Consider the following 72,089-nt stretch of genomic DNA (forward strand, 5'->3'; position numbering starts at 1 on the left):
ACTTGGCAGAGTGAGCCCACTGAAGAACGGCCAGACGAGTAGGAACGGGAACGAAAAGAAGGTTCCTAGGACAAGCGCGCGGCGACGGAGTGTGAGTGAGTGCTTGCTTTACCTGCCTCTCAATTCCCCAGACAGTCAACCCGACAACACGCCCCTCAGGGAGAATCCCCTCGGGGTCAGTGGAGGCTACTGAAGAACTGAAGAGACGAGATAAAGCATCAGGCTTGGTGTTCTTAGAGCCCGGACGATAAGAAATCACGAACTCGAAACGAGCGAAAAACAGCGCCCAACGAGCCTGACGCGCATTAAGTCGTTTGGCAGAACGGATGTACTCAAGGTTCCTATGGTCAGTCCAAACGACAAAAGGAACGGTCGCCCCCTCCAACCACTGTCGCCATTCGCCTAGGGCTAAGCGGATGGCGAGCAGTTCGCGGTTTCCCACATCATAGTTACGTTCCGACGGCGACAGGCGATGAGAAAAATACGCGCAAGGGTGGACCTTGTCGTCAGAGAGGGAGCGCTGAGAAAGAATGGCTCCCACGCCCACCTCTGACGCGTCAACCTCGACAACGAACTGTCTAGAGACGTCAGGTGTAACAAGGATAGGTGCGGAAGTAAAACGATTCTTGAGGAGATCGAAAGCTCCCTGGGCGGAAACGGACCACTTAAAGCACGTCTTGACAGAAGTAAGGGCTGTGAGAGGAGCTGCCACCTGACCGAAATTACGGCTGAAACGACGATAGAAGTTCGCGAAGCCGAGAAAGCGCTGCAGCTCGACGCGTGACTTAGGGACGGGCCAATCAATGACAGCTTGGACCTTAGCGGGATCCATCTTAATGCCTTCAGCGGAAATAACAGAACCGAGAAATGTGACGGAGGAGGCATGAAAAGTGCACTTCTCAGCCTTCACAAAAAGACAATTCTCTAAAAGGCGCTGGAGGACACGTCGAACGTGCTGAACATGAATCTGGAGTGACGGTGAAAAAAATCAGGATATCGTCAAGGTAAACGAAAACAAAGATGTTCAGCATGTCTCTCAGGACGTCATGGACTAATGCCTGAAAGACAGCTGGAGCGTTAGCGAGGCCGAAAGGAAGAACCCGGTATTCAAAGTGCCCTAACGGAGTGTTAAATGCCGTCTTCCACTCGTCCCCCTCCCTGATGCGCACGAGATGGTAAGCGTTACGAAGGTCCAACTTAGTGAAAAACCTGGCTCCCTGCAGGATCTCGAAGGCTGAAGACATAAGAGGAAGCGGATAACAATTCTTCACTGTTATGTCATTCAGCCCTCGATAATCTATGCAGGGACGCAGGGACCCGTCCCTCTTCTTGACAAAAAAAAACCCCGCTCCGGCGGGAGAGGAGGAGGGGACTATGGTACCGGCGTCAAGAGCTACAGACAAATAATCTTCGAGAGCCTTACGTTCGGGAGCCGACAGAGAGTATAGTCTACCCCGGGGGGGAGTGGTTCCCGGAAGGAGATCAATACTACAATCATACGACCGGTGTGGAGGAAGAGAGGTGGCCCTGGACCGACTGAACACCGTGCGCAGATCGTGATATTCCTCCGGCACCCCTGTCAAATCACCAGGCTCCTCCTGTGAAGAAGAGACAGAGGAAACAGGAGGGATAGCAGACATTAAACATTTCACATGACAAGAGACGTTCCAGGAGAGGATAGAATTACTAGACCAATTAATAGAAGGATTATGACAAACTAGCCAGGGATGGCCCAAAACAGCAGGTGTAAAAGGTGAACGAAAAATCAAAAAAGAAATGGTTTCACTATGATTACCAGAGACAGTGAGGGTTAAAGGTAGCGTCTCACGCTGAATCCTGGGGAGAGGACTACCATCCAAAGCGAACAAGGCCGTGGGCTCCCTTAACTGTCTGAGAGGAATGTCATGTTCCCGAGCCCAGGTCTCGTCCATAAAACAGCCCTCCGCCCCAGAGTCTATCAAGGCACTGCAGGAAGCTGACGAACCGGTCCAGCGTAGATGGACCGACAAGGTAGTGCAGGATCTTGAAGGAGAGACAGGAGTAGTAGCGCTCACCAGTAGCCCTCCGCTTACTGATGAGCTCTGGCTTTTACTGGACATGAAGTGACAAAATGACCAGCGGAACCGCAATAGAGACAGAGGCGGTTGGTGATTCTCCGTTCCCTCTCTTTAGTCGAGATGCGGATACCTCCCAGCTGCATAGGCTCAGCACCCGAGCCGGCAGAGGAAGATGGTAGTGATGCGGAGAGGGGGGCAACGGAGAACGCGAGCTCCTTTCCACGAGCTCGGTGACGAAGATCAACCCGTCGCTCTATGCGAATAGCGAGTTCAATCAAGGAATCCACACTGGAAGGAACCTCCCGGGAGAGAATCTCATCCTTTACCTCCGCGCGGAGACCCTCCAGAAAACGAGCGAGCAAAGCCGGCTCGTTCCAGTCACTGGAGGCAGCAAGAGTGCGAAACTCAATAGAGTAGTCTGTTATGGATCGATTACCTTGACATAGGGAAGACAGGACCCTGGAAGCTTCCTCCCCAAAAACAGATCGATCAAAACCCCGTATCATCTCCTCCTTAAAGTCCTGATACTGGTTAGTACACTCAGCCCTTGCCTCCCAGATTGCCGTGCCCCACTCACGAGCCCGTCCAGTAAGGAGAGATATGACGTAGGCGATACGAGCAGTGCTCCTGGAGTAAGTGTTGGGCTGGAGAGAAAACACAATATCACACTGGGTGAGGAACGAGCGGCATTCAGTGGGCTCCCCAGAGTAACACGGCGGGTTATTGATTCTGGGCTCCGGAGATTCGAAAGCCCTGGAAGTGGCCGGTGGATCGAGGCGGAGATGGTGAACCTGTTCTGTGAGGTTGGAGACTTGGGCGGCCAGGGTCTCAACGGCATGTCGAGCAGCAGACAATTCCTGCTCGTGTCTGCCTAGCATCGCTCCCTGGATCTCGACGGCTGAGTGGAGAGGATCCGAAGTCGCTGGGTCCATTCTTGGTCGGATTCTTCTGTCAGGGGTGCGTGAATGAGGACCCAAAAGCGAATTAACAAAACAGAGTTTCTTTAATGACGAAACACATGTAGGCTCAGATGGACAGGCAGATTCCGACAGGACAGGACAAGGTTAGATGAACAGGCAGATTCCGACAGGACAGGACAAGGTTGCAGCAAACACGACGATAGTCTGGTTCAGGCATGAGTAACACAAACGAGAATCCGACAAAGACAGGAGCAGGAACAGAGAGAGATATAGAGACCTAATCAGAGGGAAAAAGGGAACAGGTGGGAAAAGGGGTGAACGAGGTAGTTAGAGAAGACAAGGAACAGCTGGGGGAAAGAGGGGAAGAAAAGGTAACCTAATACGACCAGCAGAGGGAGACAGGGTGAAGAGAAAGAACAGGAACAAGACACAACATGACAATACATGACACAGGGTCCAGAGTAATGCTGAGGTCCTTCAGAGTTTTATTTGAGACAACTGTACAACCACCAAGATTAATTGTCAGATCCAACAGAAGATCTCTTTGCTTCTTGGGACCAGAACTAGCATCTATGTTTTGTCCGAGTTTAAAAGTAAAACATTTGCCACCATCCACTTCCTTATGTCTGAAATACAGGCTTCCAGGGAGGGCAATTTTGGGACTTCACCATGTTTCATCGAAATGTACAGCTGTGTGTTTTCCGCATACAGTAGCAGTGAAAGTTAACATTATGTTTCCGAATGATATCACCAAGAGGTAAAATATATAGTGAAAACAATAGTGGTCCTAAAATGGAACCATGAGAAACACCGAAACTCACAGTTGATTTGTCAGAGGACACACCATCCACAGAGACAAACTGATATCTTTCTGACAGATAAGATCTAAACCAGGCCAGAACTTGTCCGTGTAGATCAATTTGGGTTTCCAATCTCTCCAAAAGAATGTGGCGATCGACGGTGTCAAAAGCAGCACTAAGGTCTAGGAGCACGAGGACAGATGCAGAGCCTCGGTCTGACGCCATTAAAAGGTCATTTACCACCTTCACGAGTGCAGTCTCAGTGCTAAGATGGGGTCTAAAACTAGACTGAAGCATTTCATATACATTGTTTGTATTCAGGAAGGCAGTGAGTTGCTGTGCAACAGCTTTTTCAAAACATTTTGAGAGGAATGGGAGATTCGATATAGGCCAATAGTTTTTCATATTTTCTGGGTCAAGGTTTGGCTTTTTCAAGAGAGGCTTTATTACTGCCACTTTTAGTGAGTTTGGTACACATCCGGTGGATAGAGAGCCATTTTTATATTCAACATAGGAGGGCCAAGCACAGGAAGCAGCTACTTCAGTAGTTTAGTTGGAATAGGGTCCAGTATGCAGCTTGAAGGTTTAAAGGCCATTACTATTTTCATGAATGTGTCAAGAGATATAGGATAAAAATAACTTGAGTGTCTCCTTTGATCCTAGGTCCTGGCAGTGTTGTGCAGACTCAGGACAACTGAGCTTTGGAGAAAAATGCAGATTTAAAGAGGAGTCCATAATTTGCTTTCTAACGATCATGATATTTTCGTCAAAGAACAAGAATTTATCACTGCTGAAGTGAAAGCCATCCTCTCTTGGGGAATGCTTCTTTTTAGTTAGCTTTGCGACAGTATTAAAAATCAAATTTGGATTGTTTTTATTCTCCTCAATTAAGTTGGAAAAATAGGATGATCGAGCAGCAATGAGGGCTCTTCGATACTGCACGGTACTGTCTTTCCAAGTTAGTCGGAAGACTTCATGCTGTTTAATCAGCTTCTTGATATGCCGCACCTATCAGGTGGATGGGTTATCTTGGCAAAGGAGAAATGCTCACTAACAGGGATTTAACCAAATTTGTGCACAAAATTTGAGGGAAATAAGCTTTTTGTGCATATGGAAAATGTCTGGCATATTTGATTTAATCTCATGAAAACATGGGACCAACACTTTACATGTTGTGTTTATATGTCTGTTCAGTATACATTAACTATGCTCTGTGGTAAAAATACCAGGAGGCGTCTCTTACTCTCTGAGAACAATCCCTGTGAACTTTAATGGGAAATTATATGACTTGGTATTAATGGTTATATAACTGAACAGATATAATAGGTTCATGAGGAAATGTATTCTACATTGGAAGAACAACTCGGACTCCTAAGAGACAATTCGAACCTCCAAAATGTTCCCTTAGTCAGGCATTGACGTCAATGGGAGACTAAGTGAAAATGCAACTGAAACGGAACTTGGGATACATTACTCTGAAACGCACTGAAGTGTAGACTGTTGTTTGAGCATCTCGACAAACCAACATTGTTATCTCCACAGTCTATTTTCGTTTCATGCTGACATTCTTTTAGACATGTTGTCAGGGCTTGTCAGTGAGCACAGTGCTTACATCAGGAGACAATGACAACGTGGCATGACATGACAGCATTTGTTTTTCAAATTGAACACTGAGGGGGTCATGATTACTAGGCTGCATGTTGTGGATAGGATGAGACGGTACCAGTCTGCTAGCCTGGTTAAACCAGTTTGAATGCTACGCTCACCATTGTTTAACTTGAGCACAGCGTTCAGTCTGGTTTTACCAGGCTAGCAGTTTGCCAGGGATCTTGTGGCTTGCCTCTAATGAAAAGGTCTGTTGACGTAGCCCAGTCAAATTCACATTTGTGCTTAGACGGTAGATGGTATCTAAGCATGATCTCACAACGGCCCGGGCCAAGTGGGGTAAATAAAGCAGGCAACACAATGAATACAGTATTGTTGTTATTATTTCATCAGGCTTTACAAAACAGCGCACTGTCTACTCAAGGTTACGATTATTATCATTTTTTAGTTGCTGACCTGTTTTCAATGACGTAGGCTTAGGGCATAGGCTATTTGTGTGAGTACAGTGTGCATTTATTTGTTTGTGTCGAAGTGTGTGAGCTGGTAGTGCCATTCACCATTTTGAAGTAGTCAACTGGGTGGGTTTTCCTATGGGTTAAGGAAGGATCACACAATTCCATCTAGGTCACCAGGAGGAATAAGCCAATGAATTATACTTGTGAGCAGTTAATCGCCAACCTGGGATTTATACCTGTTCAAACAACACACTCCGGATGGCAGTACGCACCCTTTCAGTTTGTTTGCTAACTCATAGAAGTAGTAGAAGAAAATTGACTACTTCATAATGAAGATGGCCTCAATAGCGCTGCCCTCCTCTCACAGACGCCATAATGGGTCAGATACAATGATATGATGTATATTTAAGTCTTTGGGTCTGAATCATATGGTCTGTCCCACCTGTTTTTCTTCCATTGGAACATGCTAGAAATCACACCCAGTCCCCATCTGCAGGTTGAAATGCTGCCTGGGTGTAATTGGCTTGTTTTGTTCCACATGATGTGGTTGGAGGAGAAGACATGGTGACCTGTTAACTCCATGAAGAGACAGGCAAAAAATATACTCTTTAAAGCTATCATGTGACCCCAAAAAGGCTTCATGCTATACTGTCTTTGGTTTTGGTAACCTGAAAATGGAAGGGAATGCGTTCTTTTAGTGAAGTTCTTTGCAATTTTGGAGTCATTTGGTTTCTAAAAGAATCATGTGATGTTTGTGAGAAAAATTTAGTTTATTGAGTTAGGGTTGTAAAACAATGCTCAAAGGTACAAAAATTCATCCAAAAAGACATCAAACAATCATATTTGTCTTGGGGTTATCTTATTTCCAATGCACATTAGATTTCAGAATTGAGCCCTGAGGCCTTTGGGTTAATGTTCCCTTTGAAACACACAATGTACATATCTGCACAACCCAAGCTGAAAGAATACACAAGACAAACCAAACATGTGTTTAACTTAAGCGTCCTGGGTAATTTGGTTCATATCCACGGACCAAAACGACATGTCTCTTTTTATTTCCTCAAAGTGTTTGATGTAGTTTGGAGTCATGTTGTAGCAATTTGAGTCCTTGAAGCAAACACTGGCACCATGACCTTAGCCACAATAGAGAGGAGAGAATAAATGTACACATTTATGTGTACAAATATAGACCAGACTTGCCAAAATGTTGGCTTCGCTCTCCATGATTGAAATGAGGGCAAACGTAATGAACTTTCCAAACTATGCAAATGAGAGCATCATGCCATGACTAAAGAGCCTTGCATAAGGGTCATTCCATTTGATTTCAATCACTTTTTGACCGCACCCCTTTTGATTTGATCAAAACTTTCCATACATATTTGCCCATGGCAAAGTGGTCAGAAAGTTACATTTTGAACCTGAACGCTAAAACATTTAGGAGATGGAGATGCTCAAAGTTGACCCATTTTACATACCCCACCCTACCATGAGATGTCTTCATCTCTGGAGTGTAATATCATGCTTACAAACAGGATTGTCAAACTATTTTATCATTTATTTCTTTACATTTAACGTAAATGTAAAAAAAAATTATCTCGCACATGTTATATTTTAGACCCTATTTTACATAATCTGAGGTGTTTGTGTTGTGCTCGCCATTAGTTGAGACACAGCTTACTCTTGAATACAGGGTGGGTGTCATTTCAATCATAGAAATACAATGAATAGAATGGACATATCCCTTCAGACCAATGCAACTTAGCTGGTACACCATTGACATTTAAATAAAATGTTTAACTCCCAATTACTACCACAAAGATGGCCGCCAGACCACCCACCGACAAATTTTGACTTAAATGGAAATGCATGTTATTCACATTCAAGTCAACAACACTCTCTGATGTGTGGACCTCCAACCATCTTTGTGCTACCATTTGAAAGTTGCATTTTCAAATGTATTCCCATTTTAATAAATGTATAAGCCAAACATGACACCCTGTATTCAAGAGCATGCTGTGTCTAGATAATTGACATTTAAGGATAAAAAAATGGAAAGAAAATAGATTTAAAAATAAATAAATGACCAAATAGTTTGACAACCCTGTTTGTAAACTTTGAAATATACAGTTATATCAAACTCAATCATTTATCTTTTCCAGAGATGAAGACATGGATGTCTCATGGTATGGTATGCAAAATGGGTCAACTATGAGGACATCTATCTCCTAAATGTTTTGGCATTCAGGTCCAAAAAGTGACTTTCTGAACACTTCTACCATTGGAAAATATGTATAGAATGTTTTGTTCAAATCAAAAGGGGTGCAGTCGAAAAGTGATTGAAATCGAATGGAATGACCCATAAAAGTAAGCCGGGCCATTTATGCAACTGTTCATATACAGACAAATGGATTTTGAATGGTGGAAATGAATTTCAATTAACTTTCTCCTGGCCTGAAAATGTGTGTATTACCTGACTTTTATCGTACTCTTTATCTCAAGCAATTTAGAAAAATCTATTGTGCAACATCACTTGAAGAAGTATTTTAAAAATAGGCACAGCAAACCTCTGTGTGTGTGTGTCTCACTATCGTGCTGCACTTCAATATTTTATGGAATTGCAGGAACAGAGTGCAAGGGTGCATGCAGGGACACTTCCCCATGCCAATGTGTGTGCCTAAGCCCCAGAGGCATGAAGTGCAGCAACACAGGCATGTGATTGGTATTCATCATAACTTATTAATGCAGCTATTGTGGTAGACTGCATACAGGTGCTGGCAGGTCAGACAGAGGCTGCACTACCTAATCCCCTTGGATTAATTACAACTTTTACAGTACAATATACAATACTGTAAATTAATAAGAATGTCCACAATGATCACTGTGTGCTTCAAGGTGCTTCATAAAAAAAGCACTTGTTCAACTACCTTCACCTCCTTTAAATACTTTATGACACCCAAAATGATCATCAGCAGCAGCATCCGATCTACTCATCCTCATGTGTCTTATTACACTAATTGTTGTGAGCAGTTCATATTTTTCTTTTAGGTGCAAACAGCTCTCAATGACCATAATATTTCCCACCACAGTAATTACAAGCCAGACACCTTCAGTGGTATGGTACAACTGTATTTGGCAAGCTGTGGGGGTTAAAGTGCCACAGGGAGAAACTAAACACAATGACAGACTACACTAAAAGTCAAAGTAAACAAACAAAAATAGGTTGTGTACAGTATGCTATTCGTGACATAGTGTCACCACCCAAGGTACAGCCCTATTGTAATTACGAAATGGATGACAAAATGTTTTGGGTGTACTCGCAAGAAAACACACCCATTTCCATATAACACCCATTTGATATTGAAGGGATGGTGAAATGTGTTTGGCTGGACTCGCACAAAAACACACACCATTTCCATAACAAAATGTTGATATTGAATTGAAAATCATAAACATATAAATTCCAGTTGGATATCTTTTCAACTAATGTATTTACAAGATATTCTCATCTTAGAGGTACAATTTGAGTTAGCCTACACTGAAGACTTAAATTAGTTAAATAGTTTATGGTGCAATCAGCTCCAACAGATGCCAGATACTAGGATAGCCATGGCTTTGTTCTGCCCTGCAATCCAGGCAGATCAGCCATAGCAGTTCACGCCCTCGAAGCCTCCTGGGACAGAATGTGATGGGCGCGACTACCCACTGGGCCTAGTCTGACTTTTCAACAGGAAATGTATGTTTTTTCCATACGTGAATATAAGATATAAGGTATCAAATACCTCCTCTCCAATAGATGTCACTGTGGTCGAAATTAAAAAAGGGATCCCTCCCCATTCTCCTCCCTCCGCGAAAGGGTGTGCGTTTTGAAGGTTGTATTTATCTCGCTAACATCACATTACAAGGAGTACACTTGCGGAGGGATAACATTCGAAGCCACTGTTGGAGCTAGAAAAAGGTGTGATGGCTGGAGCCACAGCTCCTCATACTGACTGAGTTCAAGTAAGGTCTTGTCGGGACAGGGTACGGCGCATACACGGATGCGAAAGCATGGAATGCAGTTCAAATATCTATGATCCCCCCACACAATTGCAACGTGACAGTTCTAAACGTTTCATTCAAGGTCAACATTGGACTTCGGTCAGCTGTAACCGCGGACATTATCGATATTTATCTTCTGGTGGAACAGAAATTGTATGAGCAGCATCTTTTTTTACCGGTCGGCGGTGAGCAATGACATCTTTCGCGGAAGAGATTTAACCTACGCGGTCAGTATCTGAAGCAAGATTTTTGACCAAGTTTTCAATTCAAAGTTGTGATATTTAGGAGAGGGTGTGTAACTTGCTAACTAACACAGCGCCGTAGCCGTGTCTTGAGCTCTCGGTTGCCTGGACGGATAGCTAGCTCAGGCACCTTCGACGGTTCCTGTTTTCGCGAACGTTGTTAGCCAGCTTGCTACAGAACCTGGAACTGCCGCATCCATCTCGAATATCTCACTAAAGTTGCCTAGCTAGCCAGCCAGTTGTCGAACATGGATATGTTGTCGGTCCTTTGGAAAACCAGTTGCTAATGCGGAAAGTGTGTTCATTACACGCTAACTACACGATTTCCAGCTCACTTCCCCCCCTAAATTATTTTAAGTTATTAAAACGAATTGCAACATGTCTGTTCGCGTAGCTTTACACTCACCCACTGGCTCCAGAAGTTTTCTGGAGCGGGGACTCCTACTGCTGGTGATGTTGATCTTTCTGGAGGGCACCGTACTGACGCTTGGAGCTGCCAGCTCACCGGACATCAGCGCTCAGGACAACACTGGAGGAGGACACGACCGCCGCGACGACCACCGAGGGATAGCAGGCAGCCACGAACAGACTAACTACACGTACACAAAAAAGGCCTTCCCCGTCCTGTCTCTAGATTACCATCACATACAGGTGCCTTTCGAGATCTCGTTGTGGGTGTTGCTGGCCTCATTAATGAAATTGGGTGAGTTGCACTGTCATGCTGGTTTATTTGCTTTGAGGTTCAGCTTGAGTTTTATTCTCATAGCCTATACAGAGGAAAAAGTAAAGCACCCATTTCTCTTACCAGTTCCTTGACGTGAGCAGGGTGTTTGAAGAATGCCATTGGTTGCCATTTCATTTCAGCATTATCAAGAGAAATGACGTCTTTCCTGATACTCTTGAGTATATACCCTTTGAACCCCAATCAAATGTTAAAGTTTAAAGAATATATGGTTTGTTCCCTAGCAGGGGATTATGCCATGTGAGATGGGAAAATACTACATATTGAAGTCAATAGGTGATTATGGAGGGGTAGTCCATAATGTGACATTCCCTTGTACTCTGCATAAAGATGTCACAGATATACTCATTGTTAGTCTTAGGTGACTCTTGTACTGGTTGGACTTGTTTTCCTGTATTCTGCATAGTAAGTGATCTTCCCGGGAATGATGATCATACGCTTAGGTCATGTTTTGAAGTGGGAAGGCGCAATCAGTGCTCCTTGACACAATGTGATGTGTGACTAAGCACATTTTTGTTGCAGTTTTGTGCATAGGCTAGACTGAAATCATTGCAAGTTCTCATCAAGGGGACATCTTTGACCACTGTTCCTGTTAAAAAGCTGTTTTGTTGACACAGGATGTTTGGCAATGGGAAACACGCACTCACGTGTAGTCTAACTTCTATCCTCTTCCCTTTTCCTTGTCACTGGTTGTGGTCCCCTCGCCACTCCCTGTCTTTCTCCTTTACTGCAATCATTTCATCTCGCACTGCTACTTCTCACCTCCTTTACTTGTTTGTTGCTCTTCATGCAGTGCTCGTCCCATCTCCCACTCCCTCATTCTCATCTCCCTCTCCCTCCCTCTCTCTGTTTCTCCTCTTCCTGTATGTGGTGTGCTCTCATGCCCCTGCAGTGTTCCCTGCTGCGTCCCCTGCTGCCATTCACTAAGAGCCAGCAGCCTGCCATTTTCTCCGCAACATAATATTAAGCCTGGGTGAGTGCCAGCCTGTGGCCAGGCCAGAGAGGGACTGTCCCACTTACCCAGGGGGGGAGGCCCACTGTCCTGGGGGAAGATTGGGAGAGCGCCCAGCTGGGTGCAGTGGTTTGGAGGGAGGAAGGGAGTGAGGATGAGGCAAGGTGACAGTCTAGATGGAGAAAGAAGATGGAGAGGAATAGGGAGGAAATTGTAGAGGTGAGCGACAGAACGACAGGGAAATGGGTAGAAAGGAGAATGCAGGATAGCAGGGAAAGGAGGAGAGAGGCAGGTGTGAAAGATTGAGTGAGCGTGAGCGAAACAAACAGGAACAGCAGTGACCTTCACTGATTATGCTGAAACCCCTGTGTTTATAATCTGCTGTGGCAGCTGCAATGCTCAGCCCCAGGTTCCTGCCCGTGTCCTGCTCAGAGATCGCATTCTCTCTCTTTTTTTTTAAGCCTAAAGCTGCATCCATTGTCTATTTAAATGTTATTTTGCTGCCCTGTCAGACTGGCTTTGCTTGCTCTGGTCTTTTTCTCCAAGACTAGACTTCCTTCATTTGATAAGAAGGACCTACAATCAATATCCCTTATTCCCCTAAGCAATAGCTCTTCATATGTGTCAATATAGCCTTGGGATAAGTATGATTTATTGTAGCAGAGAGTGTGGTGATAGAGAGATCCTCAGATTATTAAACGTTCTAGCAAGTGTGTCAGCACTGATATAGGTCTGAGGAGTACAGGCCATATTGACTGATAACAATGTATTGGCCTAGCTACACTTAACATTCAAGTCCTCAATACAAGTATTGTTCACGTGAGTTGTGGCCCACATTCAGGACTAGCCTATGGTTTTACCTCAACAATCTGTACTGTACATTGGAAGAGATGTATTAGACTTGGCCTAGATATTTGTCTCTCGTAAATGCTGTCAAATCAAATTTTGTCTGTCACATGCCCTGAATACAACCGGTTTGTACCTTTTTATAGTGAAATACTTACTTACCAGCCCTTAACCAAGAATGCCATTTTAAGAAAAAAAGACACAAAAAAAGAAAGAAAGAAAGAAAACAAATTAAAGTAATAATTAAGAGCAGCAGTAAAATAACAATAGCGAGGTTATTTACAGGGGGTACTGGTACAGAGTCGATGTGCGGGAGCACCGGTTAGCACCAGTTAATATCTAACCATTAACAGAGGGAATGTGTGTTAACAAGCTACTAACACACTGCTATAAATTACCCTGTTCCGCATTTTAATGTGTAACGCATCAAAGCACAAGTAGTTTGGCGTTCAGTTCAACTAGTAGATGATTTATATGCTAGGTAGAACCCTGCGTCTCCGAAGGGTCATGGCGGTAGTATTATACAACACTAATAAATATAGGCTGTAGGGTTGATATGATAAGGCCTATATCTGAAGAATTAGGCTGCAGACTGGACTACATTGGTAGGCCTACATGGCTTTGCAGCTTGGTTAGGTCTACTCCGACAGTATGTTTAGGCAACCGGTGACCAGGTAGGTACAATAACCCCTGATATATGCCTGGCGACTCAAGTTTGTCACACCTCCATTTGTAATGCAAACATGGCAGCTCAAACTAAAATGGCAGGCGGCCGTGTCCTGTTCTGTTCTGCTGAGAGCCCGAGTCCTACTCACCCACCTTCTGGGCCGTTGGTCTAATCTGTGGTCAATATTTGTCTGGGGTAAACCAACTGCCACCTGGAACAGAGGTGCTTTGAATGGAAATGGAAGAAAAATAGATGGAGAGCGTCTGTGTTAAGTTCTTTTCCGCTCGGCTCACTCTTACAACACGCACAATACATAAGATTGCATAGTTAGGCCCTTCAATGCACCTTTTGACTCAATATATCCATTCACGTCACACAATGACATGCTGATGCTACTGTGTAAATACATTTGCATAGACAATTGTACTGCAATAAATAAAGCCAAGGACACTGTTGATGGACAATTAATTTGGAAAAAGAATTGGCCCTAGTCAACTATTCAATTGATTGGCGGCAACCATGCTCACCTTGAATGACCCAATATACAAGCCAAAAATATCTCTCCTTTCCCCATCTAATGCAAGTCATGGCACAGAGTTGTTTTCTATATTAGTTTTGTCCTGTCATACATTGTTCAGCTTTTACTGTGGCTCTTCACCGACTGTCAATCAGAGGGACAACTGCAGCAAGAGTCGCAGAGGAATGTTTCAGGCTCTATTCAGTATTGATACACGGGTGATACTAAGCTCGCATTGAGGGCACGTACTTAGAGCGAGAGTTTCCTCAAGGCTATTATTGAAAGTCCACAACGATGCTTAAACGACATCAGGAGACCACTTTCAAGGTCTTTCAAAAAATCTATCTAATCTGTCTAATCTATGCCTTCAGAAAGTATTCATACCCCTTGACTTATTCCACATTTTGTTACAGCCTGAATTCTAAATGTATTAAATACAATGCCCCATAATGGCAAAGTGAAAACCCATGTTTTTTGAAATCTGCAAATTGAATGAAAATGTAATATGTCCTTTTCATAAGTATTCACACCCCTGAGTCAATACACGTTAGATTCTGCTTTGGCAGCAATTACAGCTTTGAGTCTTTCTAGGTAAGTCTCTAAGAGCTTTGCACACCTGGATTGTACAATCTTTATTATTTAAAAAAATGGTTAACTCGTCTAGTTGGTTGTTGATCATTGCTTGACAGCCATTTAAATCTTGCTATGGATTTAAGCCGTTTTATATATATTTTTTTAATTATTATTTTACCGCTTTCTTCTCCCCAATTTCGTGGTATCCAATTGGTAGTTAGTCTTGTCCCATCGCTGCAACTCTTGTACAGACGCGGGAGAGGTGAAGGGCAACAGCGTGCGTCCTCCAAAACACAACCCAGCCAAGCTGCTTCTTGACACAATGCCCGCTTAACCCGGAAGCCGGCCACACCAATGTGTCAGAGGAAACACCGTACACCTGGCGACCGACATGGGGTATGGTGTTTAGGCCAGTGACACAATCTTAATTGAATCCATTTTAAATTCTGACGATAACACAACAAATTGTGGATAAATGTATACTTTCTGAAGGCACGGTTGGCTACTCCGTGTGACCACCAGTTGTTTGAGAGCTGCACGTTGTTTCTGCCCGACAGATGATATTCTGCTCAATCTAGGCAATTTGTGTGGCGCGTGTTTGGTAAATAATCTACATAACAAACTAACAGTTTAGTTAGAGTAATAGTGAAGACATCAAAACTATGAAATGACACACGGAATCATGAAACCAAAAAAGTGTTAAACAAATCAAAACATATTTTAGATTCTTCAAAGTAGCAACCTTTTGCCATGACAGCTTTGCAGACTCTTGGCATTCTCTCAACCAGCTTCATGCGGAATGCTTTCCCAACGGTCTTGGAGTTCCCACGTGCTGAGCACTTGTTGCCTGTTTTCCTTCACGCTGCGGTCCAACTCATCCCAAATCGTCTCAATTGGGTTGAGGTCAGGTGATTGTGGAGGCCAGCTCATCTGATGCAGCACTCCATCACTCTTCTTGGTCAAATAGCCATTACACAGCCTGGAGGAATGTTGGGTCATTGTCCTGTAAAAAACAAATGATCATCCCACTCAGTGCAAACCAGATGGGATGGTGTATCGCTGCAGAATGTTGTGGTAGCCATGCTGGTTGTGTGCCTTTTTTTGAAATCTAAATAAATCACAGACCGTGTCACCAGCGACGCACCATCACACCTCCTCCATGCTTCACGGTGGGAACCACACATGCGGAGATCATCCGTTCACCTGCTCTGCATCTCACAAAGACACGCCTGTTGGAACCAAATATCAGACCGAAGGACAGATTTCCACCAGTCTAATGTTCATTACTCGTGTTTCTTGGCCCAAACAAGTCTCTTTTTATTATTATTATTGGTGTCCTTTAGTAGTGGTTTCTTTGCAGCAATTCAACCATGAAAGCCTGATTTGACAGTCTCTGAACAGTTGATGATGATGTGTCTGTTACTTGAACTCAAGCATTGATTTGGGCTGCAATCTGAGTCTGGTAACTCTAAAGAACTTATTCTCTGCAGCAGAGTTAACTCTGGGTCTTCCTTTCCTGTGGTGGTCCTCATGAGAGCCAGATTCATCATCAGAGCTTGATGGTTTTTGTGATTTCACTTGAAGAAACGTTATAAACAGTTATAAAAGTTATAAAACATTTCCAGAGTTTGACTGACCTTAATGTCTTAAAGTAATAATTTACTGTCGTTTCTCTTTGCTTATTTGAGCTGTTCTTGCCATAATATGGACTTGGTCTTTTACCAAATAGGACTGTCCTCTGTATACCACCCCTACCTTGTCACAACACATCTTATTGGCTCAAATGCACTAAGAAGGAAATTCCACAAATACATTTTTAACAAAGCACGCCTGTAAATAGAAATGCATTCCAGGTGACTACCTCATGAAGCTGGCTGAGAGTGCCAGGAGTGTGCAAATCTGTCATCGAGGCAAGGGTGGCTACTTGAAAGAATCTCAACACTTTTGGTTACTACTGTACATGATTTCATAGTTTTGATGTCTTCACTATTATTCTACAATGTAGAAAATAGTAAAAACTAAAGAAAAACCCTTGAATGACTAGGTGTGTCCAAACTTTTGGTGTGTGTGTGTGTACGTACATTCATAAATACAGTGCATTCGGAAATTATTCAGACCCCTTGACCTAGCACTATATGTATTTTTCACTGGCCTATTGACGTAGATTGACTGGCATGGAGGATTTCCAAAACCTCCCCGGGCCAGCGGGCAGCCCTGTAAGTCCAGCCCTATTTGTTTCTTTTCACGAGTTTACACTTGGAGCCTGTATCTCTCGTAAAATGTTGTTTCTACCACAAATGGTTCACTGAAAGATCAAGGCACTCTTTCAGAAGATTTAAGAGGCCGTTATCTACAGTAAACATACAACTGAGATGGATGATAAGCCTGAGAGGCGGACAGCACAACTGCTGGGCATACTGTAACAATATGGAGATGTTGTACGTCACGAAGCAGTATAATCTATTACTACCGGAACCGCGGCCTGCCTTTGGAAACCATAATTAGATTAGGCCTAATAATTTTACAACATCAAACCCAGTCACCTTGTTACAATCGCCTTGAGTTGTCAGGAACAAGGAGTGGTCTGAAAGTAGAGCTAATAGGATACATGGCTCCAGTGGGCTCAAATACCAGGTTTGTCATTTTATCTCAGTTTGCTCAAGGTTGGTTTTCTGCGTAAACATGAGGAGATTTATGCCTTCCAAATGAGTGCTGTAATGAGAAACCTGGCCTACATAATCCGTTTGTCTAAGCACTGCTTCTGGCGCGAGTATTTAAAAGCTTAATTACCCGGACACGACTCCAGTGTACGAAGTGTAAAAGATGACACGTTCGGCTCTGCAAGCAAGCCTAGCACTGAAACGTTTAGGTGGTCTTTAGCCCATAGCTGAGTAATGTGACAGTGGATTCAGAAGATGCAACCTTTGCCTTATTTGACACAGTGGCCTTCAGACCTAATATTTAATGACTGTGTGGAAGTCTGGGAGAGATAATAAGTAAGCCTATATCATTAACTAAAATGACATTTCCCTTTCCTGCCAAAGTGTTACGACTTTAAAGGTTTTCCCATTATTTGCTTATTTGGGTCTTTAACTTTTTACATCCCATCGACATAGACTAGTCACGTTTTTAAAAAAAAATCTATGTATTACCAGGGTATTCACAGGTTGATTGTCCATATGAACAAATATCCTAATTGAATCGGGTTCATCATTGTCGTCTTCGGGATACAGACCTACAATTATTGCTGTGAATAGTGTTGGATAGCCTACGCTTTAGTCTTGTCTTTGTCTCAGACATTATCTTTTGCATTCTTCTCATCCCTGTGGCTCACTGTAATCTGTCACCGATAGCATAGGGGAAGAAAGAGATCCACCTTCATCTGATGGATTAGGCCATAGAGCCACTCCTTACCATGAACACAAGGGAACCCTTGTGGGGGACATGCTGATGGCTTCACATGTCAACATTGAACATTTATCTTCACAGTTTGTCACTGAGGCATGACTAATCTTCAGAGGGCAATATGCTAATGCACCGCTAACTTAAACCTCGATGGAGATCTGTAAACATCAATTAGTTTGCCGTTGAGCTTAGATTAGAATTCTAATTGATTTGTGTCTTCTCAGACTGATCTCATCAATTGGTTGCAGCATTGGATGGATGGATGTGACAGTCGGAAGTTGGAATGTGTCGACAGAGCAACAATTACATTTCTCACTGATGGTTAACATTGCATAGTATCAGAGTCCTGCCAAAAATCATTATGAAAACAAACCTCTGGTGCAGAAATATGTGGACTGAGTATAAGAAGTGTAAAGGACACAAACTATTTCTGAACCAGTTCCTTCAAATAGGACTTCCAGTAAGAGGTGTGTTGCGTAAGATCCCACCAGTGTTGCACGGTATACAGAAATTGCTAGCCAGCCTGTCCTGAGGAACCACTGAGTCTGGGCTGCAACATGTTCACTCCCAACTCCTGCTGCACAAGTTAAGACACTCGAATAATGCAACATGAAATGTTGAAAACGTTAATTACTGTTCGCAAAACAACCTCTGTATACAGCTACAGCACTTTACAAGAAGATAACGGTAATGTTAGCTTGCTAGCTATTTAGCTTTGTAGGCTAACTTTCCTTGCTAGGTTACAGCTGAAGCTAACATCAATTCACTACCCTAGTACTATGTAAGTAAAAATGCATTCACCTTTGCTATTAATCTGCCTATCCAATAGATTTACCCATTTTATAAATAGAGATTTACCATTCAAATGAATGATTACTGTTATGTTGTTAATTGGTAAAAACTAAGTCAAATTCATTGTATAATTGATTAATTAATGCAGTGGTTCCAAAACGTTTTATAGTCCTGTACCCCTTCAAACATTCAACCTCCAGCTGCGTACCCCCTACAGCACCAGGGTCAGCGCACTCTCAAATGTTGTTTTTTGCCATCATTGTAAGCCTGCCCAACACACACACTATACAATACATTTATTAAACATAAGAATTCGTTTTTTGTCACAACCCGGCTTGTGGGAAGTAACAAAGAGCTCTTATAGGACCAGGGCACAAATAATAATAATCTAAAATGTTGCTCTTTATTTAACCATCTTACATATAAAACCTTATTTGTTCATCAAAAATCGTGAATAACTCACCACAGGTTAATGAGAAGGGTGTGTTTGAAAGGATGCTCATAACTCTGCAATGTTGGGTTGTATTGGAAAGAGTCTCGGTCTTAAATCATTTTCCACACACATTCTGTGCCTGTATTTAGTTTTCATGCTAGTGAGGGCCGAGAATCCACTCTCACATAGATACGTGGTTGAAAGGGGCATCAGTGTCTTAACAGTGCGATTTGCCAAGGCAGGATACTCTGAGCGCAGCCCAATCCAGAAATCTGGCAATAGCTTCTGATTAAATTCAATTTTCACAGAGCCGCTTGTTGCAATTTCGATGTGGCTCTTGTTCAGATATCGGTAAGTGGACTGGAGGCAGAGTTTGAAAAGGATTACGAATCCAGTTGTTTGTGTCATCCGTTTCGGGAAAGGACCTGCATAATTGCGCACCCAACTCAGGTGCTTCGCAATATCACATTTTACATTGTCCGTAAGCTTGAATTAATTTGCACACCAAAAAAATCATACAATGATGGAAAGACCTGTGTGTTGTCCTTGTTAATACAGACAGAAGAGCTCCAACTTCTTAATCATAGCCTCAATTTTGTCCCTCACATTGATTATAGTTGCGGAGAGTCCCTGTAAGCCGAGATTCAGATCATTCAGGCGAGAAACATCACACAGATAGGCCAGTCGTGTGAGAAACTCGTCATCATGCAAGCAGTCAGACAAGTGAATTATGGTCAGTAAAGAACTTTGCCCCTTGATAACCAGCACACTTCTATGTGTTGTCAAAGTGTTACATGGTCGCTGCCCATATCATTGCATAGTGCAGAAAATACATGAGAGTTCAGGGACCTTGCTTTAACAAAGTTAACCATTTTCACTGTGGTGTCCAAAACGTCTTTCAAGCTGTCAGGCATTCCTTTGGCAGCAAGATCCTCTCGGTGGATGCTGCAGTGTACCCAAGTCGCGTCGGGAGCAACTGCTTGCACACGCGTTACCACTCCACTATGTCTCCCTGTCATGGCTTTTGCGCCATTACTACAGACACCAACACATCTTGACCACCGAAGTCCATTTGATGTCACAAAGCTGTCCAGTACTTTAAAAATATCCTCTCCTGTTTGCAGAAGAGGATGTTTTCCTTAATTGACCCCCCATAAACATAACGGACATATACCAGGAGCTGTGCCAGGCCCGCCACGTCTGACTCATCCAGCTGTAACGCACTGGCTTGTATGCGAAGCAGTGATTGTTTCAAAATATCTCCTGCCATGTCACTGATGGGTCGTGAAACAGTGTTGTTTGATGAAGGAATTGTCTGTATAGTTTTTTGCCTTTTCCCCCAGAATTGTCTCAGCCATATCCGCAACAGCAGGAAGAATGAAGTACTCCACAGTAGTATGGGGCTTGCCTGTCCTAGCCACTCGGTAGCTCACCATATAAGACGCTTCTAGCCCCTTCTCATTAATGGTATCTGTTGCTTTTATACATGTCTTACTCCTCAAAAGTCATCTTAATTCTCACTCAAAAAACTTCTGTGGCTTATTTTTCAAATTGGCATTTTTTTGTTTCTAAATGTCTGTGTAAGAGTGAAGGTTTCATCGAGTTGTGAGATAGTACTTTTGCACATATAACACACTGTGGCTGAGGAAAGGCACTACTCCCAGTATAAGTGAACCCCAAATAAATGTAGTTCTCATCATATTTGTGCCCCTTCCATTGTCCAAAGTCCCGGTCTGTTGTTCGGTGCTTTCCCAGGTAAGGGGGCAGTAGCTCCTCGGCTGCATCAGATTCACAACTGTCAGTGTCCATGCTAGCTGGGCTAACAACAAATGAAGAATTACTGATGCTAGCATTGGATGTGTTCGTGGAAGCAGAACAACTTGTGTCATCGACAGGTGCATGTGTAGTACTGCTGGTAGTAGCAGTACTACCACTAGAGCTGGTATGTGGACGCGGGCCTTACTAAATGGACTGTTTGAAAATGTGAAACATTTTATTGTTTTAAAAAACATTTCTTTAAAAAAAATGTGAATCAGAGAGTACTTGCATTAATGCATACATGGCAGTCAAATTGATTGATATATAACTCAAAAGATGCCCGACAATTGTACACAGCAGTAGCTACGTTTTATCTGTCTTGATTAAGAGTCATTCTGTGAATGGCTAATACGGCTTCTTTTTTTTGCCGTGGTATAATTTTGGAATCGTGATGGCATTGGGTATCAAAGTCAAATTTCTGTATTGTGACAACACTAAAGACTGTCTCAATAGACTTCTGCCACAGAAGATCTTGATTTTACATCCGTCTAAAATCCAAGACATGCACCTCATTGGCAAGAAAAATAATAATGAATTGTCCATCTGAAATTTTATGAGCATCAAGAATAGAAGTCGACCGATTTATGATTATTTATTTTTTTGAGGACCAAAAAAAGCCGATACCGATTAATCGGCCAATTTCTTATTTTTTTTAAAAATATATATAATTTGTAATAATGACAATTACAACAATACTGAATGAACACTTTTATTTTAACTTAATATAAATAATAATAACAAATAACATAAATAATGAAACCTGTTCAATTTGGCTTAAATAATGCAAAAACACAGTGTTGGAGAAGAAAGTAAAAGTGCAATATGTGCCATGTAAAAAAGCTAACGTTTAAGTTCCTTGCTCAGAACATGATAACATATGGAAGTTTTGGTTCAATATTCCCAATTAAGAAGTTTTAGGTTGTTGTTATTATTATGATGCGTCGACTATTTCTCTCTATACCATATATATTTCATATACCTTTGGATGTTCTTATAGGCACTTTAGTATTGCCAGCCTAATCTCTTGAGTTGATAGGCTTTAAGTCATAAACAGCGCTGTGCTTCAAGCATTTCTAAGAACTGCTGGCAAACGCAGTAAAGTGTTTGAATGAATGCTTACGAGCCTGCTGCTGCCTACCACCGCTCAGTCAGACTGCTCGATCAAATATCAAATCACACTTCATTTTAATATGATAAACACAGAAATACGAGCCTTTGGTCATTAATATGGTCAAATCCGGAAACTATCATTTCGAAAACAAAACGTTTGTTCTTTCAGGAACCGTTCCGTATTTCACCGAACAGGTGGCAACCCTAAGTCTAAATATTGCTGTTACATTGCACAACCTTCAATGTTATGTCATAATTATGTAAAATTCTGGCCAATTAATTACGGTTTTCACACTGTTCCGAACGAGCCAGGCGGCCCAAACTGTTGCATATACCCTGACTCTGCTTGCACTGAATGCAAGAGAAGTGACACAATTTTTCTAGTTAATATTGCCTGCGAACATGAATTTATTTTTAACCTAATATGAAGGTAAAAAAAATATATACTTCTGTGTATTGATTTTTAGAAAGGCATTGATGTTTATGGTTAGGTACATTTGTGCAACGATTGTGCATTTTTCACGAATGCGCTTTTGTTAAATCATCACCCGTTTGGTGAATTTGAAGTAGGCTGTTGCCTGTTAATTAATGATAAATTAACAGACACCACATTGCATATAATCAATGTAGGACAAGCTAGTAATATCATCAACCATGTGTAGTTAACTAGTGATTATGTGAAGATTGATTGTTTTTTCTAAGATAATTTTAATGCTAGCTAGCAACTTACCTTGGCTCCTTGCAGGCACACGGTCCTTTTGACGCTGCACTCGCGTAACAGGTGGTCAGCCTGTCGGCCATAATCGGCGTCTAAAAAGGCAGATTACCGATTTGTTATGAAAACTTGAAATCGGCCCTAATTAATCGGCCATCCTCTAATCAAGAATGTCTGGCTTCGAAATACCACCATTGCCAATTACTCCAGGATGAGATCTTTGTTTAATGACGAGGTTGTTTAAATAAATAATAATACCCACTTTCACAAAGAGCACTCATTCTCTCTGCCTCTTTTAGTCTGTTTATTTCAGCCTGTGCATCGGGGTAGTGTTGTGGATTTGGTCACTGACCCTGACAGGATGATGTTTTGGAAGTGTCTTATTTGAATAAAGTAGTCAGACGTTATTCTTGGTACTTTGATCAAATATAGCCTACATCAGCCTACATCATCATGGTTCAAACAGGGTGAGTAAAGAGAGACATGGAGGTGGAGTGTGAGTAGCAGCTACGTAGAAAAATAATTGTGTAAAATAACACAGATCCAGATCCGTAGCTTTGAGAAAGACGTTTCCAGAGGAGCGGGGTCGAAAAATCTGTCATTGCAGCCTTGACCTATTTAAATAAATAAAAAATACCCAACATGGTGTCAGTTTGAGGCACATTAATGATAGAGACCAAATATGATAAACACCAGAAAGGAAATAAGGTTAGGAAGGGACATTCCATTGACCCCACCATGGCTTATCAGTACCATGCTGCTCACTGAAGTGCACTTATCCATACATGTGGCGAACCTGTGTCATAGGTGTCGGCGGTGGGATACCAGCAATCAGTCACTGGAAGCGGTCTTTGATCCCAATGTTCCCCCTTATCTCCAGATGTGATATGTACTTGCCACTGAAGAGGGTGAATACTACTGGAGGCCATGATTGGAGTGAGCCACTAGAGCAGAGGGGTGGTCAAACACGTTTTTCCACGTGGGCTGCATTCGCTCTTCAAGGGGGCCGCACTGAAAATGTTTTTTTTTTCTTCTCAATTTGTAAATTGTTCTCTATTGTTTTTGGAATGTCCGATCCACCCTTACTGTCTTGCTTTCATTTCGGTGATCAAAAATGTTAAATAACGTTTTTTCTAAAACCAAGTGGGCCGTGTGTTTGACCCCCCCCACGCTAGAGAATGTGTGAGCTGTCATCCATCTGGCTAGGAGCTTCAGGCACATCAAAAGTGCCTCCAGTGTTTAGGCCTAACCATTTTCTGAAAGGAGCTCAACAATATGTAATACAGTATACCTTTGTTTTCCAGCTCTGCTTGCTACCTGCCCTCTTGTGTTTGTATTGTCTTAAGCCTTTGGGTGTGACCTAGCTAGGAGGACTAACACAGACCTTTCGAGGTGAAAGAGCTCCTTGTCCAGGGGCGATGAGTCATTCCCTTCCTCGTCAGCCAGTCTTCACACAAACCCTTGTCCCCCACAGTCACACATGAGGGATAATGGGTAATTTAGCGTTCCAGTCCTGAATTGACGGTTTGATATCTGGCGGTTTAGTGGTTGCAGTCGTAACCACTTTAGTCCATCCAACTATGACCGGTCTGCCCTTTTCCTGCAGGCTACAGTGCCTTGCGAAAGTATTCGGCCCCCTTGAACTTTGCGACCTTTTGCCACATTTCAGGCTTCAAACATAAAGATATAAAACTGTATTTTACAAGTGGGACACAATCATGAAGTGGAACGACATTTATTGGATATTTCAAACTTTTTTAACAAATCAAAAACTGAAAAATTGGGCGTGCAAAATTATTCAGCCCCTTTACTTTCAGTGCAGCAAACTCTCTCCAGAAGTTCAGTGAGGATCTCTGAATGATCCAATGTTGACCTAAATGACTAATGATGATAAATACAATCCACCTGTGTGTAATCAAGTCTCCGTATAAATGCACCTGCACTGTGATAGTCTCAGAGGTCCGTTAAAAGCGCAGAGAGCATCATGAAGAACAAGGAACACACCAGGCAGGTCCGAGATACTGTTGTGAAGAAGTTTAAAGCCGGATTTGGATACAAAAAGATTTCCCAAGCTTTAAACATCACAAGGAGCACTGTGCAAGCGAAAATATTGAAATGGAAGGAGTATCAGACCACTGCAAATCTACCAAGACCTGGCCGTCCCTCTATACTTTCAGCTCATACAAGGAGAAGACTGATCAGAGATGCAGCCAAGAGGCCCATGATCACTCTGGATGAACTGCAGAGATCTACAGCTGAGGTGAGAGACTCTGTCCATAGGACAACAATCAGTCGTATATTGCACAAATCTGGCCTTTATGGAAGAGTGGCAAGAAGAAAGCCATTTCTTAAAGATATCCATAAAAAGTGTTGTTTAAAGTTTGCCACAAGCCACCTGGGAGACACACCAAACATGTGGAAGAAGGTGCTCTGGTCAGATGAAACCAAAATTGAACTTTTTGGCAACAATGCAAAATGTTATGTTTGGCGTAAAAGCAACACAGCTGAACACACCATCCCCACTGTCAAACATGGTGGTGGCAGCATCATGGTTTGGGCCTGCTTTTCTTCAGCAGGGACAGGGAAGATGGTTAAAATTGATGGGAAGATGGATGGAGCCATTTACAGGACCATTCTGGAAGAAAACCTGATGGAGTCTGCAAAAGACCTGAGACTGGGATGGAGATTTGTCTTCCAACAAGACAATGATCCAAAACATAAAGCAAAATCTACAATGGAATGGTTCAAAAATAAACATATCCAGGTGTTAGAATGGCCAAGTCAAAGTCCAGACCTGAATCCAATCGAGAATCTGTGGAAAGAACTGAAAACTGCTGTTCACAAATGCTCTCCATCCAACCTCGCTGAGCTCGCGCTGTTTTGCAAGGAGGAATGGGAAAAAATGTCAGTCTCTCGATGTGCAAAACTGATAGAGACATACCCCAAGCGACTTACAGCTGTAATCGCAGCAAAAGGTGGCGCTACAAAGTATTAACTTAAGGGGGCTGAATAATTTTGCACGCCCAATTCTTCAGTTTTTTATTTGTTAAAAAAGTTTGAAATATCCAATAAATGTCGTTCCACTTCATGATTGTGTCCCACTTGTTGTTGATTTTTCACAAAAAATACAGTTTTATATCTTTATGTTTGAAGCCTGAAATGTGGCAAAAGGTCGCAAAGTTCAAGGGGGCCGAATACTTTCGCAAGGCACTGTACGTCTTAAGCATGAAACGCACAGAGAATCTCACTGCCGATAGATTTCCGATATGTACTTATCACAGTGGGAGGCCGTTCCTTCTCTTGCTAGAACAAGTTGTACCTGCTGCGTTCTGACCCGGTAGAGACGAACCTATCGCAACACTCGTCAGTGGCCAAGATACTTGACTTTGAGCCAGTCAGAGAGCACAATGGGGGAGCCATGGGGAACCATCAAATGTATTTTTAAAAGAGCCAGTCACTCTTCATATGCAATGTAGGCTATGGGTTGGTAGCTAGCTAGATAGCTAAGTCCACAGACGCAATGCACACAACAGTAAATGCTTCCTCCAAGCTAGCTAACCTCTAGCTAGTTTTCACATTATACTTAAATCACAATGGATTAGCTATTGTTTCCATGAAACAGCTGCTATGTTGTGCTAGTCAGCGAATATGCTAACGTTAGCTAGCTAGCTAAACATTTGGCTTTGGGCTGGCACTGGCAGTATGGGATTATGGAGAGTGAATTAAATTGTTTCTTCATTGTCTTGCTAGGTAGTTATCTAGCTGTGGCCATCTGGCTAGTACCTACAAGGGGTTTCTACTAAATAGGAACATTTGCGCAGATGGCTTGGCATCTAGACCATAAGCAATACGCACGTACAGTTGAAGTCAGAAGTTAACATACACTTAGGTTGGAGTCATTAACTTGTTTTTCAACCACTCCACACATTTCTTGTTAACAAACTATAGTTTTGGCAAGTCAGTTAAGACATCTACTTTGTGCATGACACCAGTAATTTTTCCAACAATTGTTTACAGACAGATTAGTTCACTTATAATTCACTGTATCACAATTCCAGTGGGTCAGAAGTTTACATACACTAAGTTGACTGTGCCTTTAAACAGCTTGGACAATTCCAAGTATAAACACCATGGGACCATGCAGCCGTCATATCGCTCAGGAAGGAGACGTGTTCGATCTCCTAGAGATTAATTTACTTTGGTGCGGAAAGTGCAATTCAATCCCAGAACAGCAGCAAACGACCTTGTGAAGATGCTGGAAGAAACCAGTACAAAAGTATCTATATCCACAGTAAAATGAGTCTTATATCAAGGGTAGCCTAGTGGTTAGAGCGTTGGACTAGTAACCGGAAGGAAGGAAGAAGCCACTGCTCCAAAACCGCCATTTAAAAAAGCCAGACTACGGTTTGCAACTGCACATGTGGACACAGATCGTACTTTTTGGAGAAATGTCCGTTGGTCTGATGAAACAAAAATAGAACTGTTTGGCCACAATGACCATTGTTATGTTTGGAGGAAAAAGGGTGGGGCTTGCAAGCTGAAGAACACCCAGGAGAGACTGGTGCACTTCACAAAATAGATGGCATCATGAAGAAAAATGATGTGGATATATTGAAGCAACATCTCAAGACAGTCAAAGTTAAAGCTTGGTCGCAAATGGGTCTTCCAAATGGACAATGACCCCAAGCATACTTCCACAGTTGTGGCAAAATGGCTTAAGGACGACAAAGGCAAGTTAATGGAGTGGCCATCACAAAGCCCTGACCTCAATCCTATAGACAATATGTGGGCAGAACTGAAAAAGCAAGGAGGCCTACAAACCTGACTCAGTTACACCAGCTCTATCAGGAGGAATGGGCCAAAACTCAATCAACTTATTGTGTGAAGCTTGTGGAAGGCTACCTGAAACGTTTGACCCAAGTTAAACAATTTAAAGGCAATGCTACCAAATACTAATTGAGTGTATGTAAACTTCTGACCCACTGGGAATGTGAGGAAAGGAATAAATCATTCTCTCTACTACTATTCTGACATTTCACATTCTTAAAATCAAGTGGTGATCCTAACTGACCAAAGACAGGAAAATTTTACTAGGATTAAATGTCAGGAATTGTGAATCTGAGTTTAAATGTATTTGGCTAAGGTGTATGTAAACTTCTGACTTCAACTGTATACATTGCCAAGCAATGCTACAGCTACCTTCTGGTTTGGACTATTTTATCAAGGCTGAGTGGCTGACGACTTCCAAGGTGTTTGCTGTGTGAACACAAAAGAGACTGATGGCCGACACTCAGGTAAACATTTGACAATCCTACCTGTGTGTCTGAGCTTTTATTTCCTTGAAAGTATCTGTAATTAATTTCTCTCAAGACTTTGGCATTTTTCCTTGAGATAAATTATTTGCAATGTCATTGCAAGAGGTTGGAATAGCCTGGCAACAGCAACCTGCTGCTCTTTTTGTAATGTATATACTGTATGCCTATATTCAGGGTTGGGTAGGTTACTTTGTAAATGTAATCTGCTACCTTAGTTTCCTGTCCAGAATTGTAATCAGTAATGTTAGGTAATCAGGTTACTTTCACAGATAAGTTTCCCCTTAAGAGGCATTGGAAGAAGACAAAAATGTATTTTACCAATTGAATGACATCTATTTCAGGATAAATCCATGTTAAAGTTCACATAGCTGGCCATAAATGGATGTTGCATTTTACTTTATGGGTCAGTTATGTAGGCTTCTTCTAGTCCATTGCTCTCTACTACTTATAATATGATTAGGTATGATTAGGTTATATCTTCCTATTTCTATTCAAAACCAGTCTGTCAGATTTCCAGTCATTTAAAAATAATGTAATACCCCTTGATCTTCAAGAATAGGATTTGAAATGATGGAAGAATAGATTAGCCAAATTGTTTTACCTGAGCATAACCCAGAAACGAAGGACTTATTAGCCTGCTCTTTTGTTTATGATATTGTTGTTTTGGAGGACTGATTGGGCTCATTGATTTGAGTTGGAAAATAAATTCTGCTCTTATGGAATGGCGTGCTTTGAGCACTACTGAAAAGGGCAATTTGCATGTGAAAAATGAATACCATATGTTGCATTTGCTATAGACCTATTATTATTTACCTTTTATTGGTGACACTGAAATTACACACACATTTGTGAACAGCCATCCACATCAACCACAATCCATAAGGCGCAAATAGCTAAATGAGAGAGCGACAGTGTGAGTCACATCGTGTAGATATCAAGCTTTGGATGCCGACACCAGTCGCAACATTGGAAGACATAGCTTGGACTGTAGCCTACAAAAGCCTATTCCTGCTCTTTTCCAGCGATCCATCAAATGCATTTGGTGTGTCATCAGAGTGGTCCGACTTTTAGTCAGACTCGCTCAGGCGGAACAAACTTAAACTTGCGCCATTTGTCAATGCTAATTGGAATGTCTTTGAGAAAACAAAGGTGTCAATGATTTCTTTCACCAACATCCTGTCTGAATTTAAAAGTAATCCTAGAAGTAAATGTTTTTCAAAAGTATCTCTAATCTTAGTATAATATTTTAGCTGGAAACGGATTACAGTTAGTTTTTTTGTAATTCGTTAAATGTAATCAATTACTCTCCAACTCTGCCTATATTTGAACAATGTGTTTAAAACAAGATGTGTGACCTCAGATGGGAAACCTTGCTGTCAAAGAACAGACTTGTATTCTCAAACAGTCTTTTGACTGACGCCATAGACTGACATAAACATTGCATTGAAAAATGTCATGATATAGTGACAACTTTAGATAGGAGAGAATGCATTGAGGAGATGCATCAGACCTAGTGCTGACAGCTCAAACCTTTCCAAACACGTGCAGTAACTGACACGCATACAACCTTGGTGTCCCGTTCCCTGTCGACGCTCTGGGATTTGACAACTTGCTGCAGCCAGGTTATTTATGGATTGTGATTCAGAATTTGGAAGTCTGGGAACCCGAAGTCTCTCTGGATCAGAGTCACTACTCAAAGGAAATAGAAGGCGCACTTCCCTTAGGGACCAAAGCTATGTTTTGCAGGATATGCATCAGGGTTGGGGTCAATTCCACTTCAATGTTAGTCAATTCTGGAAGGACACACATTCCAATTCTCGTTATTGCTTTTTAGGAAATTTCCAGAGGAAACGCTGTGTCCCACTGTTTTCTTTCACCCGGCAACACATCCAACAAGCTCTTATGTCGGGGTCGCAACGGGGAAACTGCTGTGGGGTCACCTATTTTATTTATCTTTCGTTAACATTTTTTGTTCCTAATTTCTTTGGGGGAGTACCAATTGTTGTATGGGGCAATATACAAAAGTTTGAGAAAGATAAACAGAAAAAATATTGATTGATTGTATTGAAAATGAAAAATGCTATGAATTCAAGGTTATTTGTTGATGTGAAAATCAAAATGTGTCTTTTAGTCATGGAAAATTATTGGGTAAAAAAAAAAAAACGGGGTCCCCAGGAATTTGGGGCGGCAGGGTAGCCTAGTGGTTAGAGCGTTGGACTAGTAACCGGAAGGTTGTGAGTTCAAACCCCCGAGCTGACAAGGTACAAATCTGTCGTTCTGCCCCTGAACAGGCAGTTAACCCACTGTTCCCAGGCCGTCATTGAAAATAATAATTTGTTCTTAACTGACTTGCCTGGTTAAATAAAGGTAAAATAAAAAAAAAAATTAAAAAAAATTCTGCCGTGACAAAATGGGATCCTGGCTGAAGAAGTTTGAATACCACACTGTCTTATGTACTAGTACCAGCATGACTTAGGCATTCCGACAGCTCCTCAAAGTAGTTTGGTACAGGTTGTTTCTCAAGCTTCTATTCAGTCACCACTTGCTTAAGCCTTAACTGTGTAATGTGGTTGGCTGGGGCTGAGATGTAAGCTAATGTCTGTCTAATTAAAACAGCCCGCACTCTATCAAATCGGTTAGGGGTTAATTCTTTTCTCTGCATATTGTGCATAAACACAAGTCTCTGAGAGAACACGGTAGGCGACACGTCAAGCTCACAAACCCCTCTTCGCAAGAGGGATGCTCATATCTCCACAAAAAAAGGCTGAGCCAGGTGGCCTGAGCCTTTTGTAGTGCCTTCCAATTAGTCCGTGTTATCTTAACTCCTTTGTTTTCCCACATGGAGATGCTTTCTGGGATTTGTGGAATGGTGCCAGTTTCCCGACGAGGCCGGTTGAAAGGCGAAGAGTGCCCCTAGCACCACACATCTCTTTCTGTGAAGATTAGGCCTCTTTTGGCCGTTTCTCACTGGACTTTCCTCTGCGCTAGAGCGTTAGTGCTTTAAAATGGCAGCAGTGCGTGGAAGTGTTCTGGACTGCATTGATGGATTTGTTTAGCCTGTGAAAGAGTGTGTCCAACACTGAAAGTGTTGCCTTCCAGCTGACTGAGTTGATGAAAAACATCAGATTCCCTGTATACCCGGGAGATGGCAGGTTTTTTTTGTACGTTCAAGAAGGCATCATCTGTGAAGACATTGACAAAGTTCATTGTTTCTATAATTTGCAGACTCTTACTGTTTTCCACCGTAAGCGCTAGACTCCTGCTGTTTTACACGTTCCTCTCCCGACCCCTTATCCTTGAAAACCTCTGACAGTGATGAAGAACACGTACCATTACCTTAACTAACAGTACAGTCTGCAAATGATGACATGCTAATTAGCTATGCTCAGGGTGTGAGCGTTGAAGGGCAGTTTACTTACTTGCCTGCCTGCCTCTCATCTCCTCTCTATGTCCCAGTGGGATCACACCCTGTGTTAGCCAGGCCAGATGGTGCTGCCAACGTGCCACCTTTACCCTCATGCGGCAGCAATGTAAATATACACTGTGTTGATTCTGTGTCAGGGTTTCGTGGTCAGACTACAGAAAGGCTTTAGGAGTAATGGGATTTGATGGGTCACAGTTTCAGATGCCCTCCATTGATGGGCTAGCCTGTCAGTTCAAATGGCTCGTTCTATTTCCCCCCTAGTTTCCACTTAAGGCTTGAAAAGGCATTCGTTTAGCAGTTTCCCGGGCCCAGACATTTCAAGACATTTCAATGTAACTAAAGTAATGATGTTTTAAAAAACATTCTTATATCTGAAAAGCAAAGTTTCATTGTGTTAAATTGACCACAGTTTGGGTTGGCCTAAGTGGTCATTTTGTTATTGAGAAATGTCAAATAAATGCATCTACTTACTTGTAAGTGATATTCGGGCTCTTTAAAAAATAAAATAAAATCAAGGTCCCTTTTATTATTAATGTGATCTGATTTATTGTCTCAAAAACAGCCAGATCAATCTGATCCTGGATAGCAAGAAAATAGGATTACAGGATCATTCATTCTGATCCAGATTAAGCGTTTTGAAAAACTGGGCCCTGGGACTAAGCTAGCCTGTCTGAGCCTGTATTAGCCAATGTTGAGACAACCAAACTGTGTTGCCATGGCAGCTAATTGTAATAGCTTTGATGAAATAACAAACAAAAATTGGATTAGGAAATAAACTATCAGGAAAAAAAACATTTTCTGTTATACAGAGTTAGTATTTAGAAAAAAAAATATATAACCCTTTTTCGTGGTATTCAATTGGTATTTAGTCTTGTCTCATTGCTACATCTCCCGTATGGACTCAGGAGAGGTGTGCGTCCTCCAAAGCACAACCCAACCAATCCGCACTGCTTCTTGACACAATGCCCACTTAACCCGGAAGCCAGCCGTGTGTCGGAGGAAAAACCGTACACCTGGTGACCGTGTCAGCGTGCACTGCGCTCCGCCACAGGAATCGCTAGAGCACGATGGGACAAGTACATCCCTGCCGGCCAAACCCTCCCCTAACCCAGACGACGCTGGGCCAATTGTGCGACAGAGTCTGGACTCAAACCCAGAATCTCTAGTGGCACAGCTAGCACGGCAATGCAGTGCCTTAGACCACTGCTCCACTCGGGAGGCCCCATACTAGGCCTAGTTAACGTGAAGTTGAAGTTAACCTTTTTCAGTCTAGTTTTCCTCAGTGACAATGTCATATGGTCACAACGAGAATGGTCTGTGTGTGGTTTCTCTCTGAAAGGAGTCACGTGATTCATATTATGAGGAATTTGCTTGAATATTTCCACCTCTGACAAAATACATGTGATACTGTGGTTGTGTGACATTGAAAATGCGTCCCACTCTTCTCGTGTTCTGACTTGCAGATTCTGGCCAGATATCAAGTTTGTTTCCTCTGTGTGTTTTCACATCCACCAGCCATATCTACGAGGCCTAGATGTGTTCTGGTCTGTTGAAATGGCACTTGTGCAAGCAAGCACTGGCATGTTAAATTAGCTCTGAAAAAGAGAACAAATAATGTGATTCTGTTCCACTTAAGTCTATTCTGAATATGCATTTGGTGGGGCTTTCAACTCAAACCGGTTCAGTGAGTCACTGGTGATGGTTTTCTGGTCCTTATCTTCAATGAGTTTGTAGCTTCAGGTGACTGGTACATTCCAGATCCCGCCTAGAAAGTGTAAACCTTGAGAACAATGAACGAGAACAATGCATCTAATCACCTTCTCCCTCCCTCAGGGTTCCACCTGATCCCCCGGCTGTCCGGCATCGTGCCCGAGTCCTGTCTGCTCATTGTGGTGGGCCTCCTGGTCGGCGGCCTCATCAAGCTGGCGGGCGAGGAAGTACCCCCCGTGCTGGACTCCAACCTCTTCTTCCTGTGCCTCCTCCCCCCGATCATCCTGGATGCGGGCTACTTCCTGCCCATCCGGCCCTTCATGGAGAACATCGGCACCATCCTGATGTTCGCCGTGGTCGGCACCCTGTGGAACGCCTTCTTTGTAGGGGGTCTCCTCTACGCCGTGTGCCAGATCGAGGGCACATACCTGAGCCAGGTGGAGCTGCTGCCCTGTCTGCTGTTTGGGAGCATCATCTCGGCCGTGGACCCGGTGGCCGTGCTGGCTGTGTTTGAGGAGATCCACATCAACGAGCTGCTGCACATTCTGGTGTTCGGAGAGTCGCTGCTCAATGATGCCGTCACTGTGGTGAGTGGTGGATGGGGTGGTATGCAGTGTTATGCAGGGCAATACAGTACAATGCAATTCTAGACAGTCAATTAATGAATTACAGTACAATCACGTCAGGGTTTCCCCCAATAATAGATAATGCCATGCAGTACAATACTATACAGCACTATGCTATGCAGTGCAATACTATACAGCACTATGCTATGCAGTACAATACTATACAGCACTATGCTATGCAGTACAATACTATACAGCACTATGCTATGCAGTACAATACTATACAGCACTATTCTATGCAGTACAATACTATACAGCACTATGCTATGCAGTACAATATAATAAAACCAAACTATATTTTCAGAAGTAGGCTACATTCAACCTACATATGAAGAGGACTCCGTTGTTAGTTGATCGTGTTCTTATTTCTGTGGACAGGATATTGGTTTGGACTGGCACAAGAAATCAGAATAGCCTAGTTCCAAATTAGCCTGATTTTTGAATTGGGCCTGGTCTTTTAGGAAAATCCCACCATACCTCTGTCACTGGATATTGAATTCATACCTCCTAGCTAACATTTAGCTCCTCACCAGTGATTGGTTGGTTAGGTTTTTTGTGATTTTTGTGACCTTTTGTGCGAAAGCTGGCCCAGTTTAGTGGGCCACCAGAGGCCAAATCTATTTTCAATTATTTTCTCTCATGACTTCCTTCTGTTTCCTCTGAAACAGTTGTCAGATGGACTATCTCTCTCTTATGGGTTGGTCAATGAAAATATAAAGTAGAAAAAACATTTAGTTTTTTTTTATTTTACTGTTTGCGTCCTTGCATGAAGCAGGCATCACATAGGCCTACTAAAAATACACTACTGTTCTGTAAGTAGCTTTGGTTAAGTGTGGCATAGTGTGGAATATATTCTGAATATATTGTGATGCACAGTGGTTCCTGTTGCTATATTTACTGATTATACTGTCCCCACACACTGACTGTTTTGATAGGACCAGTTCACTTAAAATAGCCTTGGAGTCATGAGACTTAAATGAACAATAGTTCAGCCGAACCATTTTAATATTGTGGGGCAGACAGGCGCCCGTGTGCAGAATTGTTCTGCTATGTTCAGTTTATCTGCAATACCAGGACAACATGTTGTAAAAACTTTCATCTTGGAAACCCAGAACTAAAACCTCACCTTTTTGCGTCATATGCTTGATTAAGTTCTGCTTGATTAAGTTCTGAGGGCAGATGTGTTGGAAAAGATCATGGAAGAGTGGAAGTAGGGTGGTTGCTCCACCCCCTCTCTCTGCAGGTTTTGGGCAAGTCTGTGTCATATTGCCCCCCCCCCCCCCCCCGAATAAAGTGAAGATCAGTGAAGAAAAATCAGGGCCCCTGAATAAAGTTCCTTGTTAGTTGTCGCATCCCAGTCTGTTGCTATGATACCATTTATGTTGAATGCATCTGTCCACGAGGGATTGGGAACATTTATTTATATTTTCTGCAGTGACTATACCGACACGTTAGGCCATATAATATCACTGTTTTTTTATGCCACTCAGTAGACACTTTTATCCACAGTACAGGGATGCATTTTATTGGGGCCCCAGCGGGTATCAAACTCATGACCCTGGCGTGCTAGCACCATGCTTTTACCAACGGAATCCAAACCAGTTGTTTATTTTCAAACCCCCCTCCATTCTCTGTAGGTCTTATACCGCCTGTTTGAGGAGCACTCGGGTGTGGGCTCTGTTATTCTCTGTACACTTGAGCCATGTCTCGAAGGTCTCGTTCTCTCTCTCCCTCCCCTCCACTCTAGGTCTTATACCACCTGTTTGAGGAGTACTCTGGCGCAGGTGAGGTAACTCCGATGGACGTGGTTCTTGGGGTCATCTGCTTCCTGATTGTGTCGCTGGGCGGCATCGCCGTGGGCGCCATCTACGGTATCCTGGCGGCCTTTACCTCCCGGTTCACCTCGCACACCCGCGTCATCGAGCCCCTCTTCGTGTTCGTTTACAGCTACATGGCCTACCTCTCGGCCGAGATGTTCCACCTGTCTGGAATTATGGCGTAAGTAGGGAGTGTGGGGTACACACACACACACACATACACACAATCTTTCTAGGGGCCAAGGTTTTATGAGTTTCTCTGTCATAAATCATAAATATTGTTGAGAATAAAAAAGGTTTCTATGAGAGTTCTGCTTAGGCTGGTTTTGTGTTTATAATGCATTGACAGAGGGGCTGTGATACATGACCTTTTGAACCTGTCCGGCTGGTCCATCAACACCATTGATTCTGTGTTTAGCTAAAGGAAAAGTATGACCATGTTTAATTCCTGCATTATCTTCTACGTTTCCTTGGAAAAAGATCTCACTCAAAGTGTACACTGAATTAGATTCTTAGCTTCTTAGCAATATTCCTGACTAAATGGTCAAATAAATCAAACGTAACCGGGTCTGTCCCAGCCAAGGACGTCCATACGAATTCTATCAAAACGTCAGTAACTCACTTCCATGTCGTGACAGGCCAACGGATGTGCAGCCCAGAGCAGGGATACAACGCTCAATTTACAGCCCCCTGTCACGCCTCTGGCCTGAACACCTCCTGTGATACATGTCATTCTCATCTCCATTCCTCTCCTGTCTTCCGCTTTCGTCTCCTGCTTTTTATAAAAGGTGGTGAGGTATGGAATATGGATCATAAACATCGGTGCTGTCGGTGGGTTTTACAGGGGCAATGGTAGGACTGTAGGACAGTCTGTTCCCAGTTCTGTTGGCACTCTGTCCGTGCCTTCCATCCTAAATAGGATTTGGATTAGTATATGGTGCTTTTTGTCCAGTGCTTGTGCATGAGATCTCGCCCCCCGGAGTGAAATTGAGCGGAATGATGGACAGCTGCAGTGTGTTGTGTAAGGGAATGAGGTAGCTAGCTGCCCTTAAAGTCACTGAGGAGGGTTGATTCACGATAGACACGAGGAATAGAGAAGTGGCTGCAACGCTATACAGGGGAGTGGATGTGGACATCTTAACTCTGGTTCCGTATGTCCAATCACACTGAGTCATTGGTTCACACGTGGAACAAACTCGTGGAACAAGCTGAGGAAATGGAGCCCTTGTTTCATAAGCTCTTACACCACAGTTTCCAAAACAAACTGTATCCTTGTTGCAATGGTTCTACAATACGTGAAATATTTGCTCTCTTAGCATGTAAATACTTATATACAGTGCCTTGCGAAAGTTTTCGGCCCCCTTGAACTTTGCGACCTTTTGCCACATTTCAGGCTTCAAACATAAAGATATAAAACTGTATTTTTTTGTGAAGAATCAACAACAAGTGGGACACAATCATGAAGTGGAACGACATTTATTGGATATTTCAAACTTTTTTAACAAAACAAAAACTGAAAAATTGGGCGTGCAAAATTATTCAGCCCCCTTAAGTTAATACTTTGTAGCGCCACCTTTTGCTGCGATTACAGCTGTATATCGCTTGGGGTATGTCTCTATCAGTTTTGCACATCCAGAGACTGAATTTTTTTCCCATTCCTCCTTGCAAAACAGCTCGAGCTCAGTGAGGTTGGATGGAGAGCATTTGTGAACAGCAGTTTTCAGTTCTTTCCACAGATTCTCGATTGGATTCAGGTCTGGACTTTGACTTGGCCATTCTAACACCTGGATATGTTTATTTTTGAACCATTCCATTGTAGATTTTGCTTTATGTTTTGGATCATTGTCTTGTTGGAAGACAAATCTCCGTCCCAGTCTCAGGTCTTTTGCCGACTCCATCAGGTTTTCTTCCAGAATGGTCCTGTAAATGGCTCCATCCATCTTCCCATCAATTTTAACCATCTTCCCTGTCCCTGCTGAAGAAAAGCAGGCCCAAACCATGATGCTGCCACCACCATGTTTGACAGTGGGGATGGTGTGTTCAGGGTGATGGGCTGTGTTGCTTTTACGCCAAACATAACGTTTTGCATTGTTGCCAAAAAGTTCAATTTTGGTTTCATCTGACCAGAGCACCTTCTTCCACATGTTTGGTGTGTCTCCCAGGTGGCTTGTGGCAAACTTTAAACGACACTTTTTATGGATATCTTTAAGAAATGGCTTTCTTCTTGCCACTCTTCCATAAAGGCCAGATTTGTGCAATATACGACTGATTGTTGTCCTATGGACAGAGTCTCCCACCTCAGCTGTAGCTCTCTGCAGTTCATCCAGAGTGATCATGGGCCTCTTGGCTGCATCTCTGATCAGTCTTCTCCTTGTATGAGCGAAAGTTTAGAGGGACGGCCAGGTCTTGGTAGATTTGCAGTGGTCTGATACTCCTTCCATTTCAATATTATCGCTTGCACAGTGCTCCTTGGGATGTTTAAAGCTTGGGAAATCTTTTTGTATCCAAATCCGGCTTTAAACTTCTTCACAACAGTATCTCGGACCTGCCTGGTGTGTTCCTTGTTCTTCATGATGCTCTCTGCACTTTTAACGGACCTCTGAGACTATCACAGTGCAGGTGCATTTATACGGAGACTTGATTACACACAGGTGGATTGTATTTATCATCATTAGTCATTTAGGTCAACATTGGATCATTCAGAGATCCTCACTGAACTTCTGGAGAGAGTTTGCTGCACTGAAAGTAAAGGGGCTGAATAATTTTGCACGCCCAATTTTTCAGTTTTTGATTTGTTAAAAAGGTTTGAAATGTCCAATAAATGTCGTTCCACTTCATGATTGTGTCCCACTTGTTGTTGATTTTTCACAAAAAATACAGTTTTATATCTTTGTTTGAAGCCTGAAATGTGGCAAAAGGTCGCAAAGTTCAAGGGGGCCGAATACTTTCTCAAGGCACTGTGTGTATGTATATATATATATGTGTGTGTGTGTGTGTGTGTGTGTGTATATATATATATATATATATCACTGTATTGTTTTTTTTTTTAACCAATTTAATTGATTTGACTACTTTCTATGCCATGTTAATGACGTACGAGACTATAACTTTGTCATTAGCATGAACTTGAACGTAATGTAGCCTATATTTACAATGTAGGTAGTTGGATTCATGTAGTAACATGGGGCCTCATTTACCAAAGGTGTGTGTGCGCACAAAAAAGACACATTTCGTGCTCAGTTGTCCCACAAACGTGAAAGTGTATGTTTCTCCACATACAGCTCAGACCATACTTACGCACAACTTCTCGTGGTTGATTAATTGTACTGCAAGCAAATGTAGTTTTTTTATTGTTTGGAGGAAATGGAAGTGTTTGATGCACAGGAATTATTTTACTGGTAGGCTAGTAGAAATCGGCAAAATGTAGGCCTAATGATAAAACGGATTCCTTTGCCGTTGCTAAGACGATCACATAGCATCGTGTAGTCTTAATCTATTTATTTTACATTTGTCATATAGGCCTAAGTCATAATCCTATGGCAGGACATGTCTCTCCTTTTCTGATATCTGGTTTATTCCCGCGACACAACAAATAGTAGACTACCATTTACCAACTGCTCATTCAATAGCCAAGAATGCTCGAAAGTAAATAGACCGGTCACCTATTTGACAGTATGTGTAGGCTACAGTGCTGTGCGATAGGAGTGCGACGACAGCCTATATCATCTGAGCCTATACCAAGGCAAGAGTTGTAAACACAATCACGTATTGATAGGATATGTCTTGCGATTCTCACGATTCTATATGTATTGCTTTCCGGTACGGCAATTGGATGTTCCCAAACATATTGCTCACTATATGTCGGCTGCAGAGAGACAAGTGAGGGCATGAGAAAACAACTAGTTTTGAACACATCAGGGACATAAAAGTAAAAAAAAAAACATGTTGGCCCACTATTTGGTGCAAGTACAACTGACTAGCGCCATCTAACGCTACCTACAGTAGCAAAAATCGATACTCGGAGTCAAATATCGATGTAATATCGTCCAGAAATAATATTGCGACGTCTAACTGTAACGATCCCCCCCCATCACTATATTGCATCAATATCAAATCCAATCAAAATGTATTGGTCACGTAGCCACTTTAGCACGTCTTATAGCGAGCGGGTGTAGCAAAATGCTCATGTAACTATATAGAATTTGCTTCCTGATATCCGTATCCCTTTAAATATCTGCCATATTTCCTGGCTCAGGGAACCTCGGGTAGCTTACGCCAGGTGCAGCCAGTAAATGAACAGTTTAAGTTACAATTAAATACTAAAATGTACTTGTGTCTGGAGTTTTCATTCTTAGATGCTACAATTCAGAATAGACATTAAATGACAGAAAACAAGAAAAGGTTTCTTTCTCAGAGAACAAATTTATCATCATCCTCTCTCTCTCTCTCTCTCTCTCTCTCTCTCTCTCTCTCTCTCTCTTCCCCCAGGCTGATTGCATGCGGCGCTGTGATGCGACCCTACGTGGAGGCCAACATATCCCACAAGTCCCACACCACAGTCAAGTACTTCCTGAAGATGTGGAGCAGCGTGAGCGAGACCCTCATCTTCATCTTCCTGGGCGTGGCCACGGTGGCCGGACCGCACGCCTGGAACTGGACCTTTGTCTCCGTCACCGTCATCCTTTGTCTGGTGTCACGTGTCATTGGTGAGTCGGTCACGGATACCTTCACTGTACTGTACCAGTCTCTACATCAGATTCCAAAAGATAGTGAGAGAAATGACGTGACCGGCCCAACTTTCTCATAGTTAGTTATAATTTGATCAAGTTGTTTCAATAGAGGATGCGATACAGATTTTTAACATCCTCATTTTGACACGGGCAAGTTATTCTTGGAGCCAGACTGAAATACCAGTCACTACATCAAATCAAATCAAATTTTATTTGTCACATACACATGGTTAGCAGATGTTAATGCGAGTGTAGCGAAATGCTTGTGCTTCTAGTTCCGACAATGCAGTAATAACCAACAAGTAATCTAACTAACAATTCCAAAACTACTGTCTTGTACACAGTGTAAGGGGATAAAGAATATGTACATAAGGATATATGAATGAGTGATGGTTTTTGTTAGGTAATGAGACCACTATTAGAGGAAGTGCCCCTTGTTTTTTTCCGCTTGGTCCTCACATCGAGGAAGCCCAGGTTTCAAAACTCGTCAGATACACGTCCCTAAAAAAAGGAAGCGTAAATATTTCTTCAAGTATTATGTCATTTCTGCAGTTATAGATAGACCCAAAGCAGACCTTCATCTGACTTTAGCCTCGTTTGAAACCTGGTGACTTGACATTGCACTATCCCCATTGACCATTCTCTATTCTCACCAAACATCCTATAGTTTTCTGATTCCTATAATCTGCTAGTTTCGCAATGTGTGTTCCATTGTTTACAATGTAGTGTGTGGGCTCTACTCCTCTTTCTCAGAAGCTTTTGACCAATTTGGAAAGGGAATCCTTAACCTTTCTTAGGTTCTAAAGAGGCTGGTATTGTCTGTGTGTAAGGAGGGAGCAAACATGGAGTCAGTCAGATAAAAGGCCTTGAAGGTTGACTCGCTTCTGCTCTCTCCCTCCCCCTCTCCCTCTCTCTCTCTCTCTCCCTCCCCCTCTCCCTCTCTCTCTCTCTCTCTCCCTCCCCCTCTCCCTCTCTCTCTCTCTCTCCCTCCCCCTCTCTCTCAGGCGTGGTGGGCCTTACCTTTATCATCAACAAGTTCCGCATCGTCAAGCTGACCACCAAGGACCAGTTCATTGTGGCCTACGGTGGCCTGCGAGGGGCCATCGCCTTCTCCCTGGGCTACCTGCTAAACAAGGACCACTTCCCCATGAGGACCATGTTCCTCACCGCCATCATCACCGAAATCTTCTTCACCGTGTTTGTACAGGTGGGTACTGGGCCAGTCCTTTAGCCTTGTCCTTGATCTGATTTGTGCTGTCTAAGCACCTTGCCACGCCAATGACCACAGTTGTCATGCCGGCCATGGTTGCCACGCCAATGACCATAGGAGTTGGCAAGACGGCACAAAAAGAGCTGGTACCTGGCTAGCAACCCTCGAATTCTGCTTATGTCTTCAGATTTATAATGAAATCGAAGGCACTCTTTAAATTATGGCAAGTTAAAAAGACTATCAGATAAAATGTGTCACTGAGTGAACACTAAATATAGGAAGTAGGGCTGGGCGATATGGCCAAAATCTCATATCCTGATATAGGTAATTTCAAATCCCCATAACGATACATATGACGATATAGCACATTTTTTAAATACATTTTGATGAATAAATAGTGTTTATACAATGACCACATCTAAAGGCCTATTTATTCTTACATTTTGAATTATACTCCACAAATAAAAGGTATTTGGTACCCTGGGTCGAGCGTTAGCACCAACGCACGAAACCCCCGTTTCTCGACCGAGTAAATTTGGGCCGTGTCTTTGCAGATGTAAGTTGTAACGGCAGCTGTTATCTCCTTCCATCTTCCTGATTCTTTACCATATGGTGTGTCGCGGGCAAAAGCCTCTTGCAATGTCTGAGTCGGGGGTTTGTTTGAGCACTTGACTGTACTTTTCTGGGTCTCATCGGTAGACTCTCTCCGCACTGTTTCACATGATTCTTACGCAGGTGGTTAAAGAGGTTAGTGGTGTTTGAGCCTGTCGTCGGGACCGGCCTGCGGCATATTTTGCAGAGGACTGTTTTCTAGTCCGTACCAGACTTTTCATACCCAAACCACGTCCATGCGACCGAAGTAGCCCCTGTTTTAGGTACGAGCTCCGTGTCTCCGTGCTCTGTGTCACATTCACTCCCCTCCACATTTGTTTGTGTTGCAAATTTCCTTCCACACGCAAAGCGACGTCCAATTGACGAAAAATAGTGATTTCCGACACAACGAAATAAACTATAATAATAATATTAAACGACAGACGTTTTTCTACCGTCACACGATATATATCGCCATATCGCCCAGCCCTAATAGGAAGTTGACTATATTACAGAGTGCTTTTGGGTCAAAATGGGTTGCTTTGCTGCTACATTGTGCTGTTGCTCTCTTGTCCCTAGTATATTTTAAGGCCTAAAGTGTTCAATGATTTTCATGGTTTGTTGGCACCCATTGCTACTGTATGCTAGTGTGACAAAAGGTCACTGGAGCTACTACTTTGAAACAAACACACACACACACACAAACACACACACACACACACGCTGTCCGTTTGAAGCTCTGCGCGTCAGATATTCCCCAGTCCTGCAGAGCAAACTCATATTACAGTGAAGCTGTTGATGCATGCTGAAGCAGTAGGACACTCGACATCTGGCAGAGTATCCCCAAAATGGCAGCTACTAAAATAAAGCCTTCTATAAGCCTTTTGTGAAACAAATGTCTTCAGTGAATGACTTATTCATTTTTCACTCAGCGCTGGCAGTCTGGGATGGATTGGGTGTGTGCGTGCGTGCTAGCAGGGGTATTATTTAAGGGCCAGAGTCTGTTGTCATCCACTTAGGGTATAATAGTTAACCAGATATACTTAATCTCCTTATGAGAGAGAGAATGATACGCTAAAGCCTACACACACGGACACACGGACACACACACACACGGACACACACAGTGGAACAGGATGAAAGAGATTGATAGAACCAGTATGCCAAATGGTATTGTAACCAGCCCTGAGAAATCCTTTTCCCTCAGTCGTGGATGGAACGGCCTCGTGCACAAACCACCAACCGCCTGCGCATAACTTCATTTAAATGCAAATGTTGCTTGACTGTCTAAATACACAAAATGGAAACAGAATACAGTAGCTGTGGAAATAAATGACATGAAAGTCGCCCCTCAGCCAGTGCTTCTCTGTGTAGTGACTTTGAGGAAAGGAACAGAGTAAACACCATGCACACTAATGGAAGGTGTTGAAATGGACATTACAGGCTTCTCTTGGGTCACTGGTGTCGCGTAGATTTTAAAGATGGACATTTTATAATTTGTGCGTCAGGATCACAAATGTTACCTTAGTAACCTCTCCCTTCTCTCTCTCTCTCTCCTCCTCCTCACCCTCGCAGGGCATGACTATCAAACCCCTGGTGGACCTGTTGGCCGTGAAGAAGAAGCAGGAGGCCAAGCGCTCCATCAATGAGGAGATCCACACCCAGGTGACCTTTAAACCCCGTCAACCCCCTCACATCCAGGCCTCTCCTTCTCTAACCTCTCCTCTAGCCTGACCACCCATCAGACAAGTTCATTTCCTCCTGGGAAATAGTAAGAGTGATGATATTTTAGGATCCAAATGGCAAAACTGATCCTAGATCTGCACTGCTACTCTGAGACACTTTTATAAATACAGGCCCACAGGCCCTGGTCAGGTTATGACATTTTCAGTACAAGAGCAAGAAACTCACTGAAGCTGCACTGCAAGGCTGGTGTTGTTCACTGTAATTGTAGCTTGTCCTGTAAAATGGGCTATTGCGTTAATGGCTGTGGTTAAATGAATGATTTGGTTATTTCAATCTGAGGAATGTCCATTTGACTTTGAAATGAAGTATCTGTCCAGATTACAGTACTGTCATTACATGTACAAATCTGTCGTTCTGCCCCTGAACAGGCAGTTAACCCACTGTTCCTAGGCCATCATTGAAAATAAGAATTTGTTCTTAACTGACTTGCCTAGTTAAATAAAGGTAAAATAAAATAAATAAATGTTGAGTGCAAAATATTTCTCTGCACTTCCCCCCTATCTGCCATTAATGGAATGATCTTCTTCTCATGTATTTTGTCTTGCTGACATTGCCTTGCTGGGTGGTTTTAATAATGGAACGCAGCCTTCCCCTGCTTCCTCTTAACTCCGACTAATTAAACGTCCTGCATTGCTCCGTGGCTCCCAATGGACCATCCTCTCATTCTCCACTGTCTCCACTGACTCATCCACCATGGTTGCCAGATTGGCAAGTGAAATCCCCCTGCGTAGGCCGAGCTTCCTCTGATGCTACTGATCATTCTCGCTCTGCCCTGGAGTGACCTCTGAGCAGCATGGCACACCGTCACTCGGCAGCTCCTGTTGCTAATAATAGCCACAGAATAACGGCACGTACTGTACACACACACACACACACACAGTGTCTCAACGGGGCTCTGTTGGTTCTCTGGTGCACAGAGGAGCGATGAGTCACCGGCGCTCTAGGCTAGATGCCCTGGTTAGCAGCTTATAGCTTCTTCTCCAATGTAAATGGCAGTGATGAAAATAAACAGAGCGGTTCTAGGACTCCTGGAGTACATCGGGAGTGGATGAGGGTGTCTTAAGAGCCCGGTGGAGTCCCTCAAGGCTTTAATGTCAGAACCATTGTGTGTGGTCTCACAAATTGCTCAGTAGGTTGTTTTGATGAATGGATATTTGAGGTTGCAGTTGTTTTACTTTAGAAAGTCTATCTCTTGCCTAGTTGGCACCAGGGGCTGACCCTGACGCACTGTGTGTCACCTTGCCTGAGGCTTTCATTATAATATTACCATCTATTGTGAGAAATTGTGAAGTTTTCTTCTACCAGAGGTAGAACTAATGCAGAAACGACTGTCAGGAAAGTCCCTTCGCTGCCCGAAAATATTGCTATGCACGTCGATTTTCGATGCGAATTGAAATAAATTCAGTGGCACGACCAAACTGCGTGTTCCCATAGCAACTCTGCATGTCAAACTGTCCCTGTGCAGAACTGTCACAGCAGTGGCCGTAATCAAAATACAGGAACAAAACTGACCACCGACTGAACGTCCTCTGTCGGTGCCTATTTCTCTGCTTCAATCTGTGAGTGTGATGGACATCATCTAGGGCTAATGCTCTCTCTATTGGCCAGATTGAGGCCAATTCCTGTTGCAATGCAACATAATCTCCGTGGGGAAAAGGCTACTTAAGGGATAATCCAAAAATGACAAAATGGTGGCCTGTGTGATGTGGAAAATATACTATTTACATGTAATAGAAACACAAAAATTAGTAACAGATTAGGCTTGGTTACGCTTTTCACTTCACCTTTTTAAAAAGCATTTCAAATATCTGCTTCTCTTGTTGGTTAGCGCAGATCCAATATTTGGACGTAAACATTGTTTTCTCCCCTTCTAGTTCCTGGACCATCTGCTGACTGGCATTGAAGACATCTGTGGACACTACGGCCATCATCACTGGAAAGACAAGTACGTAGCATGGACTTAAAAGGTCACGGTGACGAGCGCTGTATATATTTTATTCACTGTATTAAAAAACATTTGATTACCTCTTAGGTTGAAGATCCTTAACCGTGACTTTCTATTAACTTTCTATTACACAGTCCAGTCATCTGTTTGTGGTCTATTGCCTTCTGTTTGACTTTAACAAAGATCCCAAGGCTAACTCCGCAACGTGGCGGTGAAGCTGCGATCCACCAGGCGTTGGCAGTAGCACCTTAAGTGGATTATCATTCAGAACCGATGGTTGTCCTTCAATGAAACCGTCCTGAACCCAATAATGTTTTTATGTGGCAGTTACTCTCTCAAGAGAACCACGTGTAAGATTTGTTCAGACAGCTCTGTAAGCCGATTTCTTTTGTATCACCCGACAGTTGTCATATTTCACTTTCAGATCCAGTTCCCAGACAGACTTTAGAGCTTTGCGATAACTGTCTAACTGGATCGATCTCTAGTGTAGAATCCCTCCTTGGATTTAGAGCATTATGATGAAAATGACTGGGCTCATCCTACAGCGGTCTGTTTTCACAATGTGTGTTCCTGCCAGTGACAGCACTGTCTCCAATGTTGTGTGTGTGTGTGTGCTCTACTCATATTCAAGAGCTTTTCATCAATTAACCTTTATAAGGGTTTAATGAGGCTGGTAATGGCTGTGTAATATAGAGGGGCAAGAAATGGAGGCAATGGGATAAAAAGGCTCCAAGGTTGACTTGTTTTCTTGTCTCTCTCGATCTCCCTCTCTCCCCTTCAGGCTAAACCGCTTCAACAAGAAGTACATAAAGAAGTGCCTGATAGCGGGCGAGCGCTACAAGGAGCCGCAGCTCATCGCCTTCTACCACAAGATGGAGTTCAAGCAGGCCATCGAGCTAGTGGAGAGCGGCGGGGGCGTCAAGCTGCCCTCCGCCATGCCCTCGCAGGTCTCCATGCAGTGAGTGCTCCCTCTTTCCCCCTCCAGCTCCTTTTAGCTCACCAGCTCTACACTTGATAGCCATTTCCACATTGTTGCATTAGCCTATATCCTCGCAAGCCCGTGTGTGTGTCGAGTGCCAGAGAGGTTTGAAGGTCAAGAGGCTGAACTAGCAATTACTTCCTGTAAATAACTGGTATGGGAGAAAGTGGCTGAAATCTTTCTTGTGGGTGTTACAGGAAGTAATTTCTAAGTGAGTTAGAGCTTGGTAATGGCCAAAAACAACCATAGTTATCCGTAGAGCCACAGTCAACATGTCTCTTGTTTTTCTCCTTCCTCTCTCCCAGGAACATCCAGCCCAAGAAGCTGCCGCCCGCTGTAGCAGAGCGGGCCCTGCCTCAGTTCACCAAGGGCCGTGAGGAGGAGATCCGAAAGATCCTCAGGAGTAACCTGCAGAAGACCCGCCAGAGGGTGAGCGCTGATATAGGATCAGATTTCCCCCTCTGCTAATCTGAGGGGTAACATTAGGAGGGCAACTGCAAAGCTGATCTCGGATCCGTTTTTTCTCGATTTGGAGTTTGCTCTCAGCAACTAATGTAGGAATTCAGATGCTCACTCTGTTTGTGAAGAGAGAAGACAATTTTACATATTATAATTATGCCATTTATCCATAGGGTCTCAGTCATGCTTGCATACATCACATTGCTTTGTTTGCCATTTCCTCATTAGTATTGTCAAACGTTAAATCTCTTAAGATTATAGTACTAAAGTAGATATAAGCCTGCATCATCATGAATACAAGTGTGCATTGTTGCTGTGTGGTCCTAGCTTAGACCTCCCTGTCCCGTGGTGCGAGTTGAATGAATGTGTTTAGTCTCTCCTCCTCCCAGATGCGCTCCTACAACAGATCCACTCTGGTGCCTGAAAAGTGCATTATTATTATTATTATTATAGTGTGATCCTAGCTCTATAGCATTCCTGTCCCATAGTGTGTGTTGTGTGTGTCGTCTCTCCCTCCAGCTGCGCTCCTACAACCGACACACTCTCGTGGCTGATCCTTTCGAGGATGGATGGAACGACTTCCTCCTGAAGAAGCAGAGGATGATCGAGCTAGAGAAGAAGGTAAGACTAGCAGACTCTCCTGGCCTGGTTAAACCAGATTGAACACTGTGTTCACCATTGTCGTGCTCACTTAGTCTGGAATTCCACTAATTCAGTTCAATAGAACTATATTTATCCCCTCAAAGGCAAACAAAACATAAATAGACAGATACAAGGGATCCTCCCCAAAATAACAAACAGCCTATTTTCTGAAAGAGGGTGGATTAAGGATGGAAGCCCACATGGCCAAACTCTGCTCTTTTGGATTTGGTCAAAACATTTATTCTACTGGATGAAACAATGAAATGTAGCAAAATCCGTTTTGGAAGCCATGCTAAGCCTCCCCCAGACATAGACAGAACTTCAACAGACAACCAGACACAAAGTTCTCTCATTACTCACAGTTGTAAACTTTTTTTAAAAACAATCCCCCCCCCCCCCCCCCCGACACAATCAGATCCTAATTAATTTATGCAGCTTTGTGGCCCGAAGGCCAGCTTGCATTTAATCCGTCTCTAATTATGTAATGAAAATGGAAGCAACATCTTGATTAAATAGAACTGTTTGATTAAAAAGGACACTGTGGGCCGAGGACACTGTAGAGTGAGGACACTAGACTGAGGACTCTGCAGATCCTAGCAGAATAGTTCATTTTGGAAATGAAGTAACATTTGAATTGAATATAACTTTTTAAAAGGACACTGTAGAGTGAGGACACTGTAGACTGAGGACACTGCAGATCCTAGCAGAATTGTTCATTTTGGAAATGAAGTAACATTTGAATTGAATATAACTTTTTAAAAGGACACTGTGGGCCGAGGACACTGTAGACTGAGGACACTAGACTGAGGACTCTGCAGATCCTAGCAGAATTGTTCATTTTGGAAATGAAGTAACATTTGAATTGAATATAACTTTTTAAAAGGACACTGTAGACTGAGGACACTGTAGACTGAGGACACTGTAGACTGAGGACTCTGCAGATCCTAGCAGAATTGTTCATTTTGGAAATGAAGTAACATTTGAATTGAATATAACTTTTTAAAAGGACACTGTGGGCCGAGGACACTGTAGACTGAGGACACTAGACTGAGGACTCTGCAGATCCTAGCAGAATTGTTCATTTTGGAAATGAAGTAACAATTGAATTGAATATAACTTTTTAAAAGGACACTGTGGGCCGAGGACACTGTAGACTGAGGACACTGTAGACTGAGGACTCTGCAGATCCTAGCAGAATTGTTCATTTTGGAAATGAAGTAACATTTGAATTGAATATAACTTTTTAAAAGGACACTGTAGAGTGGAGGAAAACGCTGATCCCAACAGACCGGTTAAACACAATTTACTGACCTGTCAAACTTTAATAGCACTTTTGTATTCAAGATTTCTGTATTGCTGACCTCACTAAAAGAATTTCCATTAAAACGGACAATGAAGTATCCTATTGTATCGTAAATAATATGGCTGTATGGCACTATGCTTTCATCTAAAGTGACTGGCAGTCGCCGACAACTCATATACAGTATTCACTACGTGCGTCTGATGCGGGAATCGAACTCACAACCCTTGTATATTGAAAGGGTTGCTTGTGTGTGCGTGTGAACAGATGACAGAGATGAGTAACTACCTCACGGTCCCTGCCGCACCTCCCGACTCCCCCACCATGTGCAGAGCCAGACTGGCCTCGGGTGAGTCCATCCTACACCCACATCACACCCTGACACTCCCTTTTTTTACACTTTCGTGCCGACCTCTACCATTACTGGTCTGGCGCTGATATTTCTATTCAAATGGTCCTTTCCCGCATGGTTCCAGGAACTATGGTGGTTGTGTAACCAGGTTGGCTTGGTAGTGTGAATCAACAGGAAAGATGATGGAAACGGACTTGTTCCATCTCAGACCTTTTTGGGCACCTTTGCATTTTATCACTTCAAATGATTTTTAAGAGTTATGAGTCGAATGGAATGCAATTTGCTTCAAATGTAGTGTACTTAGTTTGGCAAGATTGTTCCAGTTAATAACGTTGAAATGGCTGACAGTGTTGCTATCTACAGAATGCACGATTACATTACTCTGTTATGCAGTAGGCCGCTCCACCTTTTATTGTATTTCTACTGGAAATGGCTTTGCATGTGTAAGTTGGCATGTAAAGCAGCTTTGCGCTTGGTTTTTATTTTAGACAGTGATTTCAAAGCTGAAAAGGCAGGGGCCAAAGTCATTCCAGGTATGTAGTACAGTTCCAGTGAGTGTAGAAGGTGATGGGCTGTGGCGGCCAATAGCCTCGGCTACAAACTTACTGTATATGCATGTAACTGTTGCTTGTTTCCATTTGTAAATGCAATATGCATGATTCTAGCGTGCATTTTTCATGTGGTTGACACGATCAGGTTACGGAATGATCCAGCACCACAGTTGTGGTGTAATTGTTTGTGATTGATACATTTAAAAAAGTGTAATGTGAGTGTTTTTGTGAATGTGTATTGTATATCTATTTTTGTTCTGGGAACAGTTTAAGTATTTGTTCTAGTCGGGGTTGGCCAACCCTAGTCGTAGAGAGGCACAGTGTGTGAGCTGCTGTTCTAGCCCAGCTCAACACTAGCACTCCTGATTTTACTAAACAAGCCATGCCATGACTCTGTGGAACAGTCACAAATACAGATGTATGGAACAAACATACACCTGACGTGTAGAATAGGAATTACGTAAGCTCTATTCATTTCTATCTGCGACGTTACACAGCGTTTGCCTACTCAACGTGCGCTCGGGTTGGCCTCCCCTGTTTGGAGTAATGTACCATGCGCTAACCCTTTCCTTGCCTGCCCCGCGCAGACCCCAACGCCTTCTACAACATCAAGGCGTCTTCAGAAGGCGTCCCCACCATCCAGGTGGACCTCGCCTCCCCCCAGTCCCCGGACTCTGTCAACATGCTGAACGAGTTCTCCAAGCGGGGTGCCAAGGACCAGGGCCTGGGTCAGAGGGAGGTTGCCACCCGGGATGAGGACCAAGGCCTGATGATGAAGCCGTCCTCAGCCGGGAAAGAGGAGAAGGGAGAGGAAGAGGGGGGAAACAAGAACCCAGGGCTGATGAGGTGTCTGAGTGACCCGGGCCCTAGTAATGAGGACGAGGAGGATGAACCATTCCTTCCCTAAAAAAACAACTAGCTCCACCCATTGTGAGGAATAGGGAGGGGCCTGGTTGCAGCAGCTCCTCCCCCTGAGCGGGGCACTACAGGGGAAAGGTCCGCCTCCTTTCACTCCACCAACACCTCATTTGAGTTTGCTATCCCATTGGTTGAGGAACCAAAAAGCCAAAACTGTTAAGGACTTAGGACATAACTTGTTTTATGAACCAAAAGAGAAAAGGAGACTAAATAGCCATCTTTTTTCAATAGTTGTCATTGCTCTTTTTTCATTTTTTAAGTGATAGGAAGGCAATCGCCGCCTTGGGTGATCTTGGGTTTGGTGGGAATTAGCCCGAATGACGGGGGAACATAATTATGCGTTACCAAAGTTTTGGACTGGTGACAAAGTTTCACATTTGTTTTCATAACGTTTACGATTGTTCTTCTACTTTCAAGAAAAGTTAGCCTTATTTTTTTTTTGTCAAACACAGAAACTCCTTTTCACTTGGTGCATTTGATCACACAATTAACTGCTTGTTTTGAATGTCAGGGTTAATATGAGACTGTTGTTTATGTGGTTGTCTTTTGTCATCGTTTGTCATTCAGTTGGTCAGAGTTCTACTCGGCGTACTCCTTGCTGTACACTGGATGTACTTCACGCTGGATGTAATGTTTTCACTGTGCTAATCTCGACGGACCTCTCTCTTCACCACCTCGCCTATGGAGACCCTAAGGCAAGCGCAGGCTTGGAAATGTTGAGATGCAAACCTGGCATCGCCGCTTCAAGCGTCGCCTCTATTTTAATCGAACGTACGAAATCGGCAGCATCACCAAGACGTGTATGCTGTGCAGTATAAGCTCATTTACATAAAAGAAGGATTGTGATGCAACACCAAGAGATTTGTTGATCTTGAATGGACTTAACTCCCCTATATATAAGCCAATCCCTAAAATCACACCAAATACTGTTATCCTCCTGACACCCAGACAAAAAAGGTTTTGTAATGTCTTAATTTTGTTTTGAGTTCAAATCATTTACTAAGACAAATTTGTACGTGCGCTGTAGTGGACATAAAGAAACAGTTGATAGTAAATATGAAAAATGTATATTACAGTAAATGGGTACAGTAGGTAAACATATTTGTCACATCATGTGGTCCTCTACAGAGGACATTTTATAAACAAGCTCTTATTTAAATGTGGGGAAAATGATTACACTGCTCTGAAAACCAAATTATTTCTAAGATATTTACTCGAAGCAATTTGAATATCAAACTCACAAATTATAATTACACACACTTATCTTCTTACCACAACATATGCTAATTGTGTTGGCAGCCATTTTGAAACCCCAGGAAGAGAAAGTTATCCACTCATGTGATATCATTGAAAAACCCAGAATGTCCTCTCAGGTACAACAGGACTTAATACAATGGCATGTTAAAGAGTGTGTACAAAAATGAATTGGTGGGTCTCAGGAGGATATGTTCCCTTTAAGAAAATGCTCTAGTATGGGCCATTTCAGAACCATTTTGTGGTGTTTTCTCCGTATTCTCTTGCCGGTAGTCACATCTTACAATTCATCTTACGGGTTTGATCTATTCTTTACTCTCTTGCACCTTATTTACATCAGCTGTTTTGACATTTTTAAAAGACCCTGTTGCCAGTTTAACGTTCCCCATTGGTTCTTAGCCCTCCCCTTTTGAAAATGTAGTGTTCAATAGACATTTGGGGTTTTAGGCGTCGCTGTAAAGGAGGGGACTATGGATCTTTATCGTCCAACCACCTCAATGGCCAATAATATATAATTCATTTAACCTTCATTTATCCAGGCGAGTCTATTAAAAACAAATTCTTACACTCGGACTACACCGGCTGTGCATGCGTCCACCATCGCGCGTATGTTAAGTTTTTGTCGATCCACACCAGACGTGACCATGACACGCAGGTTAAAATATCAAAACTAACTATGTTCATTTGGGGCAAGTCGAAACACGAAACATTCACGGACATTTAGCCAGCTAGCTCTTGCTAGGTAATTTGTCCTAGGAGATGGACATTTAGCCAGCTAGCTCTTGCTAGGTAGTTTGTCCTAGGAGATGGACATTTAGCCAGCTAGCTCTTGCTAGGTAGTTTGTCCTAGGAGATGGACATCGGGTTGTTATTTTACCTGACATGCATATGGTCCTATTATTAGCTGGTTCTTTGTAGAACTTTTGACCCGGAGTGTTTCTCTACTCCGACGTCTAATCCATAGATGAGAAAGGGAAACCTAGTTAGTTTTTAGTTCGTTATCTTTAGTGAATCTCTCCTCGTTTTGTCTCTCAAGCTTTCGCGTGGGTTTGTGTCTTCCTGATATCCAATGAGGAGGGGAATTGCAGCGCGACTCTAATAGAACAAAGTTGTATTTTAGCTCTTGGCTACGCAGACCCTTCGTCACACCAGCGAGCACCACATGGCCGGTGAATGATGGCCTGGAGATACAGGCTTGAGGACATGGGCAAAACTAGCTATTCAATGCAGTATATTGGTGTAAAATGTGCATAGCGATTATTTTGATTATAACCATTTTTAATTGAACGACGCCCTTTAAAGCAAATGCCATGCTGTAATGTCGACGCAAACGAAGAGGTCATCGCTCCTCTGCTAACATTGAGGTCTATAACCATCACGGGCAGTGCGCTAGCTAGTTGTAAGCAAATTCACACCCGAACGCAAGAGCCAACACCTATTCTGCTCGCACGACAGCATAAAGCTAATCTAGGATTTGCGTAAGACTATGAAAACCTTGACGTGTACAGTATATGGTTGTATAGGTATTATGTATACAGTACATTACTTCTCTTTTCTACACAAAGCCATAAGATCAAAAGGAACAATTGAATAATTGATTTGATTTTGATTTCAAAAGACTGCTAGCTGTATTGTCAATGTGATTACTGTCGCTCATCAATCTGAACATCAAGGGGAAATTCAACCACTTTTAGGTGCAAAGTACATTGCACCTAACATTGATTCAATAGCATAGCAACCCCTCAACCCACCTACTGTACAACCATCTTAGATTTGTAGCGTGAGTGACAACTTTAGCGGGAGTCTGTAACTGTCTCAACTAGAGAAGCCTAAGATGTCCAAGACCGTGGCCTAGTTTGCTGGTTGTCACCTTCCTCTCTGACCTCCGTGTATTGTCACTTTACGCCCATAAAGAGAGCGAGCGAGAGAGTCTTGTTACAGCTGAGGAGAGGAGGGAGGAGAGAGGGGTGTCTCCTTACAGCTTAGGGGAGGAGAGGGAGGGAGAGGTGCATGGTGGTTACTGAGGTTACGGTAGAGAGGCGAACATGAGGACGGGGTGACAACGTAATGGCGTGCTTCTAAGAAACTGTGGCCACTCGTGCACATAAAGTACTACATTGTGTGTGTGTGTGTGCGTGGTGTTCTCCTTTCATGTCCCCATTCCCTCACATGGGCATTGCAGTGGCGGATACTTGTAGGTTGAGTCCAGGAAGGTAAAATAGATCTTCACTGAAACCAAATTTAATGAATGATATGTTGAAATGTCAGAGCTTGTTGTCAAGGACAGGCTGCTTCGGCTGTGAGAGTTAGACGAGGACAAGGTGTTATTGATCAGAGAGGGGTTTAAAATGAAGCTTTACGTAAGGCTTGACATTTGATACTTCCCTGGCAGATTTTTCTCTCCATTGTATTGTTATTTAAACGACCAGAAATGTAGTGTAGTATGAACATGACATTTACAAGGGTTCCGAAACAGGTTCTGTAAGTGCAGCCATAGAAAGTCAACGTTAGCTTGGCAACTAGCCTTTTTTTTGAATTAGCCTTCGTGCTAGTGGAAGAGCAGTTTACCTCAACGCTTTCCCATCGCACTGTTATTTGGCCACCACTTAAAGACCGTCAATGGTTTCCTGCTGGAAAGGAGGAACTACTGTTATCATGAGTGTTCTGAAGACCGATCTTTACATTTATACTGAACAAAAATATAAATGCAACATGCAACAATTTCTAAGATTTTACTGAGTTTCAGTTCATATAAGGAAATCAGTCAATTGAAAGCAATTCATTAGGCTCTAATCTATGGATTTCACATGACTGGGAATACAGATAACTTTAAAAAATGGGCCTCAGGAATTTGTATTTTTTTTGAGCATTCAAAATGCCATTGATAAAATGCAATTGTGTTCGTTGTCCGTAGCTTATGCCTGCCCATATCAGAACCCCACCAACACCATGGGACATTCTCTTCACAACATTGTCGTCAGCAAACCACTACATATGATGTGTGGTTGTGAGGCTGGTTGGACGTACTGACAAATTCTCTAAAACGACATTGGAGGTGGGTTATGGTAGAGAAATTAACATTCAATTCTCTGGCAAAAGCTCTGGTGGACATTCCTGCAGTCAGCATGACAATTGCACACTCCCTCAACTTGAGACATCTGTGGCATTGTTGTGTGACAAAACTGCACATTTTAGAGTGGCCTTTTATTGTCCCCTGCACAAGGTGCACTTGTAATGAGCATGCTGTTTAATCAGCATCTTGATATGCCATACCTATCAGGTGGATGGATTATCTTGGCAAAGGAGAAATGCTCACTAACAGGGATGTAAACAGATTTGTACACAATCTTTGGCGAAATAACCTTTTTGTGTGTATATAACATTTCTGGGATCTTTTATTTCAGCTCATAAGACATTGGACCAACACTTTACATGTTGCGTTTATATTTTTGTTCAGTGTAGTTGCCCGGTGCATGTAGGCTATCTTAAAATCAAAGTCAGGGTGTTTCTCACCCAACCATATTGTGCACCAATGGTTTAAACACAGGCATCGTTATGTTTTCGTTCCTTGCAGACAACTAAATCTCAAGCCATACAACCTGTCTAGGGACTTTAATATTAATTGGTGTATGACAATGCTATGTCTGTCACGTTGCAGCAGCCTTTGTTCAATATTTCCTGTAAGGAAGGAAGGTGAACATTTATAAGTGGCTTCAATGTCTTGCTTCACTGATTTCCTTAATTGTTCAAATGCAAATTCATTTTTGTTTCCTTTCTCAGCTCCACGCTGAATAATTTTTCACATTTAATGGATTGTTGAAGCTATGTCTGTATAAATTCTCTGGCCTCGTTTGGAAGTGGGTTCATGGAATCGCAAGGAGGAGCGTTACCCAGGACTAAGTTTGGCCATGCTTGTGGTTCTGTCTGCGTTTATTTGCATTTGTATAATTGCTGCTACATGTGTTTTTTTCCATTCGGTTCACATGCTTTATTTGGGATCCTTTGGTTTGTATTTCTTCATGTGTTCTATGATGTGTTAATGTGCTTCTTTTGGGTTAATTTGCTTTATATTGCTTCTAGTACTTTATATTCGGTTCACATGCTTTACTTGGTTTCATACACTTTTTTTTTTTACATTGGCTCCATGTGCTTTATATTGCTTCATGTGCTTGACATGGGTCTATGTGCTTTTTAAAGTCACTCCATCTTATGGTTGGCTACCTTACTGGAACCGAACCAGACTGACATTAAGAGACCAAACGCTTCTTTCATCTGAACTAGTGTCGTTACAAAATGATCGTTCTCCTTGCATTGATAGGTTGGAGCACTTAGATCATGGGTATAAAAACAACCTCGATAGGACTATGATGGTTGACGATCTGTCAGAAGGTCATGTTTATTATGGCCTGACCAGTTACTGGCTGTACTGTAAAAGAGCTTGTTTTCTTTTCTCCTGCTGAGAATGGACAGGTGGTTGGACTTGAATAATTATTCCACAGTCATCATTTGCATATGTCCAAAGGAATTTGATTGTCAAAAAAAAAAAATATTTCTCAGTGATCTCACTCCTGACGTGCACATGTAGATATAACATCTTAATTAAACATACTGCAGCCTGGAACATTATAAGCGATCAACAAAGCAGAGCAATGTATGTAGACTTCCTTTCCTTACCTCTGAGTCTGTAACAATTTGCCACACCATATTGATAAAAGCACTTTAACCGATACCTTTAACTCAAATCAGTCACGTTAAAGCAAGGAGCAATAAGAAGGGGTATTTTGTTCACACAGGCTTTGCATGGCTAGTGTAACACGGGATGTATGTGTGGCATTAATAGTTTACGGTAAGGTCAGGTACGAATTTGGATCCGTCTATGCCACACGCAAGACAGAGATGCAGTCTAACTTTGACTTAAATCAGACTAGGATGAATGCTTTTCTTCGTGAATTCCCTTGCTCTACTACAGATGGCGTCCACAGCATGGCGATTGTATTTCCCACCAGCCACTCATCTTTTTTTTGTGTTTTTTTTCTTTCTTCTCGTAGATCTGTTTTAATGTCGGCTAATTGATCTCCAGTGATTTGCAATGTGTACTTCGCAATAATACAAATATTTTATTTTCTATACAAGTGAATTCAATTCTATAAGTCAATATGTTATATAAATATATAATGTTACTGTAAAATATCAAACTGTATGGAAAAATGACACTAGTGACAACTGCACTGTATTGTTGGTTAGCCTAGCTTAAGCATTCCAAACCTTGGATTACGAAAACAAACTAATGCAGTAATGTTGAAATGAAACGATATACCAAATTAAAGTTGTAATTTATCAAAATATATGTTTCTCTGATACAATGTTTCTTTCTGCAATATAATTACTATTGATTCTCCAGTAAAAGTAGGCCTAATTTGCGGACTAAAGTTGTTGTCGTGCGCAGCGCCATGACGCGCCTTGCATTGAATCCCGGCCAACGTACGCCACAACTACAGTACCAGTCAAAAGTTTGGACACACCTACTCATTCAATGTTTTTTCTTTATTTAATATAATAATAGGGAGAGTAGCAACAATGCTGAACTTTCTCCAGTTGTAGACAATTTGTCTTACCATGGACTGATGAACATCAAGGCTTTTAGAGATACTTTTGTAACCCTTTCCAGCTTTATGTAAGTCAACAATTCTTAATCTTGGGTCTTCTGAGATCTCTTTAGTTCGAGGCATGGTTCACATCAGGCAATGCTTCTTGTGAATATCAAACTCAAATTGTGAGTTTTTAAAATATTTTTTATAAGGCAAGGTAGCAACCAACCTCTCCAATCTCGTCTCATTGATTGGACTCCAGGTTAGCCGACTCCTGACTCCAATTAGCTTTTGGAGAAGTCATTAGCCTAGGAGTTCACATACTTTTTTTTGTTTGTTTTAAATGATGTATTCAATATAGACAATAAAAATACAATTTGTGTGTTATTAGTTTAAGCACACTGTTTGTCTATTGTTGTTACTTAGATGAAGATCAGATCAAATCTTATGACCAATTCATGCAGAAATCCAGGTAATTCCAAAGGGTTCACATACCTTTTACTCCCACTTCACTTCTGTATACTTTCCCAGTACATTATTAACATGTCATTCTTAATCTTTGCAGAAGGGGGAGTGATGTACCATCATATTACAGCAAACCTGTACAACAACTAGACAAAGTAAACACAGCACTTTTATGCATTTTCTCTCTAGGGTTTTGACCATTTTTGTCAATAATTTATTTCTTTTGGAACACAATACAGCACTGTGAATGCTTGCCCTACTCTAATTTGATGTGCTCTATTTGTTTTTGACCCTCCTAGAATGAATTGGCTGCCCTGACGAGATTTAAATTAGCCTACATTCTCTGGCGTTGCAGCGAATTCGCAGTCATCGAGACTGCTAAATATGCAATACTAGCAACGCATTTGACTCTGTCGATTTATCCCGTCTATTTGGTCCTGTTCACTGATTTATACCGCAGTTAAATTCGTGTGACTCTTGCTTGCCCAAACGGCTTGCGTGAGGACCCACAACACTCTCCCGAATATGGCGGGACAAGAAGATAAAATGTGCTCGGTTACCATGAATACATCCTGTTTATTTTCTCTCGATCACCTTTTAATGTTGGAGTAGGTGGAATAATACATTTGACTGTTTGTCATATCTTTGCTTATTTTTACATTCAGAAGAAGAGCCAGGGAAAATTGTTTTTAAAGGCATGGTTTATCTGTCCTGCTTGGGAGACATAGGCAGGAACAGCCAGAAGATGGTGCTGTGCAACCAAAAATGGACTTGGGTTTTGCTGATGGGTGAGCCCTATCCTAGTATCACAGAGCAGGCGTTTACCATTTTTTTTTTTTTTTAGATAGTATCCCATTTGATACTTTATAACTACCTAGCAAACACGGACATTTCATCACTGCAGTTGATAGGGAATAAGGTTTACAGTGTTCAAATTCCATCGGGGTAATGGTCTGTTTACTGCATTCAATTCTCATTTCTATGGTCCATATACCTGCTGCAAAGTATGGCTAATTGTTGTTTTAGCCGTTAAAAAGCCATTGCTTGAATGGTCCTATCAAGAGTGTTTTGGAATTCAATTGAGTGAACCAAACAGCCTCTAGAGGTCTACTAAAGGAGTTGTGTGGGTGTAAAATGTCTCTTCTCCACTATGAGAGAATTATTTCCTCGGTTATCTTATTCCAACGCGTGGGGGGCTGTTAGACCCTGGTCGATAACCATCACTCAGCCAAAATGATCGCCTTGGTCAGTTGTGCATCCGAAATGAAGACCAGAAGCGAAGGAACAGGGCACTAAACTGACGCCCTGCAACAAAGCAGTTAGCCATCTAATTTGCCTGAATATTCTGAAATAATAACTTTTTTGTTTTCAGAATCATAAGCTTGAAATGGCTATGGTCTAATTTATTCAAATACCCATATTTAGCTTTTTAAATGAACTAGAAAATAAACTGTTATTCCTGGTTGTTTATCAAAGTTAGCGGACTAACTAATTGATCCTGCTTTAATGCCCTTCTGGTTCCAACAATGACCGTAATTAAATTGGACTGGGGTAGACTGCAATGTCAGTGATGGATTATTGATTTGCTGTGGATTACATTTACCAGCATGCAATTGTCACACATAAGCCACACATCTAAACAATGGGATTCAGAATCCCCCAACTGCCCCTGCTAAATAGATTTCGTGCCAGAAGGTTCACCATCCCTTTGGAAAACTCAACGTTCTTAATTGAAATGGATTCCATTGAAAAATAAGAGTTGGATAATCTGCTAATGGGAGAATGGACTGAGACTCATGTCAGTCGGTCGTTGTTCTGGGGTAGTTTTTCATATCCGTCTCGAAGGACCATGACAAAGAGAAGGGGGCAATAGACACATGCTTTACCAGTTCTGGTCCGTAAGAAGTTAGTGATGATCATTAGAAACCATGAGAGTTCAAGGATCACAGGAGTAACGCCCCTTCAGTCATCACCAACGCACAGAAGACAGACGGCACCATTCGAGGGCAGCCACAACAACCCCAGCACGCCACCCCCGAGGCAACCTTTGGGTGGAAATAGATGGGGGATGCTCATGGGGGTAAATAAAATCTAAATGAACAGGATGGGGTAAATAAGATCTAAATGAACAGGATGGGGTAAATAAGATCTAAATGAACAGGATGGGGTAAATAAGATCTAAATAAACAGGATGGGGTAAATAAGATCTAAATAAACAGGATGGGGTAAATAAGATCTAAATAAACAGGATGGGGTAAATAAAGTATAATTAAACAGGATGCCATTGGATGTTCTTTGTATCTAATTGGCTGTTCGTGGAGAAAAAATTGGTCAATATCATAGTTATTACCAGCGGTTAAAACAAATCGGGATCGATCATGATGCAACTTGGAAATTCCATCCCCCGATGTCAGAAGTCAATGCTGCTAATCTGGCTCTCGAGGATCAAAGCACGACAACTGCCAGGATGAAAAACAAACAACAATTGACAGTGAGCATTTTAGTGACTATTTACAAGTTATAGCAACATAGGAGTCTATTGAAATCTCCAGGGAAAAACACAACACCCTTCCTTTTGATCTTACCAAATACAACATGATGAGCAAAGAAAATCGTTCCAGACATTTTTGTTTTCCTTCCGTTAATGAGACCTCGCAATGAGACCTTTTTCTGTCGAAAAAGCTCTGAGAGACATTAGCTACTCCACATCAAACTAGCTGAAGATAACTCTTCCTGAAGCGTCAAATACAGCAACCTATAACATCGACACATCAACCCCTGGGTCACAACAAGCCACTCCGCTGTAAAAGGTTAAAAGAGCAGAATATTGACCAGCAGGAAATACAACGAGCACCTAGTGTGTAAACCACTACCCCTGGACCAAATGAAAATAAAGGGCAGCCATTAATAAACTGGCTGCTGGTCCACTTCAGCCTATCAGCCAGACATGCCTGCTAAACAGACGGGCCTGCCACTACACAGCTCAGGACAGACGACAGCACAACATGCTGGGAGGAACTATCTGGGCCTACCTATCATGATAGAGAACATTCAACCCTATGGCATTGCCTGCACTTGCTTCACAAAGGAGGGACAATACCTTTGTAAAAGGATTGTGTTTCTGGGATGCAATGTGAATGAGTGTATTTCTTACGGAATTACACAATGGAGATTGTGGCTATAACCCAAGTTGTGTTGTTTTTAACCCTGCATATTTGAGAGTGTAGAGGGAGCAGTAAAAAAGAGAAGGGGTGAATGTGATGTGATAGCCCAGTCACTCATAGTGAACTTTTCGAGTTTAGGAAACATTTGAAAAGTTCAATCAAGTTCATACTTTTGGAACAGACTGTGGGTGCTTGACGTACCCTATATTTGTTTTTGACACTCCGAATTAAACCCAGATTGTGTTGACTGCCTTGCTAAAATTGAACTGGCATCCTGGCATAGCACTGCCAATTCACATTTGGAGTGTGAGATGGGTCATTCCACTGATTCTGTGCTTTTTTGAGAAGTGTAACTTTAAAAAAAAAAATTTAAATTCACATTTAACATTCTGTGATAATAAAGAGCTCATGTTCAACTTCATTAAAAAAAATCCCATCAAGAGGTTAAATAAAAAAGGACTATAGTAAGTGCCGGATATAATATCCACTCAGAATTTTTGTTAAACAGAAAACCCAAACAAATGGCAGCAGATCCACAAGGTCCGCCATGAGAGGTGACTGTATAGTTCCCTTAAGGAAAAGCACCTTTAGTAAATCCGCTTTCTCTGTGAGAGCTTCCCATGTCTGGAATACACTGTAATCAGACACAGATAACTGCACCACATATCACACTTTCACAAAATGCTTGAAGACATGGCTAAAGGTCAATCAGATTTGTGAACATGGTCCCTAGCTGTGTGTTGGCGCTTTCCATGTTGTCTGTAGCTTGTGAGGTGTGGAAACACTTTATTGCTTTTATTAATTTTGTCTTGCTGCTTTTTGTTCTATGTTGCTCTGTCTATATGCTATGTCTTGCTTGTCCTATGTTGCTCTGTCTGTATGCTATGTCTTGCTTGTCCTATGTTGCTCTGCGTGTGCTCACTGCTCAATGATAGTCTATATTGTAATTGTTTTTAATAACCTGCCCAGGGACTGCGGTTGAAAATTAGTCGGCTGGCTAAAACCGTCACTTACTGAAACGTTGATTAATGTGCACTGTCCCTGTAAAAATAAAAGAAACTCAAAAATAAATAAACTCTAATCTTAAATCAGTCCAAAATTCCCTTATGACAGGGAATCAAAATCAAATCACATTGTATTGGTCACATACACATCAAATCAAATAAAAATCAAATGTATTTATATAGCCCTTCGTACATCAGCTGATATCTCAAAGTGCTGTACAGAAACCCAGCCTAAAACCCCAAACAGCAAGCAATGCAGGTGTAGAAGCACGGTGGCTAGGAAAAACTCCCTAGAAAGGCCAAAACCTAGGAAGAAACCTAGAGAGGAACCAGGCTGTGTGGGGTGGCCAGTCCTCTTCTGGCTGTGCCGGGTGGAGATTATAACAAAACATGGTCAAGATGTTCAAATGTTCATAAATGACCAGCATGGTCGAATAATAATAAGGCAGAATAGTTGAAACTGGAGCAGCAGCACAGTCAGGTGGACTGGGGACAGCAAGGAGTCATCATGTCAGGTATTCCTGGGGCATGGTCCTAGGGCTCAGGTTCTCCGAGAGAGAGAAAGAAAGAGAGAATTAGAGAGAGCATATGTGGGATGGCCAGTCCTCTTCTGGCTGTGCCGGGTGGAGATTATAACAGAACATGGCCAAGATGTTCAAATGTTCATAAATGACCAGCATGGTCGAATAATAATAAGGCAGAACAGTTGAAACTGGAGCAGCAGCACAGCCAGGTGGACTGGGGACAGCAAGGAGTCATCATGTCAGGTAGTCCTGGGGCATGGTCCTAGGGCTCAGGTCCTCCGAGAGAGAGAAAGAGAGAAAGAGAGAATTAGAGAACGCACACTTAGATTCACACAGGACACCAAATAGGACAGGAGAAGTACTCCAGATATAACAAACTGACCCTAGCCCCCCGACACATAAACTACTGCAGCATAAATACTGGAGGCTGAGACAGGAGGGGTCAGGAGACACTGTGGCCCATTCCGAGGACACCCCCGGACAGGGCCAAACAGGAAGGATATAACCCCACCCACTTTGCCAAAGCACAGCCCCCACACCACTAGAGGGATATCTTCAACCACCAACTTACCATCCTGAGACAAGGCTGAGTATAGCCCACAAAGACCTCCGCCACGGCACAACCCGGGGGGGGGGGGGGGGCGCGCCAACCCAGACAGGATGACCACATCAGTGACTCAACCCACTCAGGTGACGCACCCCCTCCAGGGACGGCATGAGAGAGCCCCAGTAAAGCCAGTGACTCAGCCCCTGTAATAGGGTTAGAGGCAGAGAATCCCAGTGGAAAGAGGGGAACCGGCCAGGCAGAGACAGCTCCGTTCACCCTCCCACTCCTGGGCCAGACTACACTCAATCATATGACCCACTGAAGAGATGAGTCTTCAGTAGAGACTTAAAGGTTGAGACCGAGTTTGCGTCTCTGACATGGGTAGGCAGACCGTTCCATAAAAATGGAGCTCTATAGGAGAAAGCCCTGCCTCCAGCTGTTTGCTTAAAATTTCTAGGGACAATTAGGAGGCCTGCGTCTTGTGACCGTAGCGTACGTGTAGGTATGTACGGCAGGACCAAATCAGAGAGATAGGTAGGAGCAAGCCCATGTAATGCTTTGTAGGTTAGCAGTAAAACCTTGAAATCAGCCCCTGCTTTGAGAGGAAACCAGTGTAGAGAGGCTAGCACTGGAGTAATATGATCAAATGTTTTGGTTCTAGTCAGGATTCTAGCAGCCGTATTTAGCACTAACTGAAGTTTATTTAGTGCTTTATCCGGGTAGCCGGAAAGTCGAGCATTGCAGTAGTCTAACCTAGAAGTGACAAAAGCATGGATCAATTTTTCTGCATCATTTTTGGACAGAAAGTTTCTGATTTTTGCAATGTTACGTAGATGGAAAAAAGCTGTCCTTGAAATGGTCTTGATATGTTCTTCAAATGAGATATATTTAGCACATATTTAGCAGATGTTATTGCGGGTATTGCGAAATGCTTGATTTTCTAGCTCCAACTGCAGTAATATCTAACAAGTAATACCTAACAATTTCACAATACACTCAACACACACACACACACACACATTTAAGTAAAGGAATGGAATTAAGAATACATAAATATTTGGATGAGGAATGTCAGTGTGGCACAGAATAAGATAGAATAGAATACAGTATATACATACAGTGGGGCAAAAAAGTATTTAGTCAGCCAGCAATTGTGCAAGTTTTCCCACTTAAAAAGATGAGAGGCCTGTAATTTACATCATAGGTACACTTCAACTATGATAGACAAAATGAGAAAAAAAATCCAGAAAATCACATTGTAGGATTTTTAATTGCAAATTAGGGTGGAAAATAAGTATTTGGTCACCTACAAACAAGCAAGGTTTCTGGCTCTCACAGACCTGTAACTTATTCTTTAAGAGGCTCCTTTGTCCTCCACTCGTTACCTGTATTAATGGCACCTGTTTGAACTTGTTATCAGTATAAAATACACCTGTCCACAACCTCAAACAGTCACACTCCAAACTCCACTATGGCCAAGACCAAAGAGCTGTCAAAGGACACCAGAAACAAAATTGTAGACCTGCACCAGGCTGGGAAGACTGAATCTGCAATAGGTAAGCAGCTTGGTTTGAAGAAATCAACTGTGGGAGCAATTATTAGGAAATGGAAGACATACAAGACCACTGATAATCTCCCTTGATCTGGGGCTCCATGCAAGATCTCACCCCGTGGGGTCAAAATGATCACAAGAACGGTGAGCAAAAATCCCAGAACCACACGGGGGGACCTAGTGAATGACCTGCAGAGAGCTGGGACCAAAGTAACAAAGCCTACCATCAGTAACACACTACGCCGCCAGGGACTCAAATCCTGCAGTGTCCCCCTGCTTAAGCCAGTACATGTCCAGGCCCATCTGAAGTTTGCTAGAGAGCATTTGGATGATCCAGAAGAAGATTGGGAGAATGTCATATGGTCAGATGAAACCAAAATAGAACTTTTTGGTAAAAACTCAACTCGTCGTATTTGGAGGACAAAGAATGCTGAGTTGCATCCAAAGAACACCCTACCTATTGTGAAGCATGGGGGTGGAAACATCATGCTTTGGGGCTGTTTTCTGCAAAGGGACCAGGACGACTGATCTCTGTAAAGGAAAGAATGAATGGGGCCATGTATCGTGAGATTTTGAGTGAAAACCTCCTTCCATCAGCAAGGGCATTGAAGATGAAACGTGGCTGGTCTTTCAGCATGACAATGATCCCAAACACACCGCCCGGGCAACGAAGAAGTGGCTTTGTAAGAAGCATTTCAAGGTCCTGGAGTGGCTTAGCCAGTCTCCAGATCTCAACCCCATAGAAAATCTTTGGAGGGATATGAAAGTCCGTGTTGCCCAGGAACAGCCCCAAAACATCACTGCTCTAGAGGAGATCTGCATGGAGGAATGGGCCAAAATACCAGCAACAGTGTGTGAAAACCTTACAGAAGACTTACAGAAAACGTTTGACCTCTGTCATTGCCAACAAAGGGTATATAACAAAGTATTGAGAAACTTTTGTTATTGACCAAATACTTATTTTCCACCATAATTTGCAAATAAATTCATTAAAAATCCTACAATGTGATTTTCAGGATTTTTTTTCTCATTTTGTCTGTCATAGTTGAAGTGTACCTATGATGAAAATTGACAGGCCTCTCTCATCTTTTTAAGTGGGAGAACTTGCACAATTGGTGGCTGACTAAATACTTTTTTGCCCCACTGTATGAGATGGCTAATGCAAAATATGTAAACATTAAAGTGACTAGTGTTATATTATTAAAATGGCCAGTGATTTCAAGTCTATGTATATTGTCACGACTTCCGCCGAAGTCTGTCCCTCTCCTTGTTGGGTGGCGGTCGACGTCACCAGCCTTCTAGCCATTGCCGATCCACTTTTCCATTTTCCATTTGTTTCGTCTTTGTTTTACGCACCTGGTTTCAAATCCCCAATTACATGTTCATTATTTAACCCTCTGTTTTCCCCATGGTTTTTGTGCGTTTGTTTTGTGTATTTCGGTCCTTTTGTGTGGGCTTTGTATTACTACATGTATTTGGTCATTTTGAGTAAAGTTACTTTTATTACACATCTCTGCTGACCTGTGCCTGACCCCTCTGCACCAGCTACACCCAGGCCATTACATATATAGGGTAGCAACTTCTGTGTTAGTGATGGCTTTTTAACAGTCTGATGGCCTTGAGATAGAAGCTGTATTTTAGTCTCGGTCCCAGCTTTGATGCAGTGGTGTGAACAGGCAGTGGCTCAGGTGGTTGTTGTCCTTGATGATCTTTTTGGCCTTTTTTATTTTATTTTTCACTTTAGTTTATTTAGTAAATATATTCTCAATTCTATTTATTGAACTGCATTGTTGGTTAAGGGCTTGTAAGTAAGCATTTGTCGATAAGGGATACAAACACCTGTTGTATTCCGCGCACGTGACAAATAAAATGTGATTTGATGTGTTGTGTGCAACAGGGAGGGGCAATTGAATGCAAGCCGAAAAGTTTAAACTGTTAAAACATTTCTTGCATGTCTATGGGTGACAGGGTTGACGTGTGATGCTCCTCCCGCTCAGTTTTCCATCAGAAAATGGCCAAAAAGAATAGAACCAGCTCACCTGCTCTTACACTATGATCTGACTATTAGATCAATGTTTCTTTAAAAAATATATATTTTAAAATAAATTGTTTCACCATTATTAAAACGGGAGTTCAGTTCACGTAACAGGGTTGACTTTAAAATGAGGGACAGACGTAAGAGAATCACTAATCACAAAGGAATAATAATCTCCAGAAATGACTTTGTGAAAGCAACGAAATAACCACGGCTCTACAATTATGGTGAAAACTTGGAGACATTTTGGGAATAAGTGGGTTAAAATATTCCTAGAATTCATGGAGGGACATTCTTTAAAACTTTGCAAAGTCTTTATTCATATTGAAAATAAGATGTATAGAATTATCCTTGTGGTCTATTTGAAACATATAGACCATATAACAGGCTTTTAAAATTTAAATATTGGTGCACAATTTCTTCTTAAAATATCAAAGGGACACAAAAGGCACTCATTTCGTGGAATGACCAAAATATGCATAAGGGGCCTAGACAGCGACTCATTTAGGCTCCATCAATCTGTTCATTCATAATGCCGTATGTTAAATCGCCGTGACTCATTTGCTTGTCAAACGGCTTGCCGTGAGGATCCACAATGCTCTCTAATATAGTGGGACAAGATAAATGTGCACCATTTGCATGAATACTTCTGTTTATTTCCTCTTGATCACCTTTTAATGTTGGGAGTAGGTGTCCTTCATGTGGAATAATACCGTAGGCTGTTGAAGTCATTTTTATTTCCCATCATTTCCAAACATAGCCGAAGGGATGGAGTGAAAATAATTTTCAGGATTTTATTTGTCATTCCTGGAATATCCCTCTGGGTGCTACTTTGGAACCAGTTAAGTTTTATTGTACTTTTGGACATAAAAACAAATAAACTTTTTGTAGGGCAGTTGGGGGCAGAGCAAGCACATTCTCTGAATAATACACATTGATGTGCAGTGAGGTTGCAAGGTCAGTGAGTCTAGAGGAAGCCGGCTCAATGCCATGGCAGCAAGAGACCACATTTCTAAAAGACATAGGCAAGAGCAGCCAGAAGATGGTGCTGTGCCCTATCCTAGTATCACAGAGCAGACCTTTTTAAAATGAGATTCCCATTGTATTCCACTGGTTTGTTTGATTGAGAACTGACTGGCTAGCACATAAGGATATATAACCACTGCAGTTAAGAAGTAATATGGTTCATTCCATTTGCTTAATGGTCTGTTGGCAATAGCATTAGTGGTTTGCAATTGCATTTGGCCATTTTTTTTCATTTCCACGGTCCATATACCTGCTGTAATGTGTGGCTGGCTAATGGTTGTTTAGGTACTAAAAACAGTAAGCCATTCTCCTCAAAATAATGTTTTGAAATTCATTTGAGCACGCTAAACACGCACTGGACTTCAGCAGAGTTCCCAGCTTCTCAGTTATCTAATAGTCCAGCGTGTAGTAACCTGAATGAATAGGCCTGTAGACTAACATCTATTTGCTATTCGTTGTCCACTTAGGAAAATCCTAACTACCGTAACCGACCATTTCATATCAGCGTGTTGGGATTTGCACATGGTCATGAATTATCACCATATACAGTAGGCCTACAAACCCCTGACTTAAGACCTGTCCTTGGAACATCTGGACACACGACGGTTAGATGTCTGCGCAGCCACAGTCATGTTATGAATCGCACAATGTTGGAGAGATGAAGGACTTTCCGACTCTCTCACAACATCTGCATCAGGAGGTCAGTTTGTCCTACACCAACCATCTCCTTTAGTTCACCCTCTGTAGTTGTCCTGACGTGCAGCCCTGGCTGGCTCCTCTCACTCGTTAAGACTGTGCCGTCAGCACTACTATCTCTGTCTGTCCCCTGTGCAACAAGTCAAAATGGCCTCTTTTACTCCCCACGGGATTGATTGGCGTAGTTGAGCTGCAAACATCAGACGTGCTCTATATCCATTAGTTCCAGTGTCAGGGTTCATTTTGCCCGGGTGCTTAAAAAAAGAAATAGCAGCGGCTGTGATATTATTAATCCAGAGTACACTGGCACAGGCCAATACGTCTCCACAACAACACTGTTTGATGCATTAGAATGAACACGACACCGAGATGGACTTTTTCATTTGTGCCTCGCTTGAACAATGACTAAAACCTTGCATCATTGGTAAAGGAATGATGAACGTTTGAATACGAGAACAAGGCGTACGTCTTCTAGTCAAACAGAAGAATAGCCCGACTCTGGAGGATAGACGTATTGATGGATCATTAAATAAGCATCAATTGTAAAGTGATGTCCGCATGCCAAATCATAGATCTAAATGTAGAGGAACAGGAAAAGGAAGGTTAACAAGCAGAAGACTCTATTATTTCTATATCATAAAGAGGTTTCTTTCCTGATGACGTTTATTTAATTATTTACCCACTGGGCACAAGACGTCAATTCAACGTCTATTCCATGTTGGCTCAACGTCATTTAATTGAAAAGACGTGGAAACGACGTTGATTCACCACTGTGTGCCCAGTGGGTAATGATTATAGAGGACAATATGACTCCCCTCTAAAGTGAGGAATGTATGTCCAGTATCTATTTCCTGCGCACTAGTGATCCAATGTGGTCCTTATTGAGCCAATAACACTGGTTTCCATATGTGTCAAGGCTGTTTTCTGGATCACCAACATTCACTATGTTTGACATGATATCCATGCAGCGAACCCATCCACTCAGAACTGTACTGTTTCAACGATGAGAGAAAGCAAAGCACAAAGAAATGTACTTCCAAGGACACACTGAATGATACATCTGCTTGCAATGAGAGAGCTGGGAGGGTGTTATGTATCTCGTTTATCCTCATGATAAACTAGCCTGCCGCTGACCTACAGATCCCCATGCCAAGTCAGCTGCAACTCGTACCATTGAGACACATTGGTAACATTTCACTTGACTCCCAGTGTCATAACATTTAATGACTCGGTAATAACCATGTCATATTGTCATAACAGCTGACATAACTTGTCATAACCTGTCATAATATGGTCATAACACTGTCATGACCATTATATTTACACCTGTTGTGAAATATTGTGTTAATTTATGGCTGGTTATAACACCTTATGAACGTCTGGCAACCCAAAGGTTGTGTGTTCGAATCTCATCACGGACGACATTAGCATTTTGGTTAATTAGCAACTTTGCAACTACTTACTACTGTTTTTAATCTACTTTGCAACTACTTACTACTGTTTTTAATCTACTTTGCAACGACTTTGCGTGTTAGCTAACCCTTTCCCTAACCCTAACAACCCTTTAACTTAACTCCTTACCTTAACACTTAGAGCTAGCTCTCATTGGCGTTAGCCACCTAGCCAACATGAGCAACAACAAATTGGAATTCGTAACATATCGTACGTTAGCAAATGTTGTACCATATTGTACCACAACCCACTTCGTAACATGTACGAATTGCAATTTGTAAAATATTGTACGAATTGAAATTTGTACCATATCATACAAATTGAAATTTGTAACATATCATACAAATTGAAATTTGTAACATATCTTACGGAATGGATGATGAGATTCACAAATTAATATATACCATACAAAATATAATATATCATACTAAATGGAGTGTCTCGGATTTACCTACAGAATAATACGAAATGCTCTGAGACCAGGTTGCAAAGAAATACATGGGGTGATTTAACGGTTCATTCTCCTCTTTTGCTTTCCTGGCTGTATATTACAAGCAGCTAGTCTGATTGAATTACACCTACAGTGGGATGTGTTGACAGTCAGACTCTGGGGTCAAATAGAGTGTGAGAATTACATAAACAACTGCTCAACACACAATTGAACCTTATCCAGAGCCCAATGCCACTTAAGCAGATGCACCCAAGATTCTCCAAACCAAGCATTAGGCCCAGAGAGAGAGACTATAATATGTATTTTTGCTCTCCATGCAGTATAGGTGTTCTGTAAACTCTCTGATGGTGCTCCCCACACCCTCCCCATCTTCCAGTTGGTTTGATAGTGCTGTGCATAGCTCTTTAGTTAAAGCTACCACCATGTTAATTGGGACCATTTATCTTATTTTGGTTCTGGACACCAGCATGTCTGCAATTTATCCTCTGCTCTCCCCTCTCTTATATGCAGAGGTACAACTTTCCAAACTTTTAGCGTGTGATTAGCATACTGTTTCTATGCGACAGAAGCAGTACAATTCTTCATTACACATCCCATGTTGAATCTGGTCAATGTTATTACCTTCCATATTAGATGTTGGCTTATAATGTCTATAGACGTAAACATCATTTTGGCAGGCTATTCATCATAAAGACTATTTTGGCTACTTTGAGTTATTAATGCATGGAGTGGTGACGGTGCAATGAATTATTATGTCCCAAAATAAAATAAATAAAAAAACAACTAAATGGCAAAAAATAGGTTAATATCTACAATCGTATTGATATATATGCCCCACCCAATTGGTAGGCTAAAATTAGATTATCCAATACTGCATTTTTGGGAAAAGGACCCACAGCCCCTTTGGTTCATAACTGCCCAGAGAGCCCGATAAACCCCCTGCTGCTGGTCCTCCCTTCGACTGTTGATTCGTATTTCTTTGCGGTGTCTCCAGCAAGAGAGCCCGACCAACCCACTCGGTTTAGCAACAGTATTCGTTTCACTCTAGCCTATATTTGATGATCTATTCTTTCTCCCCCTCTGCGCTGATGGCGAGCAAGCGGGCGAACACTGTACAACAAGGGTGCGCACGAGAAGACAAGCCATAGACTGCGGGTGGAAGACACGATGTGTTGATGGGATTGAACTGCAAGCGGCACTATTTCTCTTGGATGGTTGTCTTTTAGTCTCCATTCGACGGATTTTTGGAAGCTAAAACAAATTCGTGCGCGTATGCGACACCGTATTCGTTCACCTTCGCTGTGTGGGTTGTGTGCTGCGTATTCAGAT

The 72,089-nt window shown here is 42.4% G+C and overlaps 2 protein-coding genes across 3 annotated transcripts in view; both read left to right on the forward strand.

The window, feature by feature from the left end:
- Positions 1-9,663: 9,663 nt before the first annotated feature.
- On the forward strand, positions 9,664-57,601 carry slc9a1a (solute carrier family 9 member A1a). 2 transcript variants are annotated; one of them, XR_002472501.2, is made up of 13 exons: positions 9,664-10,820; positions 33,260-33,723; positions 35,510-35,760; positions 40,068-40,285; positions 41,314-41,516; positions 43,686-43,775; positions 45,731-45,801; positions 46,583-46,759; positions 47,086-47,209; positions 47,759-47,860; positions 49,449-49,530; positions 50,672-52,998; positions 53,046-57,601. XR_002472501.2 is itself a non-coding variant. In XM_021595261.2 (12 exons), the coding sequence occupies exons 1-12, from the start codon at positions 10,496-10,498 to the stop codon at positions 50,989-50,991; spliced, it is 2,427 nt and encodes an 808-aa protein (XP_021450936.1). In that variant the 5' UTR covers positions 9,664-10,495; the 3' UTR covers positions 50,992-57,601. The 2 variants fall into 2 exon arrangements, 1 of the variants encoding a protein (XP_021450936.1); XM_021595261.2 differs by having other exon boundaries at positions 50,672-57,601.
- A 14,098-nt stretch (positions 57,602-71,699) lies between these two features.
- Positions 71,700-72,089, forward strand: part of LOC110504004 (mannosyl-oligosaccharide 1,2-alpha-mannosidase IA) — a 203,201-nt gene continuing 202,811 nt past the window's right edge. The window contains exon 1 of the mRNA XM_036973737.1: positions 71,700-72,089. This exon is cut by the window's right edge and continues 1,337 nt beyond it. The gene's annotated coding sequence lies outside the window, so the exon portion shown is untranslated.

This window comes from Oncorhynchus mykiss, chromosome 3 (genome assembly GCF_013265735.2).
Source record: "Oncorhynchus mykiss isolate Arlee chromosome 3, USDA_OmykA_1.1, whole genome shotgun sequence".
Classification (NCBI taxonomy): Eukaryota; Metazoa; Chordata; class Actinopteri; order Salmoniformes; family Salmonidae; genus Oncorhynchus; species Oncorhynchus mykiss.

What these genes read in the sequence shown, in the direction of transcription:
- slc9a1a (XM_021595261.2), top strand. Translation starts at nt 10,496, where the DNA reads ATGTCTGTTCGCGTAGCTTTACACTCACCCACTGGCTCCAGAAGTTTT. An exon ending in TCAATGATGCCGTCACTGTG is followed by an intron (nt 33,724 to 35,509) that starts GTGAGTGGTGGA and finishes CCTCCACTCTAG; the next exon opens with GTCTTATACCACCTGTTTGA. An exon ending in CCCTCGCAGGTCTCCATGCA is followed by an intron (nt 46,760 to 47,085) that starts GTGAGTGCTCCC and finishes CCTCTCTCCCAG; the next exon opens with GAACATCCAGCCCAAGAAGC.